Below are 60,948 nucleotides of genomic sequence, written 5' to 3' on the forward strand. Positions count from 1 at the left end.
AACAAGCATCAGTAATGGACGTAACCAGTGTCCTCTCAAAATAACATGTCAACACAGGAAAGAACTGCATTTAAGGCAGATTGCGTGTTGGGAAGTAGCAATTAGACTGCTTTCTTTACTAAATCCTTTAAAAACAGAGGTAGCGCCCAGCCCAGAGAAAACACTCACTACTACTACCTGAAAAACACATTAGGTTGACTCAATACTTTTATTCATGCAATAATGAAGATAAAAGAAGCTCTGAGGCCTGTGAGGAACATCAGGCGCCTCGCGGTGGCACTTCAGATAAATATAACCACACCTGTCTGTTGGCATTTTTATCAGACCACGCTTTTCTAGAATTGAATCAATTAGCAGCAGCTCATTTGCTCGATTAGTGTTGCTCATGCTCTGGGTTTCCTGCAGCGTCTGTGCTCCAGACGTGAGTGGATTTGAGAGGAGTGTGCTCTGATTCACTATGAAGAAGAAAATCCCAGAGAAGAACACTGGAGCGGGAAAGTATACGTTACGTCTGCTTTTTATGCACTTAAAATGTCATTCAAATATAGCTGACTTATACTAAATATATACAAATTAATACTTGTACTAAAATGACACTAAAGTAAACTAAATCATAGATGTGAACCAGTTGCACGCGCAAAGTTCACTATTGTTATAATTAACGTATACTTTATAGCAACGCATACTTCAGTCACAAGGAGTATGGAAATAATACACTTAATACACTGATGTTTGTATACTGTAAGCATACTTAAAAATATAGTGTACTTAATAAAATGAACTTTTTGGTGAGAAGTATTTAATCTGTAGTCTTCTACGCAGCATTGTGGCTTTACGCTGAATTGTGAGCAGGAACAGAGCAGCCTTAAAGGAACAGCACACCCAAAAAAAATACATTCTGTCATCGTTCACTCATCAAGGACTTCATACTGAGAACGTGAGGGTGAGTGAATGACGGTATTTGTTTGAACTGTTCCTTTAACTCGTCCAGAGCGGTGTCGGTGAGTTTTGTTCCAGCGGCTGTTTCCCTCGTGCCTGCACTGAGCGACTTGTGTTTTAATTACGCTGAAGGTGTTTGATGAGTCACGGTAACTCCCAAAGCTCACTTTACATCACAAATCTCAATCCGCAGGGATTCTGCTGGCGATGTAGCGCTCCGGAGAGAGACCAGTGAGGTCATGTAAGGATTGAGTTTCCTCACTTGACGGGGCACGTCAGCGGAGCGTGTGTACACAAGCACACTAAAGTGACCTGGACCGCATTAAACACATACGAGATTCAAGAGGCGTTCAGAAAACTGCTCAGCCAGTATCAGCTATATAATTATGCTTGTTGTTTGGCCTGTGTTGTTGATGAGGATAATAAACTTCAATGAAGAACTGTAGGGCAATGTTATGCCCTTTTGTGTCCACTTGAAGTCCAGTGTGAAGCACAAGGGAATCGATCAATTATGAATCGTAATGAATTGAATCAGGTGAAGCCATATTTACCTTTAATCACGATGACTAAGGTGATTTTAATCGTGCGTGAGGGAAGCTCTCTGTCTCAGACACACCCTCAGGTTCACAGATACGTAACTATGATCTGGGTAACATGCTTTGAAGCCCACATAAACAATGCTTGAGAGTAACAGCAGCAGAAGGCTGTGTCAGCCTGACTCAGGAGCTTCTGAATGAAGTTTCAGTGACTCTAACACACGTCTGTCCGGTCTGTCTGAGAATTCAGTTCTTGGTAGCTGCGCACGGCACAAAAGCTTTCTTGGTTGTTTGCAATAAAATCTGGATGGAGTTTTGGTTCCTTATCGCTGTCACCCGGCACTTTATTTCCAGCGATGTCGTCGACATGAGGACTATTTAAACTGAATCGAGCTGGACCATAACCAAATAAAACAGCGTTTAATCTTCTCATTTTACATTATTGACAGTTTGATACTGTTTCGTAAAAGAGGCTATATAAATAAAGATGACTAGAATAGACTTGACTAATCTGGATTATCACATTTAAAAAATTAAATACTTGTATAGTACGTTACAGTTACTTTTTATGATTTCCATATTATATAATTACATGTATGTTTAAGGCATTTTATGAAAATGTAGATGTCTTTACTTTTTTATATTAATATGGAAAACAAGTTTGATTAAAAAAATATATAAATATACTACTATAAAGTAGTCGAATTACATCAGACTGCAAAAACTAATTGATACTAATATTTCAATTATAATCTTGGATATGTGCTTTATTTTAAGTTCAGAATGTGAAGATACTGTGAACACTATCTGATTTACTGTTCATTAATTTCCTGATTCAGTGCTGAATGTGTCTTTCAGTGTACAGTTCGCTTGCGGAGAGATTCGGCCCATGCACTTTTTTTGAATGATTTTGTCACAGCTCCACTGGTTCGAGGCCGTCCTTCAGCGTGAAGTCTGTTTCAGCAGCGCTCACCTCAGCAAGAGCCGTGGTTCGAAGACTCGTTCACATCTGGAGCGCAAACGCTGCACGATGAGCCACGGCGGTGACCTGTGACTTCTCTTCTTTTTGGAGCCTCTGATTGGGCGACCATTTTAATAACTCACGGCTGTGCTAGAGGGTTAAACACCTCACTTGGCACCCGTGCATGAAACGCATCAATCAAACCTCTGGCAGTCAAGTGTAAAATGACTTCATCGTTCTGAAACAGTCACAAATTCTCATCAAACAATCACATCTGAAGGCCCACTGCACGCTAGTGTAGATATATAAGCAGTGCATGTTTTGTTTCAGAGCACATGTTATCATTCGCTCTTCACGCAGAGCCAGCGCTGAGAAGAAGCACATTTTTTGAGTCTATTTTTGTTGCGAAAATCGTGAATGCATGTTTAAATTATTTATCATGTAAACTATGCTACAAAGCATGTTATAAGATGTTTATTTCTTCCCAAAGTGAATGTTTTCAGTTTTAAACGTTCTGGATTCTTTTTTAACACAAATGTTAATCGTTTCTATAAAATCGAAGGATCAACAGCTCACTGAAACTTTAACAATTTAATCATTTAATCAGAATTTTGGAAGTTTATTCATTAAAAACAGTGTAAACGCAATGCATTCAATAAATGTTACGGTAATGGTATGTAATGGTTAACGTCAAGGAATGCACAGTGTACTTTTACACTAAATGATTAAATATGCTGTATTTTGTCTTTGTCTTAGTGGAAATCATTGCCTGCAGGCATGTTCCCGTTCCCGTAAAATGATATTGTGTCCCTAAATAATAACTGCAAAAACAAACAAATATTCAACGAAGTACAGATGCATTGAAGATGGCCAAAAGCTCATAATTTAGATCAAGTATGACGACCAACAAAATGTCATGTTCATAGACATGGTTCAAAGTGTCCCAGAGGAGAAAAGGCTTTGATTTCCGAATGAATTGCCTACTGACTATGGAACGAAGCCAGTGACGACCATAAGTTTTGTCACTTAGGTGCTCGCATCACAAAGTTATTGTGGAAAGTACCTACAAACCTGTGAAAATGAAATGTAAAATGGGCTCAATTAAGTCATGAATGATGTTCATGCCATCGCGCTGAAATCAAAATATCAGTATATAGAAGTAGAAAACGTATATGTCGTTGAACTAATTAATCGTATCTATTTTAGTTCAAATATATCCAGGGCTTGACAACTTTTTCACAATTTTCTTTTAATTACATATTAAAAAAACTTCAACATACTCTTTTAAATACTCTTAAACTCTTCAAACTCTTTTAAATGTCTAACACAACAGCAATAAACACTAGTTGGTCTTTCAGTGAATAAGGTTCATTTAAGCATTACATTTTTAAGACTGTTTGCATTGAACACATCATGTAATGATCAAGACTGATTTCCATTTAATTCTGTCCTCTGTGTAATATTTATCTGTGTTTGGGGTTAAAGCAGAGCACCACAACGTACTTTTAAATGATCGGATATTGTCTTTCTGGTAGTGGAGATCAACACATCTTTTATTTTCCCAGTGTAAAAGTACAATGTGTTCCTCCATAATTAGTGCAAACGTAGACAAATATTACGAGTACAACTACATAAGCACTGAACATGGCCTCCAGCCCATGATTTAGATCAAGTGTGATACAGTAGATGAGCACCCAAAGCCATGTTTATAGACACAAACTATGGTCTTTGATTTGATGGCAATGGAAAGATACCAATGGTGCAACAAGCACTTTCTCTTGTACGTTGGAAGTGTTCTGCACAGTTTAGGTGGTGTTTGCATCACAGTTTTAACTTCATTACGCAACGTTACTTACATTCTTTAACTTTTCCTGGACTTTGGCACTAAAAACCAGCTACAAAACACCGTTTTCCAAATGCCTTTTACTGCAAATGTCCCATTAATTATTTTAAACCAACTATAATGAGTTAAAGAAGTGTGAGTTGCAGCTCTGAAACTATTTAATCTTATCTGTCTTAGTTACAGTTTTTTTTTCAACCGTGTACACACAGAATCTTGACTTGTCACACAGTTTCTGAGGGCTTACACTTTAACAGCAGAAGTGCGCACCAAATATGCAAAACCATACACTAATGCTTGGCTTTTGTATCAGTTTTGACACTTTTTGAGCATAACTCAGCAAACAAATATTTGAACAGGAATTACCGTTATGGCAGGTGGCTTGAAAATGTTTGCTTTTGACATGTTTGTAATATTGCAGAGATGTGAGGCATTTTGTATTTTGCGCGTGCAATTATTAGTTTTATAAGTTTTGAAAATGTGTGTAAGCTAACATTGCTTCTTTAGTTTGTAAATGTAATAAATGTGTACAACGTTGTCAGCATTGCAGTCATTGTGAATATAATGAATGTATTACTTGTGAAATTACTTGTGAAAGTAATTCATTACAATATTACAAAAGTTATTTAGTTACTGTTTATAGAAAGAAACACATTACTTTTGCATTGCACCCGGGCTGATGTTATTTGTTCTTTTCTAGTGTAAGTATTTGTGGCACATCAAAAGTGAACTGAATGAGCCTCAAGCTGAAGGTTACCCGTCCAGTCCTGCAAAGCATGCAGGAAACAAGAAATACTCATTTCCAAAGTTATATAATGAGACAATTTTATTGTTTTTTTTTTTTTTAAGAAACTCAATTAACCCAGAGCTTAAAACACAATATTAATTTCATGCAGTGATCAGTATTCACTGAACTTATCAAAATAATGCCGCAACTTGTTGAAAGTTGTAATTAATTTGATAAATCAGAAGGTTTAACCTGCAAGCATGCATTTATTTAATTTGTGGTAAAAGGTGATAAAAGGGTGATAAAAGGGTGATTTTGTGGCCATTAGGCGTTAACTTATCTGTACTCAGTGTATTTTTTGTCTGTGTTTGTGGTTAATGTGAAGGAACACAATGTGTTTTTAAACAATCAAATATGTCGTATGTTGTCTTTCTGGTAGTGGAGATCAACACGGACATGTTCGTCCATAGTCTTTCATTTGCCAGTGTAAAAGTACAATGTGTTCCTCCATAATTACCACAAACACAGCAACAAATGCATTGAAAATGCATTTAGATCAAGTGTGACGCACCCAGCGGTCGTAATGAAGATACAAGGAAAACAAGGGAATCAACACTTTCTCTTGTATATTGGATGCATTTTGCATGGTTTCACCTTTTTTTTTTAGCTTTTGCTGGATTTTATCACTAGAAAAAAATGCACCTGTGAAACAGCCTATACATCAAGAAAGACGTTTGTGGGTTAGCACAATTTTATGAACATAATAGGAGTGGTGTATTTCTGTGCAAAACTGACCCAAGTTATTGTTCATACAATGCACAAATAGCTTTAAGGTAAAATTTTAAATGCTATTCCAAAGAAAGCCAATTAGACGAATGCTCATGCACTCTTCACTCGCAAAGAAAGAACTGACCAGCTCCAAAAAGGATAATCATTCACCCTAAAATGTCAGAACACGCATTAAGACATATTACACCAGTTTATAATTTAATATCAACACACTAGACGCAACGAGCGAACGTAATCTATTCTTTTACTGAAAGGAGAAGAGCAGTTCTGCTTTTGTGTCATTTATCTCTTTACACTGAGGTTGAGCAACGATGACAGGATGTTCATTTTTAGGTGAACTGTTTCTTTAAACCAGCAGCCTGCGCTCAGTTTCCCAGAATGCGACTGTGAGATACAGGCGAGATGAATCCTGATCAAGCCGTCACTTAATGTCACAGTAAGCATCTGATCAAGGCGTTCACGTCTTTGGCCTCATTTAACAGGAAGAGAGACACAGTTAATCCACAGTCCTGTATAATAGGCTTAAGTGTGACCCCGTGTGTTGCTTTTTCTACATTCGCGGAGGTAACGGGATAGTAACATCGTGTCTGCTTTCGGACCGTAGGTGATCATTGAATTATAAAAACATACAGAGGCTCGCTCGGCGGACGGCTGTGAACGTAACCTTGAGAAAAGCAAAGCAGGGAATGGAAATTTCCCAAATGCAGAGGGATGGGTGGGACGGGCTGAGCTGCGCTGTCATGTGATTGGGATGAAAACGAAACAGCCCGTTTTTTTATCTGTGTGTGCAGCACCTGGGTCATTAGGATGTCACGTTTATTAGGCGATGACGCCCGTCTTCTCGTGACCTTCCTGATTTCTCTCGCAGACGCCGAGATAAATGACACGACTCAGAAACAGTTTCTGATAAAAGAAGCTATTGGAAAATACATGCTTGCTATGCTTTGATAAAGTACAGTAACCGTGCACACAGTGTCTTCTCAGGTGCTTCTCTCAGGGCCGAAGTGAAAAAAACAGCAGAGTTGCTCTGGGAGAATTGCGGGACCATGTGATGCAGTCCTTTTCACCTTCCCTCATGCTCATATCATCTTCTAATGTGAATCGTATGAGTGTTTACATCATTTTGGAAGTTTGATCTTTAGCTTGTTCAGTAATTAGTAAAGCTGTTGCGGAACACCGTTGCGGAATACAACTGTATTTTTATTACCGAGCATTAACGAGGCTTAATAAATAGTGTAATAAATAAAATTAATTCTCTTTTATCCTTAAATTATGTAAACAAAATGCTGTGAGGGGTTTATTCCCTATATGTTATATTGATAGTTGCTGTTAACAACACAAGATAAAAGAATTTCTATTTGTTTTCATCTTAATTAATGTATAACAGAAAGAAAGATCTTCTGATACAATACACTTCATTTCCAGATAAATGTTTAGGCTTCAGTGCAATGGTGAATAAAGACTCATATATATATATTATGTTGGAGACAACATACAATATTCTCTTTCACATTTTTTCGTGTTGACATATAACAAAATAGTGTCGTTTTCCTTCATTGCTGTTGAACAGCTGGATCTCATTGGTGATTTTTATGATTTTAACTTCCCAGGCTCAATCTTTAGCTCACTGACCGGCGGTTTCGAGCATTAATGCCCATCTCGTTTGGTCAATAATATGATGTAATGTCAACAGAGCGACACAGAGCTCTGGCATGTGCTGTTCTTTCTTTCCGAGGGCATCACTTCCTTCCTGATGCTTTCGCAAAGGAAATTGTAAGAGCATTGTTATTTGAGCTATTCGTCTTTGTGAAGAGCACCGACAGAAGAAGTCCACGAGACGCGGTTATAACCAGACCGTATTTCCTGTGGGAATTAAGGGAATATGCTTGGCATGGAGATTAAATCGTGCTCCGTCCCCGTTATACAATCATCACACAGCAGGATTTTACGACGCACAGAGGGTCTCTCCTGTTTCTCTGTGGTTTTATGGGTCTCATGTACGGTGAGAACAGTTTATCCAGGAGACCCGCTGTAATCCCGTTCCCCCACCTCTCGCTAAAGTCAGTGGGTTCATGTGCTTCGGATCCGGGTTGTCTTTTACAATATTAGTGGAAAGTTTTGATGCCGTTCAGAGGTTCATCTCAGCTTCTCCTGCAGGTCCAGGAATTCAGAGCTCTTTCAGCTGTAAGCGGATTACAGGCCCAAAGCTTCATATCAAAAGATGCCCGTATTCCTCCCCGCTCACACCGCCTAATTTCTGCTGTTCATCTGGAAAATTCCCTCAACTTATGTCACGGTTCATTGTGGTTACAACCTGGCTGTGTTGGTGGTGGTGTACTTCAATAAGACCAGTACTGTTTTAGTATTATATACATCATTATTTTGAACTTGCATTTTCTTTCATATTTAGTGTTTCAATTTTAATATATTTTTTGTGATTCATAAGTGTTTGTAATTTCTATCAGTTTTTGTTGTTTAAATATTACTATTTGGGGTTTGTTACCTTTTATTTTATTATATTTTTTTTATCTCTAACTCAAACTGAAACGGTTTTAATTTAGTTTTATGTTTTTCATCTAATATACTTTGATTTGATATTTATTAGAAATAATATATAATAAATATACTAATATATAAAAAAATCAGCTCTTTTAAATTTGAGTGCTCCGTGTGCTTAATAGTCATTTTTATTAGTTTTTGTTCTATTTAAATATTACTTTTTAGGTTTTTAAGCTTTATATATATATATATATATATATATATATATATATATATATATATATATATATATATATATATATATATATATATATTTATTTATTTATTTATTTTTTTTTTATACAGTAGTGCTTTTCTCTTTTATTTATGTGCCTTTTCATTTATTTTTTATATTCGTATTTTAGTTTAAGTGCTTCTGTCATTTCTGTACGTTTTTATTCAACTGAAGTCATTTTGTATGGTTTATGTTTTTATCCAATATGTATATCTATTCTGCTTCATTTCAGCTATTGTAACAGTTCAGCTGAAGATGATGATCCTGACTAGAATCGCTGCGTACACAATCTGAATGATCCATTCACCAGATACTCTCTCTCTCAAGCCTCTTAGCCTAAACCATTTTACATTCATTCATTCGGCAGACGCTTTTATCCAAAGGGACTTGTATTGCATGCCTTTCCTGGGAATCGCCGCCGTGACCTTAGTGTTCCTGCTATGACTCTGCATTATATTTTAGTCCACCAGTTGAACCAGCATCAGCCAGCCTGAACCAGCACTCCGTCTGACGATAGTGATTCAAACCTTCACACATTGAAATGAATACGCTCGCAGATGCTGATGATGCGATTGTGAGCATCTCAGATCCTAAACTGTATCTCTGCTTACCTCTTATAACCCAATGACCTAAATATATCTAAATATATCAATCTCATCTTACTCGGTGTGGAACTTGGCTCGCGGTTCTTCAGAAACACACATGCAGGCACATCTAGAGCAATCAGTGTCAAATGCATTGAACTCCTCTTCAGCGTTTCACATGCGGATAAGCGTATGTGCATTTCACTTCCTGTCTGTGTCAAAAGCCCTTGTTTTCCGGTCTGATGACTCTGTTATGAACACACCGAAGCTTCCCGCCACAGCTGTACACATTGCAAACATGATAACACAGACACAAGTGATGACAGTCCATGAGAAAGAGGACCATCATCTTCCCTGCCTTTTATTTTCTTTCTCGAGGATTCTCTGTGTCAGTATTACATCAGTTAGCATAATCACACATCATACGTTTCATTTTAATTCACAGAGTACCCAAATGGCCTCAGCGTGGCCTGTTATGAGCAGCGGCAGGTGGGCATTATGAAGTTGAAGTGAAGTGCATGGCGTGAGCTGGAACTCGCTCGGCAGGTTCCCATGAGTGCGGACAGCAGGCGGCTGTTTGTTTAATACGAGGGGATAAAACGATTATATAAGAATGAGCCAGGAGCCGGGGGAGGATGAGCCGACCTCTGCCCTGCTCTGTGGGAGACCGGCGGGATGTCTTCTCTCTCACGGACCCCCGCGATCCCGACATCAAGAAATCCACAGACATTCTCCAGAACCTTCTCGTCTGTTTTCCTTTACGTCTTCACTTCACTTTCATGTCAGCTATGCGGTCCTGAAGTTTACCTGGGAGAAGTTCCAAGGCAGTCACAGACTAGTAAAGAACATGTTAAAGGCTGAAAATGGAATTATACTTATATAGCGTAACATACGATTGCTGCAACTTTGGGTTTGGCGTTAAACTGGAAAAAATAGCAACCTAAAACTGGTAGCTTTAAATAGTCTTGTTTTTATTAAAGTAAAAATGTTATTATATTAATGTAATATTTAATTTTTTTAATCTAATTTTATTGCTCATTACCACTTTTATAGTGTACAATAACTTTCTTTAGATTTTGAATTCATTTTAAGGCACTTTGAATGTTCACTTTTTAAGTTTAAACAACATTATTATATATTGTAGCTTTAAGTCCTAAAAGCATATTGTATTGTTGGATTGTAACCAAGCTGCAAGCACATCTGGTTACGAAATTTACATCTGACCACTAACATTTACATGTCAGTGATACCTGTTTGGTGAACCAATGTGTGGTCCAGCTAGTCTGGGTGAAGTCAAGTAGTTACTATTATTCCTAAACATACCAGTAATAAAAATAAGAGTTAAAACGTGATACATACAATCTGAATGCTAAAATGTTACATGCAATCTTTTCTTGTTTGTTTTGGCAAAAACGTTCTAACTTCAAAGAACATTTTTAAAAATTCGAACGATTATTTTTTCATCATGAAGAACATTCTGTAGAATGGCAAGATTCCATAGACGTTAAAAACTCTTTTTAGAACCATCAGTGCCCATGAAGAACCTTTATTTTTCAGAATGTAGAGAAGAAAAAGATTCTTTAATTGGATTGTAAAAAGGTTCATTCGGACCAGTCTAATTGCAGAAATCAACCGCAAACCTGGGTAAACTAACGAGTAAACAGAGTATTTGCAGAACAACTTTTACGTTTCTGTCAAGTACAGCTGCAGCTCAGAAAAAGTCATGGGTTTAGCTTGCCCTTTCACACAGTAAACATTTTGGTTACCTGCTTTTTTCAGCAAAATTCACTGTGATCCAAGCACTCAGAAGAAGAGGTGAACCGGTTCAGGAGGCTGTAAGCGTTTGCAGAAGGATCTCTATAAACTTGGGCCTCCTTTAGTCCACTTTCAGGCAGATAGTTTACCCAAGGAAGAAATTCAGCACCAGTACACCTCTCTCTGGGACAAGACACCCTACAAAGATCAGTGTGAGGGTAAACTGTAAAAACCTCAAACAAGTGACACAGAACCATAGGATGAGCGTGAAAGATCTGCCCTGATTAAGATATCCAGACACATGATAACGCCAGTCTAGCGTAAGAAAAACACTGACAAAACATGTTCATGGGAGGCTATCGCAGAAAAAAAGCACTGGTTTCCAGAAACAAAACACTGTTGCTCGTCTCATGTTTGCAGGACGCTTTCCAGGATGTTCTGAAACTGCACTGGAAAAATATTCTTTGGACAGATCAGATGCAAAGAACATTTTGCTAACATTCAATTTCTCTTTGAGTGGTATTTTCCACTAAAACCTAAAATCCATGTCATCTACACTTATTTTTTCAAAATGTTCTTCTGAACTTTCTTCTTTTGTTTTCCAAGAAATACACAAATACTTTTGTTCTGCATTATTAATGGGTGAAAGGTACATTTCAGAAACCATTTCTTCAAAAATCAAGATAATTCCATTGAATAGCGAGCACATTTATTCACTGAAATATGGCACAGAAGTACATTCCTTCAAAAATCAAGCCAATTCACAGAATTGGTCATTTGCTCAATGAATATGGCACTTAACAATATTTTGCGACCGCTTCTTCATAAATCAAGACCTGTCCAATGGATTGGCATTTATTCGCTAAAATATGGCAAAAAATGACATTTCAGAAACCATTCGTTCAGAAACCAAAGCAATTCCGGTGGCTTCACGCTGCACAGGTGTTTTCTGAACGAACCAAATGAAAATCTGTATCTTCAGAAGGCATCTGATGGTTCCCCCCCATCTTTTACTATGTATTTTTCCATGGATGCTACTTGTTTCAAAGGCAGAGCTGGGATTTCTTCCGTCCGTTTTTCACACAGTGTGGAGACAGAAAAATGCTTTTGTTGATCCAGTCTTACCTATGGAGTCGGGGCGTCGCCTGGGGCCCCACGGCCTGTTTCAATAGGTCAGACATTCCAGCATCCGTGTTCTTTTGTGAACTCCAGCTCAGAGGCTGCAGTGGCCTTTAATCCGAGGGTAAATCACCGTAGACTGGAGTCCCGTACGGCCCTGCTCCACTTCCACTGGGGGATTTGGCCGATCGGGGGGTGACGAGGAACTTCTGTGCGAAGGTGGTCAGGCGAGTGATTCGTTTAAGTTATGCTGGGAGCGAAAGAAACAACAAACTCGACTCGCTGCCGTTGTCTGCCGTGACCCAAAGCCGAGTGCGCTCTCCCAGCGTGGGGCCGCGCTCATTCCCGACTCGTTTCATCTGTCACTTGTGTCTAACGTTGTCTCAGAAGTTCCTCTTTTTGTAAAATTCCTCCTTTTGTTCCTCACAGCTCCTCTCATAGTCATGAGGTGCAATGATCTTATTCGCCGTCATGGAAAAGTCATTGTCTTTGACATCTCAGGAGACACAAATAACGTGTTTTGCTCAAGCAACCTTACCGGACTTATTTAGGAGGAACGTCTGAGACAATGGTGATTGCTAATTCATATCTGAGAACTTTGTTACCTCCGAGCAACCTCTATGATATGCCCTCGCTGAAAATAGGGCACATTGTGGGTTGTGGTCTATATCTGAGGTTCTCTGTACTCCAATTTGTTTAACACAAGCCCTAAATATTATGTTTTAGATGCCGATATTAAGTAAACTTAAAGGTTTTTCATTTACATACAGAGAAATAAAATGAATGAGCCCACAAGCTCAGATTTTTTAGTTTGAACTAATATATTATACTGACTTATAGAATTTAACAGGGTTTTAACTGATATATTATTGACCTATATTGATCTTTGAATTATTTTTAAACAGCTGGAGAGGCTTTAAAACATACGTTTATTGGCATTTCTGGTGCCGTGACCCTTGTGAAAATGAACCATGGTTTTATTGTAGTAAAAGTGTAGTTGCCATGGTTTTTGGGGGTAAAGACGCCATATTTTTGCCGTATTTGTAGTAAAACTTAATTTTTAAAACAGCATAACCTTTCCACTTCTCAAAAGGTTTTTAAGAACCGGTCGCTGAAAGGTGCTTTGGAGAACCCAAGACGGTTCTTCAATTGAACTTTTATTGAGAACCTCTGATGAGACGTTAGAGATGACTGTACCTGTAATGAGAGATTACTCTGCTCTTTTGATCAGGAGAAAAGTCTGCGTTTGCTCTCAGCGCTGTCTAGGACACACATCTCCGATGTTAAATGTTTGCAGTTTGTATCGAGATCGCCGACCTAATGAGCAGTTTGAGAACCCCTTAAAAATAAATCTTTATTAGAATCTCAGGTGCCACGAAGAACCTTTAAAAGTCATAAAATCTTAAAAACAAATGGAAAAAAGACAAATGTTCACACTGATGCATAGAAAAGCCATTTTTGGTCAACTTTTCAGTGGCTTTTGTGGCATGGAAAATATGTTCTCCATGGAACCATATAAATATACATATATATGTGTGTGTGTGTGTGTGTGTGTGTGTGTATATATATATATATATATATATATATATATATATATTTTTTTAATAGATTACTCTGTTCTTTACTCAGGAAAACGTCCCCTTGCTCTCAGTGCTGTCCAGGAGACACAGCTCTGATATGAAAGCGTTCGTCTGTTAGCTGTATTTCTCGCGAGCGGGAGGCAGTCGGTGAACGCCTTCGTGAGGCTGGGAGAGTCTCTCTTCGTCTGGGTCAAGGCAGGTCTGTTTGTATACAATCGCGTCAGAGGCTCCACCCCGACTGTTCACGGCTGATGCAATGCGACCGGCGGAATATAAACCGACCACAGCAGCATCCCGAACACGACTGTGATACCGGACGCGCCCAGAGGACATCCGTTCATCTTCAACATTAACCTGCTATTAATGCTACAGATTAGGGTCTATAAGTATTACGGTGTATCTATTTATGATTAACATACTTTAATAACCTCGGTGTATTTATTTATTGTTTCGTCGCGGTACGTTTTTTGACGGATCAGTCGTTATCGGTTTTGTAATTGATCACTGGAACATTCTTCACGACTGGAAGGGTTTGGTCATTTTTTTTCCATTCACGGTATTGCTGAAGAAACGGATTTGTCTTTTTTTATCATTGAGGTAAGATCTCACCCCGGTTTGACATTATTGAACGTTTCAGAACAGTTAGGATTCCCCGACCCGGTTTTAACCCGATCGCACTGTTTAATTTATTGTTTTTGTGTTGTTGTTGTTTTTTTTGTCGGGGTTTTAATATTAATTTCGGGCCGGTCTGTCTTGAGCCGTGACTCACTCGTGTTTCATCATCTTATTTCCACACACCCCTTCAAAAGGATGCGTTTGTTCATCAAACACACTCCTGCTTACGTATCAGTGGTTTTAAATATCGATATTTTAGAAGACGTTGTCAAAAGCTAGATATATCAACTGAGGTGATTCAAAGGGTTTTATTGGCGTAGTTTGATCTTTCCGGTAGTTGATGATAAACGCGGGGGCGTCTGCTTCACAAACACCGAGCGTCTCAATTTTCCTTTATTTTATCAACGTTAATAATTATTTGAAGTTATAGGCTACGATGATTCGCGCGGCTTGGGGGATTCAATGGAAATGTACTACTTCACTTTCCTAAAACGGTCATCAGAATATCAGATTAAATACGTGAAACGAGTTAGCCAGCACGAATGAGCACCTTAATAGGCTGTGTTCGGTCGTTTTGATCCGAATATATAAATATAGACCGATGAGACGCTGGTATTAATACTTGATGACGATGCGGTGGATGCAGCGCGTGCTGGTCTGTTGTCGGTGCCGGTTTGTAATTTTCCACTCAGCTCTCGGTGGGTCACGTGACCCGATCCCCGGTTTGCGGAGCTGAGGCGCGGCTCCGTTGAGCGAAGCCGCGGGAGCGCGCATTGGCGATGCTTCAAAGATTTCAGGCGATCGACTGTCAAACAACGCTTTAATTTCTGCTTTATGAAGCAACGAACACGTGTTAGCGTGGCATATTTGCATGAGCACAGCAGAGGGAAAATGTGTTTAAATTCTTCTTTGGGAAATGTTTAACTAATAATCTTAACATGCAAAAATGTTTCCCGCTTGAGGAACTTACAGTAACTCGCTCTAATATCTTCCTGCACACGCCATTGTTTCCTCTTATGTAAAGATGGCTCTGCAATGCTGTTTGTGGTCTCACCAGGTTATCAAGCTAAATCTAAACGCATGCATAATGAGGAGTCAATATTCCATTGTTTTACCACACAGAACAGACAAAGCCCCTGCAAATAAAAAGATTAGACGTTTTGAAGTCGCTCCAGACATGGACAGCAGCAGCTCCTACAGCGAGGAGTTCACAAAGTCTATTTCAACATGGAAAAAATGCTTAAATTGATCTAGATGAATAATCCCTTATATTTAGATGTCATGCACAGAATGCAGCAGGCCTATACCAGTGTTATAATGGCTTCAAGAAAATTTTGATTAATGTGCAAATCTTTGTTTAGATAATATTTAACTAATATACTTAAAGCACAAAATGTTTCTTGCTTGAGAAGCAGAACAAGAGCTGACGTTTCTATCCTTACTAATCTATCCTCGCAGGGTAAGGAGTTTGAGCGTTTAATGGTTTTACAAACAATACCCCTGAAAATACAACAATGATTTAATTCACACAACGCTCCAGGCATCGTTTGTCCTCGACGGGTCGCGTTTCAAGATTCTTCTTTTAAATAACGTTGCATTCAAAACAAGAAATCCGGACATTTCATTATTATTAGAGTATTAAAAAATAAACATTCGATAACGTCATATTTTGGGTCACATGACCCGACGCCTGCTTGTGGAGCCGAGGCGTGGCTCAATGCTCGAAGATGCACTTTTCAAAAGATTTTTGGGACATGCGATGGACTTTCAAATCACCAGTTTGGTTCTGATTCTGCCCGAGTTATAACTAGGCTACGACGAAGATGTGTTTTTAAATGTTTCGGTTTACTAATTCAAGGCGAAATGCTTTTTTCCTCGGGGTCGTATTAAACTAATAAACTTGTTTTACATTACAGGATGAGCAAAGCCACTGCAAACACAAAGATGAGTAGTTTTAACATCGCTCCGGACATGGACAGCTGCAGTTCCAACAGCAACGAGTACACCAGTTATCAGGACTGTGCCTCCAAAGTCCCCCTCAACGGGTAAGACCCGCTCCGCTCTTAGCTGATAAATCTGCTCTTAAGTCGATCTAACGCACTGATCATATGGCTGCAGGATTCAATACACAGACGTGGACGCGGAAAGCCAGAACTTCCTCCCCGATCATCAGCTGGGCAAAAAGAAATATGAAGCTGAATATGTAAGTGGTCGGTCTGGTCTGAGAGGTTTTAGTAGATGCTGCCGACTCACGCATGAATCTCACCGTGCCTGTTTTTCCAGAGCCCGGGTTCGGCATCGTTCGGGATGTCGGTGTTTAACTTGGGCAATGCCATCATGGGAAGTGGAATCCTGGGACTTTCCTACGCCATGGCCAACACTGGCATTGCCATGTTTGTGTGAGTATATATACGCGTAATGCCAAAAACACCTGTTTTAAAAAGTTGCATGAGCAGAGGCAAAAAAACCCCCATGTTTCCAGAGTTAGCCGTGAGTTTAGGGTTTTTGTAATCTGTGAACACAATGTGCAGAAATGTCCACGATTTACCCGATTAGGATAATTAGTGGCGTTAATGAGCACAGCAATTTGCCCCAGATTCAGTTTGGTGTAAATCTGCTGCAGCTGATCTGAGTCAGTCGCTTCGGCTCTGGTCAAGAAAATGAACGCAAGTCGTGCTTCGTCTTAGTGTTTACAAACAAAGCCGTGTTAATCGGGAGATAGAGGAGTTTCTGCCGGTTATGTAAATGTGTTGCTATCCGGTTGCCAGATCTCCAGGAATCCGTCAATAAATGACACGAATGATTCCTTACGCAACTGAAATGGGATGCACAGTAAAGTCCTAACGGTTTTAATCCGGTGTTTGAGTCAGTGCATTAAAGAAAACCTTGAGGATTGTGTTAAATAGCAAAGGTGTGACCGTCAGCTCCGGGCATGTGAAGTGGAAATCTACTGAAGGTCGCGCAGGTTATAACGGGATCAAGCCTGCTCCAGACAGTGGGATGAATGAGTGTGTGAGAATATAATCACGTCTAATCCATAGTCACCGCCCTCAGTTATGAACACATGTGTGTTAGACGGTCAATTAAGTCCAGTTGTCAGGCAGGCGAGTGCTTGAGGTCGTTTTGTCTAGCACCGGAAGTCTTTCCGTTTTCCCTAATGCATATTCCTGGGCTTTCTGTTCACGCTTTGTCTCCATTGAAAGTACTGTTTTCCGTGTGAAAATACCTCGTGTTGACATTAACTTTTGGTGGTTATGCAAGAGTTTGAGAGCGATTTTAATAATTCAAAGTGTTTTGTTCACTCCTGCAGGATGCTGCTGGTCGCCGTTGCCATTTTCTCTCTCTACTCAGTCCATTTGCTGCTTAAAACAGCCAACGAAGGAGGTTAGCTTCTTTCTGCGCGTCTATGTCTATTTTTAACCGTGACAAGTATGAGTTTTAATGCTCTGCCCCCTCTGTCCAGGTTCTCTGGTGTATGAACAGCTGGGGTACAAGGCCTTCGGGATTCCCGGCAAACTGGCAGCGTCCTGCTCTATCACCATGCAGAACTTCGGAGGTACGAATAGCAATGTGAATCCAGCTCATAAGGAACGTTCTCAAAGGAGCGTTTATGAATCATTCTTGCAACTTTATCAATATTCAGTATACGAGCTCCGAGTTCATTTGTAGTTGAGGAACAATCTAAGAAATGTTTTTGTAACCTTTAATCACGACAAGAAAACGAGACATTTTTAAAGTTTTGTAATATAAAAAAAAATTAAAGAATCACTTAATGCATTTTGGGTAAAAATAAGGTTTATAATAACCGGACATTTTAACAGTTTAAAATATAAAAGATAGTTACATTTAAGTAAAAAGAAGAAATCTTTAGATAACATTATAAATGCATCAGAAAAAAAAAGAACATTTAATATTCTTTGTATATTAAAACTTAAATCACGTGATAATAAAGTTGATGCAATAAATGTTTTTGTAACGTATGTAAATAATGTTCTAACATTTTAAAATAAACGTTTAATTAACACATAATCAAATTATCCTTAAACCTTAAACAACATTATAATCACTAAACAAGTAAACTACATTTCACAACGTTTTTTTAACCTAAACCCAGACATTTTGGTTTGTTTCAATGCACTAAATATTTTTTTTTTAAACTCTCTTTTAATCCCAGCTATGGCAAGCTACCTCTACATCGTGAAGTACGAACTGCCCATCGTCATTAAGGCCTTCTTGGACTCTAACAACAAGTAAGATTTCTTCATCGATTGGCTCTTAGATGCCGTCCGGAGCTGTGCGAGGACAGGCCGATGTTCTTGTTGTTGTTGTACTGGAATGTTTTCCAGCTCTGTGTAGAACAGTGTGAGCGCTTCATTGTACAGCTGTCCGTTCGGGGGGGTCTGAACGTCTGCTCAAAGACGTCGATTGAGAGCTTTGTGACAGTGACCTAATGCAACAAACACTGACATTAAAGATTTAGGCCCCTACAGAGCCACGCGGCAAAAGCGAAACGCGCTCTGGAGCTTTGTGTTTGTGAAGCAGGGTCTTGCAGAACAGCTGCGTGTCGTTTCCTCAGCGTGCTAATATCGACGTCTGTGGTGTTTTTTTCCCAGCGCGTGGTACACTAACGGAGATTATCTGGTGCTGATCGTCACTTTGGCTATCATACTGCCGCTCTCGCTGCTTAAAAACCTGGGTAAGTCTTCTCAAATGAATAGAAAATAAAATAAAGTGGCATTAAATAAGTAATACCGCTATATTTTACACACAGAAAGTGTATCGTAAAAACATAATATACTGTACTATATGCTTTGTATACTTTTTTAGACTATTAAATAAAATAGAAAAAATAGAAAATAGAAATAGAAAAATATAAATTAAATTATTTATACAATTGTACGTGAAAGTAGTACAATATGATTACTATTACTATTAAAATATAAAACATACAATTATCATGATTACAAAGCTTGAATTGTCTTTGAATATATATATAAATAAATGTAATACAGTTTTAGAAAAATGATATATAAAACATAAATGCTGATCCTCATGGTTTGTGTTTCAGGCTATCTGGGGTACACTAGTGGTTTCTCCTTGTTATGCATGGTGTTCTTCCTGATTGTGGTGAGTATTGAGACATCCGCCTTAGATTGCTCTTGTTTAGCATGGAAATAAACATGCAAATGCAAGCGAGAGTGTCTTTCCAGCCGCTATTGTTAGTCTGACGAGACGTTCCCTGCCGCTGTTGTTCTTCAGGTGATCTACAAGAAGTTCCAGATCCCCTGTCCGTTCCTGGAGAACTCCATTAACATCACAGTGAACGTCTCTCAGCCGCAGGTTAACACTACCGATGAAGAGTGCTGCAAGCCCAAGTACTTTGTCTTCAATTCACAGGTATAAACCGGATATTTGCATTCAGAAATTTACATTGGAATAAAAGGAGTGTGTGATGATCTAACTTTATCGTTGTGTCTTAGACTGTGTATGCAGTGCCCATCCTGACCTTCGCGTTTGTGTGCCACCCGGCTATTCTGCCCATGTATGAGGAGCTCAAAGAGTGAGTGGCTTTAACGCGTCATTATAAAGTACTTAAGTGACACATGATGCACAAGCTAACTCTTTCTCTGGCTTTGTATGCGCAGCCGTTCCAGAAGAAAGATGCAGAACGTTGCAAATGTCTCGTTCCTGGGAATGTTTGTCATGTATCTGCTGGCTGCTCTCTTCGGATATCTGACCTTCAACGGTAAGGACAACGCAGGCGCGAGGCCACATCGAAGCCTTCCAAACACGTTACGACACATTGTATAGTCCAATGCCAGGGTGAAATATACAGTGAGGGAGTGTTTGTTTTAGACGGAGGTGTGTCTGTTTGAGAGCACCGGATTGAAGCGGCAGAAAGCCAGCATCCAATCTCTCCTCGGCTCCGGTCGCTTTCGCAAGTTTTGGGAAAGTGTCAGAGGCGTTCAGCTGTTTGCAGGAATAGAACATCGTGTTTGGTGTTTTTACGTCTCCCTGATAGACAGGAAACGTTACGCAACGCAGGGACTTCTCAGACTCGGAGAAGGGAAAATAAGCATTTTTGCGGGTTGCTTTGTTTGATGGTCAGGACGAAGTTACAGCCGATTTGTTCACCACAGGGCAAATAAAACCTTTCCTTAAAAAAACTGAAGTACCAAAATAACTAAAACTGCATCTAAAAAAAAAAAACAATAGAAAAAAAAATTTGTAAATCTTTCAAATGAAAATAGTTATAATTTTTTAAATATATATATATATATATATATATATATATATATATATATATATATATATATATATATATATATATATATATATTTTTTTTTTTTTTTACTAAATATAATTTTTGTTTTAAAGAAACGGTTAATAAAAACTGTATCTATCAAAAATGCAAAATCCATTTGATAATTTGGAAAACGGCTGTTTGAATGTTACTTTTAAATGCTCTCTGAACATTCTAACACTCTAACCTTTACATTTTATTAATGTTAAAAGAACAAAAAAAAACAACAACAATGCATCGATAATATTTTAGTGCAAAGGTTTTGAGAACATTAACGACCAGATAACTTTGACGAATGCTTTATTAACTGGGATATAATCTCAATGAACTGCAGTAACACTTCTTTTCTCTAGTAAGTCTAAAGACTGTGTTGTCTGTATCCCACAGAGGCCGTTGAACCCGAGCTCCTGCACACTTACTCAAAGGTCTACAACTTTGACGTGGTTCTCCTGATCGTGCGCTTGGCCGTCCTGACCGCTGTGACGCTGACTGTGCCTGTGGTTCTCTTCCCAGTGAGTATATATCATTTAGAAGCCTGGGCATGTTCGGACACATTGCAGAAGTGGTGACTGAACGTGTTTTTTGTAACGTTTCAGATCCGAACCTCATTCAACCAGCTGCTGGGCGCCTCTAAAGAGTTCAGCTGGCCGCGGCACATCTGCATCACTGTTGCTCTGCTCGTCTGCGTCAACATCCTGGTCATCTTCGTTCCCACCATCAGAGACATTTTCGGATTCATCGGTAGGTGTGACACAGGAAGTGATATCATCGAGTTTGTGCCAGTATTATTAGAATGTCATGTTTTATATTGTGACTCAAGTTTATTTTGTATTAATTTTCAATATTCCCACTTTCTTTTTAACATTGAAATGCAACCTCTGAACTGCATTATAAAATGTTATCATCATTAATATACTTTTATAGTTTTTATTCATATTCAGAATTTGTTTTTATTTTTATATCTTCTGATTTTGTCATTTTGTTGTGTTTTTGTCATTTCTATTAGTTTTTATCTTTTTAAAAATACGTCAATATACTTTTTGGGAAACAAAAATCACAAACGTTACCTTGTCAACAAAGTGAAAAAATAATTATAGAATTTTTTTTTTACATTTTCTAACAGGTTTTAAATATTTTGATTTAGTTTATTAGTGTTTTTATAATTAATAGTTTGAATTTGTTTATTGATTGTATATTTATATTCATATGATTTATATTATATATTTAATATACAAACATAAACCATACGCACAGATCTATTATGTAAACAAAAACTTTTATTTTAGATGTCATTAATTGTGATTAATTGATTGACAGCACAATTTTTTTAGATTTATATATATATATATATAATTCAAATAAAATGTGTAAAATGTTTGTATCTGTCTCTGTGCAGGTGCATCCGCTGCTGCTATGCTGATCTTCATCCTTCCCTCGGCCTTCTACATCAAACTGGTGAAGAAGGAGTCCATGAACTCTGTCCAGAAGATGGGGGTAAGTCATGATCTGAACGAAAACATACTGTAATATATGCTGATCTGACCGTTCTCGAGTCTCATCACGCTCTCTTTCTTCCCAGGCGACTTTGTTTCTCATCGTGGGATTCATGGTGATGATCGGCAGCATGGCTTTGATCATCGCAGACTGGATCCACAATGCGACATCTTCAGACAAGCACAGCGATGGCCACTAGTGGGCGTGTCTTAGCCCTGATTGACAGGCAGGTGGGCGGGGCCGAACCGCTTCCTCTGCAACTGAGAACTAGAAGAAGCTGCTCTATTTCCAGCGCAGAGCAAAGACAAACATCCCATTCTGAGAGAATGTCCTGAACTTTGTACAGTATGCTGTTAGGCCACACAGATGGTGATCCACTCATATTGTTGTGCTTCTTTTTTTCGTCGATTTGCTTTTCTTTTTTGTTGTGTTGTTCTTCCGGTACAGCTGAGTTTTCGGTGGTACGTCGCACAGGAACACGTGCATCATTCTCCGTATTCAGGTTAGACGTTTTGTACTCGCAACCAAAACTGATTTCACGATCAACACTGAGCGGAGCGTCGCCTGCAGATGCGTGTCCGATCCGTTTGTACCTTTGCCAAAAAATATCGGTGTTTGTATGTAGAAAAGCACCTATCTCTTTTTCAGCAAATGTGAAAAAACTGTAACTTCGCACATTTTGGCTGTGCTTTAAACGCATTCGTTACGATGCCATTTATACTGTACTACTTGAGTCACCTTTACCTGTCGTGTAGATCTACTAATGAACAAATGTTGATTTGTAGTTGTTGATTTCAGACAGGAACGGCTGAGTGAATTTACTGTAACTTATTTGAACCCAGATGACAGCGATGGGCGCTTTACGGTCAACATGAGACGCAGCTAACAGGAAATGTTTGCAGAACAAACGCTATAACAGAACCTTCATTCTGGTAACGTTAAGAGAACCTTCCAGTGACGTTAATTGAACAGTTCTCTGATCTTTCGAAACAATAGTGTCGTTCATAAATGCTTTAGTTGGACATTTATCTAGCATTTTTTTCTTAACGCCAAAATGCAACATTCTTTATGAATTTCAAAACAAACGTTAATTTAAAGTTTGACTGTAACATTTTTGGAATGTTGCTACTCGTTTTAGAACGTTCAGGGAACATTTAAAAGTAACTTTCCCGTAATGTTTGTAAAATTCTAATTCGAATGTTCCCTTGACCTTCGCATAACCAACAAAAAAAAAGCACATTCTTGTCTAACCATTGCAAAATAAAACAAAAAAACTGACGTCACATTAATGAAGTAAATGAGTTGTTGGTTGCCATTTCATGTCGACTTTAAAGCTTCAAAGTATGCTTGTCATTTGTTTTGCTTTGTAAACCGCAGAATGCAATGGCAGATTGTTGTTACCGAGGGGAAACGAGAGCGTTAGTGTTCAACTTTGACTACCATTCAGTGTTTGCCATCGGCAGCTTGAAGATATTCCCAGATCGAGAGACAGACAGACTGACAGACAGAGGAGTGTGTGTCGTCCACTAATCAGCTGTTATGAGTGTGGTGAATGGAGAGGTCACATGACCGCCGTCACACACACACACACACACACACACACACCTCACTGTGCTTCCAACAGCTAAACCTCATGTGTCATCCAACCTGTTACTCTCCAGCCGTTATTTATGGAAAAACATCAATGTAATTTAATCTATTTTACTATATTTATATATATATATTGTATATATGTGTATATACCACAAAAATGAAGTGTATATATGCTGTCATTCTTTTTTTTTTTCTCAATTTTGCTCAACATGTTTGAAATATGAAAATAGCTTTAGATGTCCCTCTGTGTGTCGGGGCCCCTGATCGGCCCCTTTTCATCTGGCTTGGAATGATAAATTGAGCACAAGGTTCCTATCTTCTTGTGATCGGCCCCGGCACACACACACACACACACACACACACACACACACACACCTTTTACATTACTACTAAAATGCTGTAATCAATGAGAGGGGTGAAGAGCTCCTCATGTACAAGAGGCCATTCCTGCGAATGATACGCTCTTGTTTCAATGAAACACTATGTATATCATGTAATTAATGTCTATTAAAGGTTCATGATAACCCATCCACGTGTCAAACTATTTTTTCATATTGTTTAGACTCTAGACTGGTTAAACACACGTTGCTTTACATGAATTTTCTTTGCTTCATACAAGGTCACACAAGGTTAAATATTTCAGGATGAGTCACATTATTGTAGTTAATTATTGTATCGGTGCTTACTCAAAATACAAGCTAAACGAACCCTAAAAATAGAATATTGAAGTTTAGATGTAGATTCTAATGTGTTATTAAAAGAAATAAATAATTTTGATTACATTTGAACATCAATATTTCTGTGAATACTGATATTATACTATATATACATTTTTATTGTAACATTTTTTTCATATTTTGACACATATATTCGGCAAGGTTTTGTGATAAACTGACTGAACTATGGACACTGTCGTCCTCTGATGGATAGTTTTATAAGGCTTGCATGTTGTTGTTCAACCGAAGGCCGCTAGTGGGATTATATACCGTTTGGGTGATATAGTTTATATTGTCATTTTTTAAAAGTGTAATCACTTGCTCGCTTTAAACAGAAACACACGATAACATTTAAGATGACAACACAGTATTAATCACACTCAAGCGCTCTAGCTTCGAGCTTAAACGAGCGTTAGAAAACTATTTGGGGGGAAAGGAAACTACGTAAATGCAAAAAGAGGAGGAACGCTGCGGCAGCGACGTGACCTTATTGGTCAGATTAGATATCATTTATATTTAAGGAACCAATCAGCTATTATTATTATTATTATACTATTGTTATTTTAACGTATAATGGTTCAGCTTTATCTTTTGTTTTGTTTTCGTGTTTCCACTCCTCATTTTTATCTATTTATTAAATCATGCATCGTATAATTTTAAATGCACCGAGCACGCTATTTTTAATTGTTCATCCACACGAAGAAGCATCAGCCGCTCTACCGAATTCTTCTTCTGTGAACCTTAAACCCTGCGTGATGACGCGTGAGTCTCCCATCATGCCCCGTTGCAGCGCCACTCAGCGGTGAAGAGGCGGAACTGCAGCTTCTGACCCACATGTGGCCGGACGCCTTCAAATTTATCGCATCTACGAGCGCAAATGCTCATGAAAGTGCACGAAAAGTGTGTGTTTTTGCGCTAAGGAGCGTCCTGCGTGCTAGTATATGATCTGAAGCCCGTGGAGCGACGCGCGCGGAGGTGAGTGTGTGCTAATGACAGCAGATGCTAACATAGTTAGCCGCGTCACACTGATAAACAAGAGTCTCAACTTATAAACATGGCGTGTAAACATCTCGACATGTGTCTATGTACGTTACCCACACTAAATATTCATATAGGACTAACTTAAATGAGTATTTAGCCCTGTAAAGGCTTCTATTATCGCTTAAGGCTGCTAATGAGCAACTCAAACTTCAGTAGTTCTAAGAGAGTAAATAAACAGAGCAAATAAAGACACAGTGACTGAGTTCCGCTCTCATTACGATGATCTTAATGCGTCAGAGTTGTGCTTTATTACTCATGTTCCTTCTTTAAATGTGCTGGTACAGTAAATCAGGGCTCAGAGCTGCCGTGACCCGGAGCCAAAGATGCAAGAGGGGCCAGGAAAGGGTGAGTGGGGTTTATTCATATCTGGACGTGCTCCTTTTATACATTTACATACTGCTAAATCAGCAATTACTCTGTCCTACATGCCTAGTTCACTTTATGCTTAGTTCACTTTAGTAAAGGACAGAGTAGTTGCTGATTTTGCTGGGGAGATGCATATTTTATTTGAATTTTGCAAAAGGTTTTTAATAAGACTTTGTGTTTTTTTTTCAGGCGGGCAGAACTCTGATGAGAGTTTGGAGGATGAGGAGGCTCAGCGGTGTCCCATTTGTCTTAACCGGCCCAGACGGACGGATAGAGCTGTACCCGACTGCTGCAGACATGTCTACTGTTCGGCCTGCATCCTCCGCTGGGCTCAGGTCAGCTGTCACTTCTCATTTAAAATGCTTATACGTACACGCATGTAGAGTTAAATAGCAAATCAACATGTTAGAAGTTACGCGTTTTAAGAAATGTTCACAATATTACAGTTTTTACTGTATTTTTGAAGTACTGCATGCAGATTTGATGAGCAGAAGAGACTCACTTAGTAAAATTGTAGCATTTAAATAATCAAAAATAAAATATACATATACATGTTTATATTAACTAAATAAAACATAGAACATCTGTCAAATTCAGAAGAATAAGACTTCATTAATATTTTATAATCTTAGTATTTTATAAGACTTCATTAATATTTTATAGGAATCAACAAAATATTAAAGCAAGCCACCAAAAGGTGGCAGCAAAACACTCAAAGCGTAAGTAAATGAATGAGTCACTGAATCATTGACTCACCCAATTTGTTCAAAACCACTGAACGATTCAGTAATGAAACGCATATTTTATGTTTTTGCAACAGGTCTGCTGTGGCTTTATTTGAAAATATTTTCACGGGCAGTCAGTCCGCATTTACAGTGGATGTAATAGAATTAAAATCAAAAGTATTTCAGTCACGGACAAACATTAAAGTAAAGCCCTGATGTATATGTTTAAAACCGAATATATGTGAAAGCTTGTGCGTGTGGTTTTTGATCACATGATCAGTTTCTTAAAAAGCTGCATAAAATGTGCAAAGTTCAACTTGTGCAATAGTTGTTTGACCAGCGGATATGTTGTTTATTACCTGTATTATTGATCTGCTTCTACGGCAGAAAGTGTGCGGCATTTGGTCACTTAAAGCAGTGGTTCTGCCTCGCAAAAATAACTATCCTCCATTCTAAAATTAAAATGGCACCAGTTTCTTGTATAATATATATATATATATATATATATATATATATATATATATATATATATATATATATATATATATATATATATATATATATATATATGTATGTATATGTATGTATGTTAATGTATTAACTACCATGAACAAACATAGAAAAATACATTTATTACAGTATTTATTAAACTTTAATGTTAGTTCCTAAAAATAAAATAATTCATTGTTAGTTCATGGTGCATTAGCTAATGTTAACAAACACAACTTATGATTTTAATAATGCATTAGTAAATGCTGAAATTAGCTTTAACTAAAACGATTAAATGTTGTAGAAGTATTGCTGATTCTTGCTCAGTTCATGTTAACTAATGTTGTTAACAAATGAACCTTATTGTAAAGTCTTACCAATATATCTAGCTGTTTATATTTTTGATTACGTTTTTGTAATAAATGTTATTTTTATGTAATTTAAAGATTTATGTGTATATACGTGTTTGTGTGTGTGCGTGACTGAGGACCAAAAAAAACTAGTACGTAGTCTAGGTATATTTGTAGCAATAGCCAACAATGCATTGTATGGGCAAAAATTAATACATTTTTCTTTCATGCCAAAAATCATTATGGTAAAGGTCCAAAGTTCCATGAAGATATTTTGTAGATTTCCTACAGTAAATATATCAAAAATGTATTAGTAACATGCATTGCTGAGAACTGCATTTAGAAAAGCTTTCTCAATATTGAGATTGTTTTTGCTCCCTCTGATTCCAGATTTTCTAATAGTTGTCCTATCCCAACCATGCATCAATGGAAAGGTTATGTTTTTCTCTGTGTGTTGTTATGGGTGTTCCTGTGCTGTCAGATATAATCTGCACACTGCTCAGGTTGTAATGTGTGCTGTTGTGTGTGATGGGCCACAGATGGTTCAGTCCTGCCCGGTGGACCGCAGGCCCTTCAGCGTGATCTACCTGCAGCAGGGCTCCTCGCAGCAGTGCATCAAGGTCAGACGTCCTCCTGATGTCCTGTACGTCTCGTTAAGAGGCACTTGTTCTTGATGAAACTGAGCCGAGCTTCTCTGTGTTTCAGCTTCCTGTGAAAGCGCCCAGACTCTCAGAGCCGCACAAGTGCTGCGGTCAGGATGGGCAGCGGATGTGTCGCGTCTCTGTGTAAGTGCGGTGCCATTGTGTTTGCATACGCTTTTTATCTGATTGTTTAATAGGTAATTGTGTCATTAACAGGGGAGAGACGGCAAACATGGAGAGAACGCAAGAGAAAAGAGCTACCGCCAAACAGAAATGCCACAGAAAATGTATGTGCTTCAATATTGATTCTTGTTTGTGTGATCTTTCAACATAAAATAATATTCAAAGTTATTGTTCTGTCAATTACAAAAGAAATTACTTTGCATTTATTAGGTCAGTTACTGGAATCACTTAATAACTAAATTAAAATTAAAAGCTTTTTTTTTTTTTTTTTTACTTGAAATATATTTAAACAAATTGTTTTGTACATCGTTTCAAGATAGCATTTTTAATTGCTTTCCATTGATGGAATTAAATAATTAAAATAAAAATAATAAATAAATATAAAACATAATAAAAGTTACTAAAAAGACAAACAGCAAAAACTAAATGCAGTAGTATCTAAATGTGACACTAAAATCTAAACCAATATAACCATAAATGAACATTAATGTAAAGGTTAACTTTAAATGTTAAAAAAGTTTAACAAATATTTTTTAAATATTTAAGTTATAAATATTTTAATTCATTCATTAATTTTTTAAATTCTGGTTCTGCACAGATTTATGAATTAATTGTTTGCCATGATGAGCTCAACAGAAAAGTGACTTGAGAGCTCTCCAAATGTATTGAAAGAAATGTCTTTTTTTTCCACCATTAGGTGATTTGGATGCATCTGTGGATAAAACCAGAAAGGTGAGTCTTTGAGCTTGGTCTTATTTACAGGGTTCCCACGGGTCCTTGAAATTGAAATTGAAGTTTGTGAATCTTTTTTTTAAGGCTCTGAAAAGTTTTTGAAAATAAGCATACAAAGAAAGTCCTTGAATGTATTTTGTGCAAGACGTTTTCTAGAAAAATATCCATATCTGCTAATGTTATTTAGCCAACACTTGCATATACTAATATTCGTAATATTAGCTGGTCTGTACATATTAGCTTCATTAATGTACGTTAGTTACTTGGATTTACGCATTACATAAACGTTTCTCTTTTAAAATACTTTGTTGTACGTTGCCTTGACGTTCCCGTATGCACAAAACTACTACGATAGTACACGCATACACCATTAAATATTGCAAACATAGGTTGAAATGTGACGACAAATGCATGTTTCAAGATATTTGACTTACCAAAGATGACAAAGAATGGCTTGCCAGGAATGAAATGTGTCCCCACTTTAACAGGGTTATTAAAATGTCTTAAAGTTTTCCTAGTAAAGAATTTAAAATGTTTTAAATTCAGATTCGATGGGTAAATATTCACATACAGATCCCCCAACCTAGCCTGATTAAAACCTATGGGAACCCTGTGTTTATCACATATGAACAAAACAGTAAGTGTTAAGCAGTATTTATGTGTGCAGGTGAATGGAGACGCATGCCACTCTCTTCTGCTCACTAAGCATTTTCACTCATCACTGCCCAGCCAGCAGGGAGCGGCGGTTGGCACACTGACACCGATCATGTAAGCACACATAGACCTAATGGCAGAACGCCATGTGACTTTTATTTATTTTCTGAACAGTGTCTTTTGGATGCGTGTTAAAGATGTTTCTGTTTCGCACTGTAGGACAGGTTCTGTTGAGGTTTCTGAGGAGGGACCAGACGGCGTCCAGTGGAGGAGAATAGAGAGAAAACGCAGGTGGCTTCCTGCCTCTGTACCTGCCCTCTCTACAGGTGTGCCCAGGTGAGTAGCATGTTTCGAAAATGTAATTTTTTTTTTTTTTTGTGTTTGTGTTGTGTTATATGTACAATTTGGTTGCCGTTCCTTGTTGTGCACGTCCCTTATTTCGACTTTTTTAACTTAAGGGTTTCACTCCGTTCACACCTGCTTCTGTCCGCTGTCTCCGCCTCTCTGAATCTGCTGCTTTCTGAACCCACAGGTAAGTCCACTCGAAACTTAGTTGTCTTTATATCGAAGATCATGCAAAATACTCAAGTTATTATATTAAGTTTTTATTTATTTATTCTTTTTAATTTGGTTTTGTTTTCATACATTTTTGTTTGCTTTATTATATTTTTTCTAGCTTCAGTTTTTTTATTTATTTTTTATTTTATTTTTACTTTTTTATTTTTAGGGCTGTCACAGTTAATATGCTAACAAGTATTATTTAAAAATGTTTAATGCTATTAAATTATATTTTACATTCCATATCTTTTGGTACTCTAGTGGTTAATAAAAAGAACTGCATGCATCTTGAGGAAGAAATTGTAGCTGGAGCTACTTCTCACCTTTTATGTATACGCTACTCTGTTAAAAAATAGTAATCTGTTTTCCTGTAGTTTCCATGATAAAATCAATATATATAATATTCGCTGAACTAATACACATTTTGATTTCACTTCTTTGATTGTTACTTTATTTTAATTTCAGTTAAAGTGTGTGTTTTTTGTTTTTAGTAACAGTTATTTTATTGTATTGTTTATTAGTTCCTCATGGCATAGTTTGTGCCGTCACCTGCCCTAAAGGTGAGGAAAAAAAGGGAACCAGGGGTTCTGGGTCAAAAACAGTGAAAACAGCAGAAGCTGCTGCTACCAGGCGTTCCTCTAGACACAGTCGCTCTGAGGCAGAGGATTCCTCAGGCGCACAGTCACAGCCAACAGATTCAGATTCTACTCCACAAACCATAAATGATACTCATGCTTCTACAAGCAGAGGGCAGCAGGGAAGCAATCCAAGGTCTGGAGCAAGAACGAGAGGACGTCCAAAGAAGGTGAAGGTGGAGAGACCTGAGGATGAGAAGCAGGAAGCTGAGGTTCGAAATCATGATGATGGTATCACAGAGGACACCGAATCTGAGGAATCAAAACCAGATGAGAAAGCAAGTTCTGATCAGATCGATGGTGACCAAGAGCCAGACGATATGGAGGAGATGGAGGTGGAGAATCAGACGAGTTCTGCTGAGGAAGAAGGGGCTTCTCCTGATGCCAGTAGCCTGGAAGAGGAAACCGCACAAGTAATTGTGGTAACCGAGAGTAAGGTTGAGGGTGAAGACAATCCGATACTTCCACAAGAAGATGGCAAGCAGGAAAGTGAGACAAATGATGAAGACCAAGAAGAATTCTTGAATTCTCCACCAATACAGGAGCAAAATTGTCCATCTCCTTCCTGTGAAGAACTAGAAGAGTCTCAGTCTGATTCCCAGGATGCTGAATCTTCTCTGCAAGTGGAACCAACAGCTGAACCTCCTATAGATGCTTCCGAACCAGAGCCTGACACCACGGAAGACTGTTTGGGGAAGCAAGAATCCAGTAGTCCTCCACCTCTTAAAGAGGACCAGGATGTCGAATCATCGGTTCCTGAAGAGAAAGACGTGCCAGAAACAAAGGGCACTAATGCAAGTTGTCCTCAGGATAACACTGACCTCATTCCTATGGAGTGCGATTCTCCTGTATCCGAGATTGAAGCTCACATTGCTGAAGCTGAGGTGGATCCCACTGCGAATGCACCTCCTATAGATGATCCAAAGCCCAAACATGAGTCTTGTAAGGAGGAAAAAGTCTCAGATAAGAGGGAGCGGGAGGGACGATCCCGGAGGTCTCGCTTTCACTCACCTACAACTACCTGGTCTCCCAACAGGGAGTCTAGGAGCGAAGGGTCTCGCAGGTCTAGGTCTCGATCACGGGATCGTAGCCACAAGACCCGGTCCACGTCTCGAAATCGTGAGCAGCAAGAGGAAGTGCGGGATGGCCGGCGTGATCGTAGCCGTAGCCGTAGTCGTAGTCGTAGCAGGGAGCGGAGTCGCAGGCGACGTAGTCGTTCCAGAAACAGAAACCGAACTGGACGCCGGAGCCCGTCCCAGGAACGTGCTGATCACAGTGGCCACTCTCCTCGTAAGAGAGAGTCTTGGAGTGGGGATGGATGGCGGAGCAGGGGCGATGGACGAGGTTTCCGCAATTCCAACTGGAGGAACAATGTGGAGAAGCCTGGGCATTTCTCATCAAGAGAACCTGTTTCGTCTGACAATGGCAATTTCCATGAGGCATCACCCGACCGAAGCAGGAGTGAGAACCCGGATTGGGTGCGAGAGAGGGAGAGGCTTTGGCCAGACACTGATTCTAGAGGACGTGAGCCACGAAGGGACGAAAATGCAGGTGATCCACCTGCAGAGTCCTGGTCTCGAGGCTGGTCGAACGCTGGCCGTGGCAGAGGAGGCGCACACTGGTCATCTGGCCAGCAGGGCGAGCCAGCAGATAATTGGAGGCAACGTTCTTCTTTCTCAGGGACAGCAAACAATGCAGATTCTTATAATCGCTTCAATGACAATAGAGCCGGAGGGAAGAGAAAAGAGTCTGAGGGTGCAGAGACTCCACTGGATCGTTCCGGGTGGTCATCGGCGTCCAGCTGGGCCGTACGCAGAACTCTTCCTGCTGATGTGCAGAACTACTACTCACGCCGAGACAGGGGAGGTGGGAACAACACCTGGAACAAACAAGAGGAGGATCAAGTTGCACCAGGTGTCCCGAAACAAGCAGGTGTGTTTTTATCCAAATAAAATAATATATTTAAATTTTTTGTAAATTACATTTCACCCTGTTCCATCAAAAGTACTTTAAGGGTTGTTGACATTTCTCTCCTTCTGTTTTGTCTAGTTAAATAACACTGATTTAACAACAAATGTATGTTTCTATTGCATAGATAGTAACAGGGCATGTGTGTGCCGTTATGAATGTACTTGGGAAAAGGAACATTGTTGTTTTTTCATTATCTTCAGCTGCCATGTTTTCATAACAATGCAGCACGTTGTCCAACAGATAGATAGTCAAATCAGAAGCCTATCTTTACAGCTGTGCATTTCCACTTTAGCATGTTCCACTCACTTTAACATCGACTACATTCATTTCTGTTTTCCTTATTCCAGATCCCCCCCAGAATGAGCCAAATGCACCACTGCCTACAGAGGCGGTGCCAGCTATGCCTCCTCCCCTGATGCCCCACCAGATGGGTGTGATGGGAGTCCTCCGTTACCCCATGGGGCCTCTGCTGCCAAGACCTCCAGCCGTGGGTCTGCAGCCTCCTCCCCAGTTTAGCTTGCCCTCTCCAGTGCCAGTGCAGCTGCACCCCTCTGGGCCGATCCTCCAGGTGCCATCCATAGCTGTACAAGCACTGCCTCCACCTCCACCACCTCCTCCACCCGTGCAGCAGGGCAGCTTCACAGCAGTACCATCTGAAACCCACCTGCCTCAGGCAAGTACAATGATTTATCATTTTTAAAAATGTAATATTTATTCTTCCCTAACTTAGTTCACCCAAAAATGATCTTCATAGCGCAAATTAAGATATATTTGATGAAATTCAAGAGCTTCCGATCCTACGTAGACAGCAATGGTACTACCATTGTCAAAGTAACTGTTGACGCAGATTCTCGTAGCTTTGTAAAATTACGGTGGAACCACTGAATCTGGTCTTATGGATTAGGCTGAGTAATTATTGACAACTATTTTGGGTGAATTAACTCTTTAAATAAACTGATGTATGTGCCCTTTTGGCATTTGCATTCTTCACAGCAGGTGATGCCCAGTTTTCCTGTACCAGGCAAAGGTTCATTCAAACCAATGCCAACCAAAGTAGTTGCTGGGCTGCTTCCTCCTGTTGGGACGGCCAGCTCTGTCCAGCCATCCTCTACCACCACCCAGCTCGCCTCTCACAGCAAGGCCCACGCTGACAGCTCGAAAAAAGAGAAGGCAAGTGTTGCACTTTAAGCAGAGTAATCCATGCTACTGTGGATATTAGTTCCTGAAATACATTTTCTTTTTCAAACAGAAATTGCAGATTCAGGAACGGGCCATCAATGAGGTGAAAGCAGCAATTAAGCCATATTATCAGAAGAATGAAATCAACAAGGAGGAATATAAAGAGATTGTACGGAAAGCTGTAGAAAAAGTAAGTTCAGTTTTTAGAAAGTGATGCATATTTACCCGTATAGGTTAAAAAAGTATCCAAAATAAAAGGTTAATTTTATGTAATATTATGTGTATATAAAGACACACACATGTATTTTGGAAAATATTTACATGTATTTGCTTGGATATATTCATATAGTCTTTATTGAAATAATATCATATATAAATATTTAATCTATAAACATACTCATTTTTATGCACACGGTAACTGTGGTTCTCCTCCTCTCAGGTTTGTCACAGCAAAAGTGGCGAGGTGAACGCCGACAAGGTGGCCAACCTGGTGAAAGCGTACGTTGACAAATACAAGCGCGTCCGTAAAGGCAAATCCGAGAAGAGCTGAGGGTCGCTAATCTGCTGACTGCACAAGTGCAATTCCTCCACCGCGGGCTGCTGCCGGGGTCACTGACTGGAGCCGTTCTTAACACATTTACATACGAGAATGAAGATTTTTCTAGAGATTACATATTTTGTTTAATTTGGATTTGATATAGTGCAAATGCCCTTTATTGGATTGTGTTTAATGGGTGTATGTGTGTGTGGGGTTTGGGGGGGAGGGGTTAAAGATCTGTAATGGTGTCGCTCTAATTGCATTTTGCTTCTACATTTAAAGTAGCAAAGATAATGAATAATTAAGGCAGATGATTCAAGTGGTACGACTGGACCTGTCCTGTCTCTCTCTCTCTCTCTCAGTAGTCGAATATAAAGACTGTTCCCTTTAGAAGCATCTAAACAATCTGGAGTACATGTGCATTAGCTTTATTATTCCCTACAGATGCCGAATGTGTGTTTGAGTGTGTGCGATTCAATCATAATCTTACGTGGAAAGAACACGGGTAGTTTGCTGGTGAGCTGAGATGATTTTGTTGTCATATCCAGGTTAAAGTCCTGTACTTCTGTTTATGCAGTTCAATCACTGTGTCTGTTTACCTTCCCAGAAGCAATGAAATAAACCAGCTCTTTGAATCTCATCTTGTGTCTTTTTACTGAGCTCAGATCAGTTTCTGATTCCTCAAACGCTCGAATTAACCTTAACGAGCTTTTTGTTTGCCTGAGATGATTAAGGCTTTGTTCGATTCTGATGCATCATATTAAATCATTTCGATCTCTTGAACTCTACATTAGTCTGGATCCTGGACCATTGTTTCCTGAAGCAATGCCAGAAAATCCTCAGATTCTTCCGAATCGATGAACTGAATCTTTGTGCTTTGAGTTTGACTGTCTTCGGTTTTACTTATATAGTGTGACCGCGTTGTTCTCATCGACGTGTGAACTATAAGTTCCAGCACAGTCATAGCAGAGAGATCTGTGGCTCAGTGGTATGAGCTCTGCCTTGTGGTCCAGAGGTTGCTGGTTCGAGGCCTAGCCAGGTCTCCAGGAGAGGTTTGAGTGGCTGGTGGAGCAGTGGGTTATTGAGAACCAACTGCAGGAAAACTTCCAACTTAGAATGGGGCCTGGATATTTTTATATAAGTCGACACCTTGGCAAGATGTAGCAGTGCTGCTGGTCATTGTCCAGAAAGTCCCCAGGGGGAGGCGTGCCTGGATATACCTCCCCCCTTCGTGTCCGGCCTTCTCTTGACCCACAGGTCGTGCCCTGTTTCCATGTCCAGACCAGATTTGAACCAGTAACCCTCCGATTAGAGAGGACATACTCAGCCCACTGAGCCACTGGCACTTCCACACTACAACTACTTTTTTTTGGAGTCTCGTTTAATTGGTTACATCAATGAAATTAAAAAAAAAAATTCTTTACAGGAGCCAGACTCTAACTTTTTAACTTATATTAACTTAAAAACATATCCCAATCGCTGTTGCATGTGAAAACCTAATGTGAGTTCGTGCAACAAACATCCTCAGAAAGTCTCAGGAGCTCGTGAGTAGAGGTGCTTGAGTTTTGCAGCGGAAGTGCAGTCACGCTTGTATCCAAAGGAGTCAGACTCTAAAAGAAAGATCTGCTTCATTTAAATGCAACTTTTTGTGAATTGCACTTCTGTTACTGTCTCGACTGACTATTGCATTGATTCAGACTAATTTGAAAAAAAATGTTGATTCTTTAGAGCGGCATCAATAAATAAACGCATAAATAAAAATGAAATCCATATAGCATTTTTACAGAATGCTTATAGTCATTGCACAATTATGTAACATTTTTAAACATGCAATTTAACATGCAAAGGAATTTATTTTGTGTATTACACTGCTGCAACGTATATTAATGATCTGAACAGGTACATCTGTAATACAATTTTAAAAGTTTAAACGCCCTCTTATAATATTTTGCGTGAATTAAATGATTGTTTTTGGTTTTTTTTAAATTATTGAATTGATTTTCATTGATTTAATTGTTTTGGCCCAGTTTCATAGATGGCCTATGCGAGAATTAGGCCATAGTTCAGTTAGCACATTTATATATATATATATATATATATATATATATATATATATATATATATATATATATATATATATATATATATATATATATATATTTTTTTTTTTTTTTTTTTTTTTGTGTAATAAAAATGACTTGGAAAAAAAACTTACTGATGCGCATCTTAAAGACAAAACCATAGTAATGAGATGTTTTAAGATCAGTCAGTGCAAGTTTCTTTCAGTTAAAACAGCTCAGATATACATTTTAGTCTAAGAATAGGCCTAATTATGTACGTTATTAAAGTTATGTCAATATCAACATAATATAAATTTCGCTAGTCTGCCCTCCTGTGGTGAAGTTTGGGAATTACACTGCTGCTATTTCAGCTATAACTATAATGTACCATTAAAAAGAATTGCATAGCGTTCTAAAAGGGTTTGTAAAAAACGTATAATACCCCTTTAATGCATTTTTCATGAGCATGTGTAGCATAAACAAATCTACCCAGAAATACTATATCTGTATGTCTATATCTCTATCTGTAGATTAAAACATTTCGAGTTTGCACGCCCTCGTGTGGTGAATTGTGAGAATTACATAAATGCAACGTATTTCTACTGATAAAACTCGAGATAAAATAAAATTGGCTGATTTGCTTTACTGATCAGTATTCATTTTGCGCACCGAAAACGTTCATATTACAGGGGAAGCTAATAAGATAATTAAACTAATTACAAAAAGACTAAAATAAATAAATATACAAACAAGCCAGTCACCTCTTGTGCTAAATTACTGTAGCGTAACTCGATTTAATTTTTAATTTTACTTTGATTCAAAACTATTTAATAAATTATTGATTATCTTGTGTTGCAACAAAACATCATTGTGTTTAGACTATAATTTATAGTTTTATTTAGATTTTTACTATTAAGAGGAATACCATTATTAAGTTTAACTCATATTTGTTAGAAATAAGCAAATTGACTAAATAAAAATGAAAAAACAAACAAAAAAAAAAAAAGTAAAAAAACGTCAACTGACATTGAACGTCCTTCTGTGGTGAATGCAATGTAATATCTAATAAATTGTTTATCACATTTAATGAAACAAATAAATATATTAATAAATATAAAGATACATACAGAAAATGTATTACTTCTGTACATTTAAAAATCCGAGTCTGTCGCCCCCCTGTGGTGAATTGTAGGAATAACACTAATGCAATTTATTTCTACAGGTATAGTTCGAGACAGATCTTGGATTACATTACTTTATAGTGGTTTAATTTTTTCTAATAAACTTGGCAAACACCCCAATTTGTTCAGACGAAATATATTTTAATACCTGTAATATTATTTACAATAATTCGAGTCTGAATTACACCACTACGGCTATTTCCTGGCTGGAAATTATTTTCTATTGATTGTAATGAATTAACTTATTTTAAAGATGTTTTTATTACGCTGTCCAGCGACAAAAATGAAATATGGAAAAACGCTCACCTCCACAAACACGGAAGTGGAGACAGAAGCGGCAATCGCCATGATCTCGCGCACCTGCCGGAAGTTAAAGGGCTTCTCTCGACAGGCGTGTGAAGCAGCGCCGGCCTCACTTTTAGGAGAGCAACCTATCAGAAAGGGAACGGTTCCTGTTTTAATAACACCAGTTAATTACTTTGAACTTACCTGTTTTCCACGCTCGTCCCTCCTGCCCAAACTGAAGAAGCTGATGCTGCAGAAACGCACGCGGTATCTCACACACACACACACTGTGTGTTCGTCCAATCACACACACACCTGAGTCAGCTCACCTTTTAATGACGCCTTTGAGCCCATGTTTTATTTCTGAGTCTCATATCAGCTGAATCAAGAGTCCCCGAAACTTCCCATCACACCCGTCTAACCTTACGATTCATGCAAAATATGCAAATATTATTAACGTATTTATGTGCAATGCATTTCCCCTTGGACACATCTGTAGGCAGTATGTGCCAATAGGTCGTACATGCCTTTCAATTTTATTTTTGTCCCACCGCTGAACAATCGGAAGACTTACATATTCACAGGAAATAGCTTAGTTTTGTGTTGAAAAATATCATGGACATATTGTGTAGGTCTGTACTCCAATAAGATTTTTATAAAACAATGATTAAATTATATATGTTGGAATAATAAACCGAAAAAGCAACAGCTTTATTTTAAGATTAAATCAGCCCCAACAACTTTCTTGACAATGGTAGAAACGTAGAAATGTAAATAAAGATATCATTTGCAATGTTAAATTTAACTAACGTTAAAAAAAAAAAAATTGAGAAAAAACGTCTATGGCTTTCAGAGTTCTGTAACTACTGAAATGTTTTTGTACTGTACAAAAAAAAAATCTAATATTAAAATAATGTGTAGCTCTAGTCTGAACCCCAATTTCTTTACGTGCATAAGTCACCAACTTTCTATTATTAAAAATCGCAAATCAAACACACCTGAAACACTTCAATCAAGATGATTGGGAGGTCCCCCAAGAAAAAAAGGCATGTCAACAGTATGTCAAAAATGTTCAGTCTTTTATTTAAAAACTATAAACAGTCACCAAAGTAAATGAAGCCAATCTATATCAGACTGTTAGATATATGTATCATCGCACACCCTACAGACACTGCAGAAATGGTGAGGGGTTGGGGGGGAAGGGGTCGTGACCCCGCTGGGATGCTAACACAACAGGCAGTAATAAATGTTACACAACACACAGCAGAGAGGACAGCCTGGGGTCCGGGAGCCGGAATGTGGCGTGGTCGTAAGAATGGATGAAAAACAAAAAGAAAACAAAACAAAAAAAAAAAAAAAAAAGAAAAAAAAAAAAGCAAAATAGTACAATAAAATCCCACACTATATTAAGATAGAAAAAAGGTCTGGAGGAAAATATCATACCTGCACGGAAAGCAAAGAACACAGGAGAAAACCTGTATAAAACTCCATGTATTTAAACCAATTTACAAATACAAAAAGAATCACGTACGGGCGGTCGGGCTCGTACTCTGACGCTTACAGTGAATACAGGTTGAGGGGAATACCTTCAATATGTTTTTCGTCTCTTCTACAAAATGACATATGATATATTATTTCATACTCTTTCAGCCAGCAAAATGAGTTCTACAAGTTATAATAGTACAAAAAAGGGGAGAAAAACAAAAAAACAAAATCACAGTTCCACAAAGAAAAACCTGTAGCCCTCCGCCAGCCCTCCCAAAACTTTACAGCATCAGTACCTTCGCAGAATATTTACAGGGTTTAAGTACATTCATCCACTGCTGAGTATAGAATCACATCTCAAAACGAGTAACCAGGGGTTGAAATAAAAAAAAACAAAAAAACGCGAGTCTGAACCTACTGACGTAATGCTTCTGATACCAGTGGGCAGCAGCGGCATGAAGGAGGGTGATTTAACTTTATATCTATTCACAAATATTTACACAATTTTTTTTTTTCTCATTTACTCATATTGGTATTTATTTCAATAATAAATAAGTGAAAATATAATCGGCTCAAGTAAGAAAACCAAGCTATCAAGTTATAAAGAAAAAACAAAATCTAGCCACACCTCTGCCGCCCCGCACCGTTGTCCACTTGCCCCGCCCACAAAATCCCCCTGCGCTCCTCTGGGACTATAAAAATGTGCTCGTCGGGCCAGGCGTGAAGAGGCGGTTAGAAGAGTGAAATGGGCGCTGGTTTCTGAGTGGCTGGTGGAAGACCCGTGGCAGTTTGTAAGGGAGGTGGTGGAGAGGGACTGGGTGGAATGGAGAGAGGGACAGAGAGAGACAGAGAGAGAGAGAGAGAGAGAGAGAGAGAGAGAGAGAGAGAGAGAGAGAGAGAGAGAGAGAGAGAGAGAGAGAGAGAGAGAGAGAGAGAGAGAGAGAGAGAGAGAGAGAGAGAGAGAGAGAGAGAGAGAGACAGAGAGAGAGAGAGATAAGGGTGTTTAGGGGTTTTAGGGAGACGACCCAACGACGCTGGCGACCTGTGTGGCAGCAGAATGGGGAAATGGGCTTCTCGTCTCCTTCCGAAGGTTTTTTTTGGGTTGAGCTGAGCTCAGGCCTGCAGAGAGCGCGTGAGTTCGTAAAGGCATTTCGCGAGCGTGGTGGAGACCTCCATAGTGCTCAGCGCCAGCACAGAGAGATGATTTTCATGCCGCCTTACCAACCTGAACACAAACACACCACAATCAGACACTGATCACATTTATGAGTCAATTTAGTTTGCCTTTCACCTGTTCTAGCATGAAAATAAATTACTGCTTATTATTACTGCTATTAATAATTATTAACTACTAACAACAATAACAGTTATACTAATTAAAAATATGACCCAACGTCGTTGACGTTTAAATAAAATATAAAAAATAAATGTAAATTTTATTGTAAATATGTCTTGTTAATCTTAAAAGGTGTTTTTTTGTTAAAAAAAATCAAAATCAAAATCAAAAATCAAATTTGAAATGAGTTCTCAGATTTTCATTATTGCAATGCCAAAGTATTTAATGGTATTTAAATAAATCAAAGTGTAGATTTATATACAAATTATATGCCACAAATCAGAAATCTCCAACACAATCAAACTGAGACGTTTCACTTACTTCCGTCCACAATCCGAGTACTTGGCGATGCTCTTTAACGTTAAGGCAGCAGTTAGTCTAATGTGTTTGGTCATTGGTCCCTCTTTATCGTCCTGAGCAGGACAAAAAAAACCAAACAAACAAACAAACAAACAGTTTTGAGCTTGGCACATCTATAAGCAACAGAACTACTACATGATGTTTACATGACGCAATAATACTGACTGTGAAGTCCCTGAACACCAGGTTTCGCGAGCCCCTACGTAAAGCCATGAGAGCTGCACTGGGGTGGTTGACGAGCGCTTTCTGTGGTCTGGGAGGAGGTGGAGGACTGCTGACCGCAGCTGGAGGAGACCTGCGCATCAACAACATCACAATCTCCATCACAATCATCAACTACCTCAAACCAGCATGAGCTAAAGTAGCCATACACACTTGGAAGTGTTGGGGTTGCTGCCTTGCGTTTGCTCCTCCAGTTTGAGTGCGGCTAAGAGCGCTTCCCTCGAGCAGTGCTTATCCTGCAAAACACACTCTGATTAGTCAAGCACACACATACAGCCAGCAGTGACGGATTTTATTATCACTGCATCAACACAAAGAGACAAAGATGAGATCTTGCCTGCAGGTGCGTGATGAAGGATAGTCTCTGGCGAGGAAAAGGTTCACAGCCCTCCCATTGGCACTGCCCTGGGTACGCGTCTTTACTGCCATGACATGTAGCTGCGTGGTAAAACACCTGTGACGGCGTGTCAAACCACCTGAAACAACACATTAAAGTTAGCATGAACCCTCCTTCTCAAACAGGCATCTGTGCTCATGTCAGTCCTCACCGTTTGCATGCCTGCCACAGACATCTGAAGTTCTGTCCAGGTTTACGTGCTTGATCTGGAGAGAGGGCGGGTGCTGGAGAACTCTGATTGGTTCCCTGTGCAGCCGGATCCACCGGAGGAGGAGTCTGCACTGACACAGGTTGCTGTACACATGAAGTTTATAACATTACAAGCATGAAATTGTAGTGCCATGCACGCAGAATTTTTTTTTTTTCATGCATCCAATTTTTTTTTTCTTGCACAAACTCAAAATAAAATGTACAAATACTGCTTACTATTCAAACTGGGTTCTTTGTTTGGGTCTAGAATTACATTTGTTTCCTTTGATTATTTCTCTCATTTTGATTTCTGAACTGCACGTGTAGTCTTTATTAACAACTCTTAAATGAGTTGTTTTTGCATTTGCTGATACTTCTGCATATTTCTACAACTATTCAAGTATGAGTAGCGTGTGGGAATTACACAGCTTTTTAAAGTTTATAAGAAGAATGTTTTCCAGTCCAAAACAACAAAATATTTATATAAAAGAATAAATCATTTCACATGCAAGCTCTTATTTCTGTAATGTGAAAAAAAATTCTCACTGGCACAACAAGAATATCCGAGATTCATTGGAATATCCTGACTGAGTAATTGATTCAACTAGTTCATAGTTCACGTCAAATAAAGCAACAACTGACAAGCATAGAACATCAATAAAGCAACTAATCCTATTTCTAAATAAAGACACTACAGTTGGAAGAGGGTAAACATTTATAGATATCATATTTCATCAGTTGATTAATCAGAGCGCACGCAGCAAGACAACTTGCATCAGGTTTTCTTAAATGTTAAATATGCAAATATGAATGTTGCACAATTTTCTATCAATGAAATCTACATTAGTCAACATTTGAAGTTGATCAAAACTTTCATCAAAATTGTTCTAAAACATAAAACCAAAATGCATACTTGTCTTTCGACAACTTTGATGAAACTTTTTTTGATTGATCTCCTTCAAATGTTGACTACTGTATAAATAGGATAAAATACTTGTTGACTGTTAACACTGTAGAGTAGGTTTTCACAGAGAGGATTTTTGGATTGCCTTTTCTATCACTGAATCCAACATAAACAAACCAAGCAAATGTCATAATGAACAAACCCTACCTCAAAAACAATATATTCAGTAAAAAACTCCCAGCCATTAAAAGATATGTAACAGTAACCAACAGATGTAAATAGATGTTAAAATAAACACTTAAGTGTATATTTTGGATTTTTTCCCCCCCAGTTAAGCAGCCTAAAATCTCATTGATCAAAGCATGAATCAATGAATTTTCTAGTGTTCTGCCTTAAGGAATATCAAAAAAAAAAGCACTATTATAAAAAACAAAAAAACAAAAAAACAAGCATTGTGTTGTAAAGGACTCCCAAATTGGTAGCTAACCGTCACTAAGCATCATAATGTCACTAATATGACATCATAATCAGCGGTCAAGGTGAAAATGTACTTAGTATACATAATCTGATGAAAAAAGTCAGAAACAAAATTGTTAAATGTTGAGACCCATGATCTAAATCACACCTGCTTGAAAGTTTCTAGTAATCCTGAAGATCCTGATTAGCTGGATCAAGTGTGTTTGATTAGGCTTGAAGCGCAGAGCTGCAGCTCTCCAAGAATTGGTCTCCCATGCTGCGCTGCATTTCTCTATTGCATTACTGAGAATTGCTTCTGTGCACACTTGGTCTCTGCTGCGCTGCATTCTCTATTGCTACTTTTGCTACTGTGCTTGGGTCTGCGCCCGCCGGCACGGCCACCATGGTGGCGCTGTTACCAGCATTGTTGGGGTCGCTGATGGTCACTATCCGTACGCCCATTTTGGTGGGGATTCCGGAGGTACCTCTGTCCCCGTCCTCCAGCGGTCTCTTCAGGGGCCGGCTCTCCGAGGTGCCGTTAGCGGGAGGCGGCGGCGGGGGCTCGGAGACGGGCGGAGGTGGGGAGTGGTTATGAGGTGGGTGCTGTTGCCTGCTGTTGCCCAATGTCTCTGAGTTGGGGCCGTTGGAGATCTCGGTGCCGTGGCTGGGCCCGTTGGCCAAGCGTTCGGCCTGCTCTGCTTTGGCAGTGTCCTGCTGAGGAGCAGCGAGAGAGTCCGTGAGGCCCAAAGCCCCGTGCGCTTTCTGAGGTGACAGCACCTCACCGTTCCCCATGTGTTTGGAAGCCTTGTGATTTGGAATGTTTTTGCTCGGGTGGGTGGCGTCTGATCGGTCAAAGTCGCACACCCCGTTCACCATTAGCTTTTTAGGGTCAGAGGGCGTCTGCTTCCCAGGGCCGCCGCCACTGCTGTCGCCACCTTGCGCTGCAGGGCCATTTAGTGCCTCTGCTTGGCTGTTCCCTGAGTGGTATGGAGGTAGACTTGAGTCAAACTTCCTCCCGTTGAGCAGCTTTGCCGCAGGTCCGTCCACTTCTGCGGAGTCACCATTGCTGGCTTTGGCCGAACCGTCGGCGACGGAGTTGTTCTCCATGACCTCGATCTTGCGCTCATGAATGTGCAGCCCTGTGGCGTCCTTGGCCTCCTCCTCCTTTTGGCAGATGATTTTGTCACCTCGGAAAGGCGGAATGGGCGCGGCTCCCGCAATTGGCAGAGGCGGAGTCAACTGCAGGCCGATCGTGGGAGGGGTTTGCGCTCCCTGGCCGGGGAAGCCGGAGTTTGGCACTACTGTGAAGGTAACTTGGTTGCTGGGCGTAGCCTGCAGGAGGGTGCCAGGGGTGGAGGTGGAGATGATCTGCCCTGGGAGGATGGAGATGGGAACGGCACCGGAAGGGCTCTGCATAAGTTGCACGTTCAACTGCGGTTGAGACGGCATCGGACCACTGTTGGTCACCTGGTATACGACTTGCGGGCTTGGTGCCCTCGTGCTCGCAGGAGCGGGAACTTGCGGAGCGGGGAGTATGAGTTTTCCGCCTGGGGTGGAAGGACCACGTTTCGGAAGCAGTAACTGTTTGATCAGACTGGATTCTGTGGAGGTAGGTTGGGCTGGGGGTGGAGGGGGCGGAGTCTGCTGAAACTGCCGCTTGACGGACAGCATGTGGCTGACTGTGTTGGGTGGGGTTTGCTGCAAGGGAGTGGTGTTAGGGATCGGCGCACTGGGGGAAGCGGGAGACTGTGTGGGCTGTGGCTGGATGGTTTGAGAGCTGGGGTTGGTCAATACGATTTGATGGATGGCTGGGGCGAATGCGGAGTTGGGTTGTTGATTCTGACTGACGATGACTAAGCTTTGCTGTTGTGGCTGTTGAGATTGAGGCTGTGGTGACTGCGCTTGCGGTGAAGGTTTGGGGGCAATATTTTGAAACGCGACGCGGTTGCTAGGCACGCCTGAGACAGTCACAACCTGCCCACCTGCCATTAGCGAAGTGCACGGAGCACTGACATACTGAGGTGGCGCGAGCACCACAGCCTCTTGGGAAGGGGCAACTTGCTGTCCCTGAGGGGCTTGCAGGCGTTGCTGGGCCACTGAAGGACATACACCTTGCACTCGACCTGCAAAAACGTGTCCCTGGGGTGGTGGCCCCTGCTGGATCAGTGTAACGGGAGCGTGATGGAGCAAGGGCTGCTGGGTAGGCGAGCCGCTGTGGTTGGGAACAGCAGGTGTAGCAGTGGCCGTGGGGATGGAGCTCTGAATCATGGCCGTTTTGAGGATGTCATTGGGTCGTATGGGAACTGGGGCGGTGGCAGGAGGGCATGGAGGAGGAAGTGCAGCTTGTCCTGGCGGGTTCATGGGGAGTCGAGGAACAGTCTGGGCTGGCGCAGGAGCACTGGGAGCGTTGGCGTGCGACGTCCCATGCATGGTGAAGGCCACCTGTGGTGCTGCCTGGCCGGCAGTAAGGCTTGGTGCTGGTGCCCGGACAAGCTGCCCTCCCACTCCGAGAGGCAGCACTGCATGGACAAATGAGAAAAAAAAAAAAAAAAAAAAGTATAACTGATTTGCACATTAAACACTGCACAGGCTTTTGTTTTATTTTTACACCTGGGTAAATTAAATGTGGCGTTCAAGTTTAGCACTGCACAGTAGGGTTAACTAGGGTCTTATGATTTTTACGATGTAGAAAAAACATGGGGGGAATTGCAGAATAAAGTCATAAAACTGGAATTTGCTTTAAAACAGAATTTGGCAAAATCAAAATATGATAAGATATGAACTAATGTCTTTTGGGGTTTTTTTCTTTGTAAATGTCACGTCAGCTTCTATGGAAGTGTTGGGTTGCATTTCTCCTTTTACAATTGTCTTATATATGTTATATATGGTATTCTTCTATTGAAGAGCTTGCTACATTATTTTTTGTTGTTCCTTTAACAATAACAATAAATATGTATTCTATTCTTTTCTATTATTTCTTTAAATGATCAGCACACAATCTTACTCTTTCATCCATGTTTCAAATTATAAACCTGTAAACTTGGTAATCTTTTTTCTATCTATAGTAAATCTATATTTTATAGTCTTATAGTCTATAATCAAATAAAAAAAATCTGGAAACTTTTTTTTTTAAATGTATTTCATTTTTAGATTTTTTTTCACATTTGGGTTTTTGTGTTTTAAAAAAATTCCTATTTATATATTTATGAGAGTAAAAAACCTAAATTGTTGACAAGTCTTCTGGAAATGTTTTCAAGACACTCATTTCACGGATGAAAAAAAAGCGAAAACTTGTATGAACAAATTGTATAAATATTTAATAAGCTTAGCAATTAAGCAGTTTATGATATGCTGTCTGTTTCTAAACAACTCACTATAACATTACAACTTCAACATTTTCACACTGTAGTTTTAGCACAATTCAGTTTGTGAAATTGGCTTTCATATACCAGGGTGTTAAAAGCAGTGCTATATTCCATAATAAGTAAAAAGCATTTAAACCAGTTAAACTGGGCTGATAACCAAGGTTTAAAAAGATTAAGCCAAAGAACAAGTGTAGTGAGAAACATCTTTCTGGCAAATAATAAAATGGTACCTCTACCTGACTGGGACTGAGGGGTTTCTGAGGGAGCTTCATGTTTGGGAACTGGTGCAGGACTGGCCTGCTGCTGCTGCTGAAAATAAAGCTGGACGGGAAGAGGAATTGGCCTCTTCCGCACACCAACCACATGGATTTGAGCCTGTCCACTCAGCCGTGTGTCCTCCACACGCTTCACTGTGTGATTAGGAAACAGCGTCCTGAGAAACACACAAAGCACAGTGTTGATTTTGGGTTTGAGTGGTGAGTTTCAGCATTTCAACATTTACCATTTAGGACACAGACTTCACAGCGTATGCCCAACCATTGACCTCACCTCAGGCATTTGTAGAAGTTATTGGATGTTAATACGCCACCCCGCGCCATCTTGCTGCATGTTGCCAGATATTCAGAGTACATCTCAGAGCGAGAGACGGAACCATCTGGATGAACCTCAAAATGAGCATTTAGCCTAAAAGGAGCAGAAAGCATTCGTAAAGCATTTGAAAACACAAAAGATTTGACAAATGCAAGAAGTAAACATGCAAATCTTACCACTGAGTTGTGAATTTCTCTCCGTCTACTTCCACAATCCCAGGCGGAGGCGTAGACTGCACTGGTGCCCTGTTTACTACAAAGAGTCAAACCAAAACACACTGTAAATACTAATTACATAAACTCCTCTCTCATCAATTTTCCATTGCAACTCACTTTTTTGTGGGATCATTTTAAACCCTATCTTGAGACTTTCAGCAATAGTAGCCTGTTAAATAATTATCTTCTATTTTGTGATAATTGTACTCAGTATCATATACACTTATAAGTAAATCTATTTTTGCATTTCATCAAAACTATTTGAGGTAAAATTAAGACATGTACATGTTAAGGGTTTAATAGGTTTTGGGGTCAGCAAGCTGTTGTTTTTACATAAAAACCTTTTCAAGAGCCAACAGTATAATTTCCTTTTAAAATAGGTGTTGAAATATTACAACCTAATAAAATATATGTTTGACAGACAATGAGCTCTTGGTGGCATAAATGTGCATTTTGGTTTACACTTAATTTTACAGTAACTATGCATTAAAGTACTGACTAATGTTAATTGACTACATATTGGTTTACGGTTAGCTGCATATAATTATGCATAGTATATCATTACTATAGTTAGTACACGTAACAAGGACGCCGTAAAAAATAAAGCATTGCTGCATTTTGCATCGGTCTTATCCTGAATTGTGTGTAAATCACTTATTCTCAACAGTTATTAAAAAAAGAAAGTACTTGAATGTTAACATCAATTTGGACATCTCTAGTACACAATAAAACTGACACAGGACACTTACCAGCACCAGGAGTGCCTTGTGTAGGTGGGGGAACGTGCTCAACGAGCTGCGGCCGAACCTCTGAGACCTGACTACTCGAGGCCTGATGCTCGATGAGTTTTACTGCCGTCAGGGCATCCGGTCCAAACGTGTGCAGGTCCACCGACACCAACCGCACTAGAAGATCTGACACACACATGCAAACCATGTCAGTTCAATGCTCCTGATGGTTAGTGGTAAAAAACAAAAAACTAATTTCGTCTACCAAATCTTTTGGCTGAACATCACAATACATTTATTGTTTTGGAGGGAGGAAATCGTTGACCAAAAAGGTGTGAAGGTGTACCTATGCTTCTCTCCACGGAGGAGATTTTAGAGCATGTGATCTCTCCGAGCTCGGCCAGCTGGTACAGGACCTCCAGCGCGGAGATGACCAGCATGATGTCCGGCAGCGTCAGGAGGGCGATGACTTCTCGGTATGACTCCTGATCCACATACTCACAGATCAGAACGCCATTATCCTCCACTTTGCTCAGGTTCCCGAGAATTTCCATGGCTGCAGGATGCAATGGAAATAATTAGCAACTCTCAAAGCAAAGGACAAGGCTTCAAGCAGGGCTCTAGACAGCAACCATTTTTGATAAAGATGAACTGCGAACCAGCTGGAAATCAATTAAAAAAATGTGACTATTCAAACAATTTGAGATGCTAAACACAATCACGATACGGCTATGGGTAGGAGTTTAAACGAATGCATCTCCAAGGAAAAGTGACAGTTCTTAAAACGTTTAGATAGCATTTTCTTTTCATCTTGCCTCAGAACGATACAAATAGTGTTCATAAGCACAGCTCTGCTCTGTTTACATTGATAACCCAGAAAAAACATATAATTTATGCTCATAATCGCCACCTGCTGTCAAAGAGTGAATGTGTCTCTCATTGAGATACGTGTGTGCCATCCCTGGCAAAATGTCACAAACTTTAAGGTAATGATGGCGGAAGGAAGATTTGGTTTTCAAGCTAAAGTAAAGTAAAATCTAAAACATGCAAGTCATGTCACCGACGACAAGTTTAGTTGAAATTTTTTTGTTCTAATTTGGAAAAGCTAGTTATTTTTGTCGTTTACCTCGTGTTACACTATGAAAACTGAGAAAAGTTACCCTAACAGATGCTTACCCCTCATTTTGAGAAACCGATCCCGTGACAACAAACACTTCGTGATGGTGTGAAACATCAGATGCGTTGTTCGGAAATCAACTGGATCCAACTGAAGCTGAAAAAAGACAAAGAGACATTTAACAAAAGACACAAATGGCCAACAGATCTAGACAGAGCTTATAGTGCGCTGCATGGATAACATTTATCCATTAGGGCTGCATGACAATCATTGTGCAATATGTAATGTGCATTTTGTCAGTAAATCGGGTTCTGTAATCAGCAGTAAATTCCACCAGGTGCGTGATTTCACACTGAGCCACATTTACTACACAGAGCTATTGTTCACTGACGAGCTGCGCAAAACTATGTTGATAACGAACGTGAATTTGCGCAGCTAGGTACAGAATCGGCTTTACTCACAAGAAGCACATTACATAATCGCACAATGATTATCGTGAAGCCCTAGTTATGATCAAAAAACAAGAATGTCAGCACTTCTGGTTTCATCGTTTTACAGTCAATGGGTCACTGGTTAAATGCTTGAATTAAGGTTTGTGGTGAACCAAAGCTCAAGATTTTGACATCTCGTCCAATGACAAAAATAAATAAAACAAAATCACAAAAAGGTCTTACTGATAGGTCTTAAAAGCTTTTGATTTTCTTAAAATATCTAACAAGCATCTAAATGAGACTACAGAGGTTGTCTGAGTAATTAAACGTCATCACACAAAACACTCAAATTCATACTTTAATACTTTATAATTGCACTCTGGCAAACTACTGTAACTCAAAATTTGAAAATTAAAAAGTTTAATGGTATTGATACTGAAGTCATGTAGTGATGGTGTAGCTCGGTTATAGTTTATATGTGCAACCTTTTACTTATAAAGAATAAAACAAGTTGGCTAGTCAGTGTTTTAACATCATGTTGGCTTTTCATGGCAAGTAATACACTGAAATAATGGAAAAGAGCTATGTGCATAGAAAGACTCAGGTTTGATGTGTTTTTAGAGTAACACAGTTTCTTAAGAAATTTGATATTAGCAGTACTCTGCTAATAGTACATAAGTACATAGGAAACCATTGTATTACTACCCATCTGTTTTTAGTGTAGCTAACTTCGACAGCTTTGCATCATCTACACACTTGCTAAATTTTGAGGAGTGAGGCACTGACAAACAACGGTCATTGCGACACTTTAAAGTGATGGCGCTATAGAGCCATGTACTTTTCAAAACATTTTAATAGGTTTACTTTATCAGCTCGGAATACGAGCCAATTAAGACTCGAAACACTGGAGACCGGAAATGCAAAGCATCCTTCCAGTTAAGGGTGAGGGTGTCACATCCACAATCAGGAAAAATGTCCAACATCTCTAACCTCTCCGGCGACGTTGCCGAGTGTGTCGAGACCCAGCTGCCGCAGCTGGACGAAGGTGCAGTGCGCACACAGCAAGAGGAAGCGCAGACATGTGCGATTAGCTGCCAGGAGTTTGATGTTGGTCTCCTCAAAGGACAAGTTCCTCAGAATCATTGCCACCTGCAACACCCGCTGGCCCTCGACGTCTCCGATGCCTACGGCACGTGCCGGGTGGAAGAGAGGAGTGCAGACTTCCCTCGTCTCCAATCCGTCTGAAATATTTACACAATGCACTTTTAGTGTGAAGTAATGCTTGGTTAAAAAATATCGACTAATCAGAGCGAAACTACACTTCATTGAGCGTCTTCACCACATCAAAGAAAATGAGAGCAGCCGGGAAGTAAACAACCACATACTTTGGGGTGAGCAGCTCTTGTCTGAGATGAGATCTTTGACTTCATTGTCTTCTATGACATCTTTCCAAAACTAAAAATAAAAATATGAGTCATTTAAAATTATGCACAAGAACAAACACCATGCTGGAAATGCAAGTTGACACCTTTACGTACCCTCACAAAGTCTCGTGATGTTTTCTCCTGCCAGTCTGTCCCAAAAAGAGCAGAAAAGCTGCCTAATGCTGAAAGACAAACATATGCAAGTTTAGCATACCCGTGGAGTCCCAAAGTGCAAATACTCCAGCAACCGCAGCATTAAACGTACAGTCGTCGAAGACTCCAGAGTGTGCCAGCAGCAGCGTGACGAGTTTGGGCTCTTTTTCTAGCTGCATGGCGTGTTTGCTTTCGTTGGACAGGAGAGTGCACACGTTAATGGCAAAGTCCACCTCGTTCGGGAGCCCAGACAGGAGAGACAGCACCAGTTTGTTATAATCGGATGGAGGGATGAAATCCGTCGACAGCCCATAGCTTTGCCGGAGATAGTCTGTCAAACAAAGGATAAGCAATTGATAAATTCCTAAAATTTCTTCAAGAAATTGTGAGCGGCATTTGGTCATGCGTCTTGGAGGTGGCTTGAGACTCTGGTTGTTCAGACCACATATGTAAACTTTGTGTTTGTTTCTATGAAATATTGATTGCATTTTATTTTACAATCCTGTTCTGTATTTACATGCTTGCATCTTACACACATATATACATACATACTGAAGTACTGAAGCAACTGGGTAATAAATAGGTACCAAACCAAAACTTAGCCCTTAACATTTTCTTAACCCAGTGATAACCTTATATTACTCAGTATTTTAGGTACATTGTAAATGTACATACCTTAAAAGTAGTGCAATTTTCATTAAAACAATTAATGATCAAAAAGGTCTCTCAACTGAATTTATAATATCTAATACTTTAACAACAGTGCCCTAAGAAAAGTTGTATTTTTGCAGGAATAGTGTTGTCGGTCGTAATTTTTCTGTGCTGTATGATTAAATACAAACGTATTATGAAAAAATAAACTATACAAATATATCTACTATACAAATGTAATGTGTGTCCATTTTTTTAAATTACACTTATTTTGGCAGGCTGTGAGTTTGTGTGCATCTGCTGATAGTTTAATCAAATTGCTGGTGAACTGACTCTCAGAGCAGCTCCGGAGATGAGTTTCACATGTTCACATCCTCATATAGTCAGACTAAAAACCTACCCCAGCCCTTATGTAAAGGGAAATATCATCTGTCTCTCTGAAAGGAGTGCAGTGGCAGGAGTACTATTTCCTTCATGGCATTAAGAGTTTTCACAGGTGCAGCTCCAACACACTAACCCTTTGAGTCAGCTGTGTGTGTGTGTGTGTGTGTGTGTGTGTGTGTGTGTGTGCACGCAAGTCTCAGAAGCAGACGGGGCTCATCTGTACCTGATACAGTGTGTTGCTGGTAGTTGTATGACGTGGGTATTGCACCAATCGGAAGCGAAGGTTTAGGATTCCCCGGCTGCTCCTCTTCATCTTCCTCTCCAAAGTGATGCACCTTTTCATACTTCTCTAGATAGCTGCAGAGAGACCAGAAAAAGACATCAGCGCACAGAATTGCAGACAGATGGGCATTCAGTCATGATCCCAGGGGAAGTTTAAAAGACACAAAAGATTTAAACAACATCCAGACACATTTATTCACTGACTGGCGAGCACCTAAAAGATTTTATATTATTGTATACACTTCATAGCAGGTTTTAAATGGGCACACATCGGTTTCTGCATACTACGTCACAGATGAGTTTGGAGGGATAACGTGAACATTACTCATTTCCATGAGCTAAATAAACAAACAAACCTGCGTGCCTCTGGGACTGAGAAAATCCGTTAGCATTTTAGCTGCTACAATTTTTTTTTTTTAAATGGTTGATGCCAATAAAACATTTTAGAGAGAAGGAGGCTGACTGCCAATATAATAACCTTATATAGTAAACAATTTAATGATACTAAATGATACTGCTTTAAGAAACAGTATTTTAGTCAAAAGTTTAATTAATGGACTCGAGTATTGTGGGTTCTGACGGCACCCATTCACGGCAGAGCAAGTGATGGAATGCTACATTTCTCAAAATCTGATGAAAAAAACCAAACAAACAAAAAACAAACTTGAAGGTGGCCCGAAGGTGAGAACTATTCCTTTAAGATGTTTTTAGCACATTATTTCATTTAAATTTGACATTATTTCAGAAATTACGCTAATCTGCCATCTGACATCGACACAGAATAATCAATTTGCAACCTAACATAAATCACACTTGATTAAATCTCCATTAAAAACTACGTAGCTGCATACTTTACCATGTCGCACAGCTCTGTAACCTCACATACTGAAAGACGGTCAGAAAGCACAAGCTGTTTATTCCAGATAATCAGAAATCAACCGTACTGTGAGGCTAATAGTAATATTCACAGTCCTGCTCCGTGTGTATGTATGACTCATGAGTGGTTCCCTCAACTGAATGAGCTTTCACTTACACACACACACACACACACACACACACACACACCCACGTGCTACAATACAAACACTATAAATAGCTATCTGCACACCATAAACACTAGAAAACAACACACTGTACTGGTCATACACAGTGTGGACAGACATTGGCTCACTGGTCTGTGTAATTGTAGGATTTTAATTAGTGATAGTTCATCACCAAACCAGCAAATAACCAAATCCACCCTTCAAAAAAAAAAAAAGTCAGTTTCATTTATTAAATCTTTGTGAATTATAAGTTAATATATAAAAGCTTTTAAAGTTAAATTCAAAAATTGCATTTATGTTCTTCACTTGCTTCCTTGTATTAGCTTTCTTCTCCATGGAACAAAAAAGAAAATATTTTGAAATTTGTTGTTAACTAAATGGTTTCAGTTCCCTTTAACTTTCACTGTATTTGTTGCCCATATAATGGAAGTCAATAAGACATGTTTGGATACCAACTTTCCTTGAAATAACATTTAAGTCAAACAAGTTGGAAATGTCAAATGACAATTTTTATTTGTGGGTGAACCATCACTTTAAATTGTATATCAACGTTATATATTCATCACCTTTTGCTTTAGATAACAGAATTGAATTTTTTATTAATCAAAAAACGTAATATAGATGATGATGGTGTCAGATTGGTAAGTGTGTGAGTTCAGGCAAACCCAGAGCTGATTACAGGCTGATGTTTCTGGAGACACTAAATGAGGACCTTGTGAAAGCATCAGGTTTATTACGTACAATTTAAGTCAGAGACACTTAGTCATGTTTCTGGAGATCTGCCTTTCTGCAAAGTTTGGTTTCAACGCTAATCAAATACACCTGAAGCAGCTAATTAAGATCTTTAGCAGGACTTGAAAAATACAAACCAGTTGTTGAAGACAGATCTCAAACAACCATTTCTTTCTTTCGCAATCCTAAATGGTAAAAAACACAGCAAACCGGGTATGTAAATACAGAAATGAAGCTGACTGATGAGGAACTATGGCATCCAGTCAGCGCTCACGTGAACGGCCCCATTTCTGAGGCCCAGACAGTGAATTACTGCCCTCTACTGGAGACACAGAACAAAAAGGTCAAGTTTAACCTGCAGGAGCTGCTGAATATAGGACTAGGAGAAAATCAAATAGGACCTGAGACAACAGTTATGCTACAAACATCTTCAGAACGGAGTATACGCAATGCAGCTTCTCACTATCACATTAAAAATCAAAGTAAAGCAATGCAGGTTGGGGAGAAGCAAGAATAGACGTTAATGGGATTTCTAACAGGAATACTTCGCCATGACCATGAGGTTCTACATTTACATGCAAAGTTAATACTCAAAATGTGAGTGAGGTCTGACAAAAACAGACCTGAGACCAGCATTTACCTAGCTGTGCAGCTTTACTCATTCATGAACAGAAGAAATTACATTTTATGCATTCAGACAATTTGCATCCGAGGTTCATTTGCATGCAATTTAAGTTAGTGACGTTCAATCTGCAAATAACTCAAATCAATTAAAGTATAAGTTTGTTTGAAAGAGATATTTGATGCAAATTTGAGCAGAAACAAAGTTTCACTAACACCGTAGCTTTTTTAAATTACAGAACTAGGTCATATTGATTAACAACATGTGCTTACTACAGGGTTAGTTTCTTGTAATTATGCATACTTTACTGTTATTACATGTAACAAGGAAGCTAACAAAGCATTAACAACCATTTCTTTATAAAAAAAAGTGTTAATGGTAATTAATACATTACAAGCCAAATGACCTGAATCAAATGAAATGCTAAAATAAAATCAGAGGAAATAAAAATGAACCTCACAAAACTAGAACGCATGCTCCCACACAACGAGCATATCAAAAATTAAGCTGCCCGGTCCCTAAAAACTAGCCATTTGCCAATTAAGACATTGACATGTGTTATTTAGCTGCTCTCCACTCTTTTGTTGGCAGACGTACTGCCTGACTGCAGATGCCACATTTAAATGACTCATTTCACATGCTCCGATCGGTTCAGCGGTAAGCTCATCACACCACAAACCCAAAGACCCAAGTTCAAATCCCTTGCCAGCGCTTCCTCAGCTGCGACGGTGTAAACACACAACTGAACTCCTCTTTTCGGTGCAAGTGATAAGAGTTAGACGACACAACGCTGTCCTAATGGAGACACCTATTCATCTGAAATCCATCAAACAAAGTGCAAATGAAACTCTTCATTTTCGCCCGAAGACCCACTATAGCTAGCCGAAACAAACAGGTTAACATTTTGGAGTCAATGAGTGTTTCTCAGTTTGCGTGGTACGAATGAGATCCGACGGAAATGAGGATCTTCTGAACCCCTTTCGGCTGCGGAAAGCCCTGCAGGACTTTTTCCTCATGTGATCTGCGTTACGGGATGCTCCAGAGGTAAACCTTTTAAAGAAATAACTGTTGTGAAGTACATCTGTAATTAAACCATTCTGATCCAATTGAAACACCTGCAGCTCAAATCACTTTACTAGTTTTGAAGGCTATATAGTCTGATAGTTGAACGAACAGCGAACAGGTATAACATTTACCACTAACAAAAAACATCCAGAGACTCTCTCTCATTAATGTCGCAAAAAAGATTCTTCATCACAAGTACTGAATTTCCTCTGAGCGATCATGTCTGTCTAAACTCTTTGGCTTCGCTTCCACCAATCACTTCAAACTCACTGAGAGACGGATACACCTCAACATGACACACGGCGCTCCAGGATTTCAGAATTGAGCAGCACGAAGACCTTTGATTATGAAAATAAAACCCGAAGAGAGCTTGCCTGATAAAAATATGCATATGCTGCGGATGCAACCGGTTAAAGCTCCCGCAATCTCTCCATGGAGCACTAATTCTGTCCTTCGTACGCCGCTCTCATGAGGAAGACACACAGGAGAACGCCGCTTTGCATCCCTCGTCGTTCCGAGCTCTCCCGCTGACAAACAACCTCTCTTGCAATGACGGTAAAAGACTCTTTGCAGAATTGTAATTACGGTTAGTCCGCTGCATGGCAGGTGTATGTCTCCTTCTCACGGCCCACATAGCCTAAATGCTCCCTGCTGCCAAGTCTGTCTGTCTCACCCCCCCATAACCTACTAAACTAGAGAGAAGTGCACGTGGAAACCAGCAGTGTAGAACAGACAGCAGTGCTACGGCCTTACGCTCCTCGCTGCTAATACTACAAATATAGAAAAACAGGAAGATTTTGCGTGCGTTACAGCTGGTAAAACGCCTTTAGTGGTATACACACGAATCAACCGTCTGCATGTTATAAAAAACCATTAACCACATTCATAAAAACACAGATAACAACCTAGAAAGCATGTTCTATATTGCAAAAAAAAAAAAAAAAAAAAAAAAAAAGAAGTGACGGTGGAAGTCTGAACACCAGTGCAGATTCAAACAATTATACAAAACTGTTTCTTATTTAAATATACAGGACTCGGCACACGCATATAACAAAATTTCCAGAAGAAGGAATCAAAATAAAACTGCTTACGAAACAAAAAAGACTCCTACAGACCAGCGCAAGTGACAAAGCATCCTTAAAAAAGTGACCCAAATACAAGTCCAAATACACCTGACTTTCTAGGCTTTTACAATCACTCCATATTTAAAGACAAAGTAATGTTGCATTAAAAAGTGCATTAAAAAAACCATGTGCAGAAGTGGTGACAAACTAAAGCCTCATTTACAGTTCATCATTTCATATTTAAACATACAAGAATCAGCACATGCATATTGTTAAGCTTATATAAAAATATTAAACATCAAACCACAAAAAAACTGCCTTTGAAATAAAATACTTATATGCAAATGACAGATGCATCCTTAAAAGTCCAAAACAGCCATTTAAACACTGTTAAACTTTGGTTTAGACGTTAAAATCCATTGATGCTAAAATACAAGAAATGTTGGTTAAACTACATCATATTACTGACTGTACAGGGCCTGGCATTAAAGCAAAATACTTCTGTGCAAATGACAGATGCATCCTTAAAAGTGACTCAAATACAAGTCCAGAAGAACCATGTCACTAACAGTCCCTGATTTAAGTTGTATTTGCCACAATGCAACACAACACGAGCTGATATTAAAAATGCTGTCAAAAATCCGCTTTATGCAATCAGCAACACAGACACACGATCCTCCGAAACGCACGCTTTTGAGTCAGAACCGAGCCGCACGTTTGAGTGCATCAGAGCAGAGAAGCGCCTGTAAACATTGAGCACATGTGCTGGAGCTGATCAGAGAGAGAAACGGAATAAGAAAGACTCACCGAAGGTAGTACTGTTTCAAAACAAAAGCAGCATTCGAGCAACTCCTGGGGAAATTGAAATCCTCGCTCAGTTCGGCCCACAGGTTCTTGTCGGACACCTGTAGGGTGATGAGACAGGTGAGAGGGGTTCGGTTCAGATGCAGGACCGTGTGTGAGAGAGAGAGTGTCTGTCTGTCTGTGTGTGTATGTGTGTGCATGCTAACTCCCATTAGCACTCCGGCTAACTTACACTTTCCCATGTGAAATTAATAAATTAAACCAGTAGCAGGGAAACAAGGTGCTCCGAGGCGAACCCCTCCGAACCCCCGCGTCTGGACCACGGATCTGGCGCGGTTTGCGGCTGTATTTACAACGCGGAATACACAGGCCTGAGTGCGGCCTACAGTCGCTCAATCCTCCGCCACACGGGAGGGATAAAGCCGCTGATGTACACGGCGGGTCCGGACGGGGTTCGGTGCCTCAGCCTCGGTACGGGTAATCGATGTAAAAGCCGCCCGGTAATTTTGAAGTGAGTGTGTGTGAAAGTGTGTGTGGGGCCAATACACACACGCACGCACACACACGCATACATACACTCACTCACTCTCTCACATACATACATACACTTACACAGGCCGATGCACGGCAGAACCGCAGACAAACCCACCGAACCGAGCCAAAGAGTTGAGTTGGAAGAGTGTGTGTGAGATGTGAAATGTTAAGTTTAGTGTGTGTGAGGAACTTACCTTCGCGAAGCCCCCTAAAGACACCACTCTCATATACAGAGCGCCCAGATCCAGCTCCTTCCCACCCACCACGGGAACCTTTTTAAACGGAGATCTGTGGAGAAAAACAGCCCGATTGAACACCGTCCGGACCCCTCACGCGCCCAGCGCGGGTCACCCAAGTTATAATAAGAGCAAAATTCCCGCTCACCCTCTGCTGTGGTGAAATTGCCGCAGCTCGTCCAGGAAAGCCTGTCCTTTCCTCCGCTGCTCGGGGAGGTTTTTCCCCGTCGAGTTCGCCATCGTTTCGCTGAAATTCGGTCAAACCCCCGGCTCAGATTTGGTTCCTAAGAGTCCGGGGATCCCATGCTCCGGTCCGCTCCGCTCCGGCGCGGCTGCGTGTTTGAAAAGTTAAAGAAACGACGGAGGATGAGAGTGGAGAAACCCGCTCCAACGGCAGCCCGAGCAGCCCGCGAACCCGAGCGAGCTCAGTCCAACGGCACCGCGGCACCGCTCATGGCTGCACGGGAAAACAACGGTACCGGCTGCGCCTGTGTTGGGGTTTGGAGTGGGTTTTTTGACAGTGCGGGACGGACGCGGCTCCGGTTTAATCGCGCACACTGTGAAGCGGCAGAGGGATCCAGTTCAGACAAAAAGACCCGAGGCCGCGCGACTCCGCGGCGCCCCCCAGCAGGCAAGCGTCCGTACTGCAACCGCCACAGCGCCGCTCATGAACAATAGACGGAGCTCGCTGGAGCGAAGGGGGAGTCGCGCAACTCCGCCAGACCGTTAAAAACGGAAGCCTGTCATGAGCGTCGGTGGGGGGAAGGGAACTGACAGCTTACACCAGCATCATTAAAAGCATAAAACTGGAGTCAAACTGTGACTGACAAAGTATACACAATGCATTAATACACAGCGTACTTATGCGCTATGTACTCAAGCATGTAGTGACTTAATTACATAAGGGTATTTTTGGTGCATCCCAATTCTGTGACATTTTGTAGTATAGTGTGAGTAGTGCATACACACTGAGAAAAAAAAAAAAATATATATATATATAAAAATATAAATATATATATATATATATATATATATATATATATATATATATATATATATATATATATATAATGCTATATAAATCAATGAATGAAGCCCTATAAATAACAAGAGCTATATATATAAAATCATAATAATAATAAATAGAAAATTAATGCACTCAACTGTTGCAGCTTTAATTATGTTATTCGAAAGGGGAAAGGCTATCAGGCTGATTATCAATGACAAAATAACCCTATAAATTTTTTTACATAGAGCTATATATATATATGTGTGTGTGTGTGTGTGTGTGTGTGTGTGTGTTGGGATGCACCAACTAAGTGTTAGGTGTATGTACATAGTACATAAGAGCATAGTGTAAATTAACAGATTTTCAATGTTTGTTATTAAAACAAAGTCACGTGCCATTTGACCTACTGAGTTTTACTACATTTTACATATTTCATAGCGACTTATGAAAATGTATGACTTAAAGCCTCGCACTGTGTGACAAAACGCCACATACCTGGCACAGAGCGCTGCTCTGAAATAACATTAATAGTTTAAGTCAAACCGTGGTGTCTGCAGTTAAAAGAGCACAATCTGCGCTTTGTTGCAGCGGACGGACCATAATTTGCTCCCGGTCCCTTGTAATAACCGCCGGGCGGATATAAACGACACGGGGTGACTACATTCAACCATTACACGCACCCCTCTCGCAAGTTATTCTGCCACAAAATGGCGGAGCTCGACGCGAAAGACCCCATTTTGTCAAGCAGACGATAAGAACAGCTCGAGGAAGCGGAGTTTTGTATTTTTAACGCTATTTCGAGCGAGTTTGTGATGCGTTTTGCTGCGCCTGCTGATATGTTGAGGCGTCGCGCGGTGGAGAATAATGTCCGCGCGCTCTGGGTTTGACGCAGCTCGAGCGCTGCGCGAGTGAAGCCACACGAATATATATATTCATCTAGCTAGATTAGATTTATATCATATTTTAAATAACGTGTAATAAACCTGACGGGGAATCATTTTATTTGGTGTCTGGAAGGCATTTGACGGTTTAATATTCCGGTTAGTTAGATTCGTAAACCTAGACTGTGTTCATTTATTGTTGTAGGTAAATACTCCGTTTCCGTATTTTAATATCTAAAGTTTTGTACTGTGCATTTGTATATTTGTGTCTGCAGCTGGGTATGAATACGTAGCTGTGTAAACCATGCATTTATGTGCCAGATTCTCACAGTGACAGAAAAGCTGGAAATATTAG

General features: G+C 39.7%; 3 protein-coding genes across 4 annotated transcripts; 2 read left to right on the forward strand and 1 right to left on the reverse strand.

Annotated features, from left to right (window-relative positions):
- The first annotated feature begins 13,873 nt into the window (after nucleotides 1-13,873).
- Nucleotides 13,874-24,137, forward strand: slc38a2 (solute carrier family 38 member 2). The gene is made up of 16 exons (XM_043230758.1): nucleotides 13,874-14,200; nucleotides 16,135-16,263; nucleotides 16,337-16,421; nucleotides 16,502-16,617; nucleotides 17,529-17,602; nucleotides 17,682-17,774; nucleotides 18,393-18,468; nucleotides 18,832-18,914; nucleotides 19,287-19,345; nucleotides 19,478-19,615; nucleotides 19,699-19,778; nucleotides 19,864-19,964; nucleotides 20,910-21,034; nucleotides 21,119-21,263; nucleotides 21,919-22,016; nucleotides 22,102-24,137. Exons 2-16 carry the CDS (start codon nucleotides 16,136-16,138, stop codon nucleotides 22,213-22,215), a joined length of 1,515 nt encoding a protein of 504 aa, XP_043086693.1. The 5' UTR covers nucleotides 13,874-14,200; nucleotide 16,135; the 3' UTR covers nucleotides 22,216-24,137.
- A 966-nt stretch (nucleotides 24,138-25,103) lies between these two features.
- Nucleotides 25,104-35,027, forward strand: scaf11 (SR-related CTD-associated factor 11). 2 transcript variants are annotated; one of them, XM_043230756.1, is made up of 15 exons: nucleotides 25,104-25,300; nucleotides 25,651-25,711; nucleotides 25,922-26,067; nucleotides 27,836-27,916; nucleotides 28,002-28,081; nucleotides 28,154-28,224; nucleotides 28,818-28,852; nucleotides 29,520-29,620; nucleotides 29,726-29,842; nucleotides 29,965-30,038; nucleotides 30,586-32,631; nucleotides 33,018-33,343; nucleotides 33,664-33,840; nucleotides 33,920-34,039; nucleotides 34,289-35,027. In XM_043230756.1, the coding sequence occupies exons 2-15, from the start codon at nucleotides 25,690-25,692 to the stop codon at nucleotides 34,397-34,399; spliced, it is 3,507 nt and encodes a 1,168-aa protein (XP_043086691.1). In that variant the 5' UTR covers nucleotides 25,104-25,300; nucleotides 25,651-25,689; the 3' UTR covers nucleotides 34,400-35,027. The 2 variants fall into 2 exon arrangements, with proteins under 2 accessions (XP_043086691.1, XP_043086692.1); XM_043230757.1 differs by having other exon boundaries at nucleotides 33,667-33,840.
- A 5,352-nt stretch (nucleotides 35,028-40,379) lies between these two features.
- On the reverse strand, nucleotides 40,380-59,301 carry arid2 (AT rich interactive domain 2 (ARID, RFX-like)). The gene is made up of 22 exons (XM_043230759.1): nucleotides 58,852-59,301; nucleotides 58,662-58,755; nucleotides 57,937-58,034; nucleotides 52,545-52,678; nucleotides 51,399-51,617; nucleotides 51,248-51,315; nucleotides 51,095-51,164; nucleotides 50,700-50,950; nucleotides 49,338-49,434; nucleotides 48,508-48,717; nucleotides 48,183-48,347; nucleotides 47,395-47,470; nucleotides 47,177-47,311; nucleotides 46,864-47,060; nucleotides 43,583-45,781; nucleotides 43,432-43,460; nucleotides 41,865-42,007; nucleotides 41,654-41,792; nucleotides 41,470-41,552; nucleotides 41,260-41,389; nucleotides 41,056-41,147; nucleotides 40,380-40,623 (listed from the first exon to the last, which is right to left on the reverse strand). Exons 1-22 carry the CDS (start codon nucleotides 58,941-58,943, stop codon nucleotides 40,512-40,514), a joined length of 4,833 nt encoding a protein of 1,610 aa, XP_043086694.1. The 5' UTR covers nucleotides 58,944-59,301; the 3' UTR covers nucleotides 40,380-40,511.
- Nucleotides 59,302-60,948: the final 1,647 nt, after the last annotated feature.

This window comes from Puntigrus tetrazona, unplaced genomic scaffold (assembly GCF_018831695.1).
Source record: "Puntigrus tetrazona isolate hp1 unplaced genomic scaffold, ASM1883169v1 S000000223, whole genome shotgun sequence".
In the NCBI taxonomy this organism is placed as follows: Eukaryota; Metazoa; Chordata; class Actinopteri; order Cypriniformes; family Cyprinidae; genus Puntigrus; species Puntigrus tetrazona.

Coding starts and splice junctions, on each gene's coding strand:
- slc38a2 (XM_043230758.1), top strand. CDS start 16,136: ATGAGCAAAGCCACTGCAAACACAAAGATGAGTAGTTTTAACATCGCT. Junction 21,035..21,118: donor TGCCTGTGGTTCTCTTCCCA/GTGAGTATATAT, acceptor GTAACGTTTCAG/ATCCGAACCTCATTCAACCA. Junction 21,264..21,918: donor AGACATTTTCGGATTCATCG/GTAGGTGTGACA, acceptor GTCTCTGTGCAG/GTGCATCCGCTGCTGCTATG.
- scaf11 (XM_043230756.1), top strand. CDS start 25,690: ATGCAAGAGGGGCCAGGAAAGG. Junction 27,917..28,001: donor CCTCGCAGCAGTGCATCAAG/GTCAGACGTCCT, acceptor TCTGTGTTTCAG/CTTCCTGTGAAAGCGCCCAG. Junction 28,082..28,153: donor CGGATGTGTCGCGTCTCTGT/GTAAGTGCGGTG, acceptor TGTCATTAACAG/GGGAGAGACGGCAAACATGG.
- arid2 (XM_043230759.1), bottom strand. CDS start 58,943: ATGGCGAACTCGACGGGGAAAAACCTCCCCGAGCAGCGGAGGAAAGGA. Junction 42,008..43,431: donor TACTAGAAACTTTCAAGCAG/GTGTGATTTAGA, acceptor TCATGTGTACAG/CAACCTGTGTCAGTGCAGAC. Junction 41,390..41,469: donor AGCAACCCCAACACTTCCAA/GTGTGTATGGCT, acceptor GTTGATGCGCAG/GTCTCCTCCAGCTGCGGTCA.